The sequence below is a fragment of the Hordeum vulgare genome, chromosome 2H (genome assembly GCF_904849725.1).
Source record: "Hordeum vulgare subsp. vulgare chromosome 2H, MorexV3_pseudomolecules_assembly, whole genome shotgun sequence".
NCBI lineage: Eukaryota > Viridiplantae > Streptophyta > Magnoliopsida > Poales > Poaceae > Hordeum > Hordeum vulgare.
Window position 1 is genome coordinate 23,943,510 of NC_058519.1, and position 72,089 is coordinate 24,015,598.

General features: G+C 48.4%; 2 protein-coding genes across 4 annotated transcripts; both read left to right on the forward strand.

Annotated features, from left to right (window-relative positions):
- Positions 1-11,355: 11,355 nt before the first annotated feature.
- Positions 11,356-12,775, forward strand: LOC123429326 (acyl-[acyl-carrier-protein] desaturase 7, chloroplastic-like). Its single transcript, XM_045113377.1, has 2 exons — positions 11,356-11,480; positions 11,572-12,775. The coding sequence occupies exons 1-2, from the start codon at positions 11,374-11,376 to the stop codon at positions 12,746-12,748; spliced, it is 1,284 nt and encodes a 427-aa protein (XP_044969312.1). The 5' UTR covers positions 11,356-11,373; the 3' UTR covers positions 12,749-12,775.
- Positions 12,776-36,089: 23,314 nt separating this feature from the next.
- On the forward strand, positions 36,090-41,336 carry LOC123424563 (alpha-glucan phosphorylase, H isozyme-like). 3 transcript variants are annotated; one of them, XM_045108195.1, is made up of 12 exons: positions 36,090-36,177; positions 36,672-36,848; positions 36,936-37,021; positions 37,555-37,744; positions 38,209-38,301; positions 38,659-38,843; positions 38,919-39,036; positions 39,117-39,245; positions 39,358-39,576; positions 39,660-39,863; positions 39,974-40,021; positions 40,759-41,336. In XM_045108195.1, the coding sequence occupies exons 2-12, from the start codon at positions 36,735-36,737 to the stop codon at positions 40,795-40,797; spliced, it is 1,425 nt and encodes a 474-aa protein (XP_044964130.1). In that variant the 5' UTR covers positions 36,090-36,177; positions 36,672-36,734; the 3' UTR covers positions 40,798-41,336. The 3 variants fall into 3 exon arrangements, with proteins under 3 accessions (XP_044964130.1, XP_044964129.1, XP_044964127.1); XM_045108194.1 differs by having other exon boundaries at positions 39,974-40,070; positions 40,759-40,893; XM_045108192.1 differs by lacking the exon at positions 40,759-41,336 and having other exon boundaries at positions 39,974-40,242.
- Positions 41,337-72,089: the final 30,753 nt, after the last annotated feature.

Here is a 72,089-nt window from a genome sequence, read left to right on the forward strand (position 1 = left end):
GAACCAACCCCATGAGCAACCAAGAATCTTTTTTTTTATGAAAACCTTCATTAATTAAGTGAGATCAAATGAGTCTTTCGTACAAAAGGTAGATATTTCTACTGGCGTATAACGAAGCCACACCGCCGTCCAGTGTTCAACACGGCCGATCCGAGCAAGGGCATCGGCCACTATATTCCTAGTCCTAACTACATGTGATATCACATGTTCTTGTTGGGGAACGTCGCACGGGAAACAAAAAATTTCCTACGCGCACGAAGACCTATCATGGTGATGTCCATCTACGAGAGGGGATTTCCGATCTACGTATCCTTGTAGATCGCACAGCAGAAGCGTTAAGAAACGCGGTTGATGTAGTGGAACGTCCTCACGTCCCTCGATCCGCCCCGCGAACCGTCCCACGAACCGTCCCGCGATCCGTCCCACGATCCGCTCCGATCTAGTGCCGAACGGACGGCACCTCCGCGTTCAGCACACGTACAACTCGACGATGATCTCGGCCTTCTTGATCCAGCAAGAGAGACGGAGAGGTAGATGAGTTCTCCGGCAGCGTGACGACGCTCCGGAGGTTGGTGGTGATCTAATCTCAGCAGGGCTCCGCCCGAGCTCCGCAGAAACGCGATCTAGAGGTAAAACCGTGGAGGTATGTGGTCGGGCTGCCGTGGCAAAAGTTGTCTCAAATCAGCCCTAATAGCTCCATATATATAGGAGGAGGGGAGGGGAGGCTTGCCTTGAGGCTCAAGGAGCCCCAAGGGCTGCGCCACCAAGGGAGGAGGAGTCCTCCTCCAATCCTATTCAAACTAGGATTGGAAAGTGGAGTCCTTCTCTCCTTTCCCACCTCCTTTTTTTTCTTTTCTCTTTGATTTTCTATCTATGGCGCATAGGGCCTTCTTGGGCTGTCCCACCAGCCCACTAAGGGCTGGTGCGCCACCCCCAAGGCCTATGGGCTTCCCCGGGGTGGGTTGCCCCCCCGGTGAACACCCGGAACCCATTCGTCATTCCCGGTAACTTCGAAAACTTTCCGGTAATCAAATGAGGTCATCCTATATATCAATCTTCGTTTCCGGACCATTCCGGAAACCCCCGTGACGTCCGTGATCTCATCCGGGACTCCGAACAACATTTGGTAACCAACCATATAACTCAAATACGCATAAAACAACGTCGAACCTTAAGTGTGCAGACCCTGCGGGTTCGAGAACTATGTAGACATGACCGAGTGACTCCTCGGTCAATATCCAATAGCGGGACCTGGATGCCCATATTGGATCCCACATATTCTACGAAGATCTTATCGTTTGAACCTCAGTGCCAAGGATTCATATAATCCCGTATGTCATTCCCTTTGTCCTTCGGTATGTTACTTGCCTGAGATTCGATCGTCAGTATCCGCATACCTATTTCAATCTCGTTTACCGGCAAGTCTCTTTACTCATTCCGTAATACAAGATCCCGCAACTTACACTAAGTCACATTGCTTGCAAGGCTTGTGTGTGATGTTGTATTACCGAGTGGGCCCCGACATACCTCTCCGTCACACGGAGTGACAAATCCCAGTCTCGATCCATACTAACTCAACGAACACCTTCGGAGATACCTGTAGAGCATCTTTATAGTCACCCAGTTACGTTGCGACGTTTGATACACACAAAGCATTCCTCCGGTGTCAGTGAGTTATATGATCTCATGGTCATAGGAACAAATACTTGACACGCAGAAAACAGTAGCAACAAAATGACACGATCAACATGCTATGTCTGTTAGTTTGGGTCTAGTCCATCACATGATTCTCCTAATGATGTGATCCCGTTATCAAGTAACAACACTTGCCTATGGCCAGGAAACCTTGACCATCTTTGATCAACGAGCTAGTCAACTAGAGGCTTACTAGGGACAGTGTTTTGTCTATGTATTCACACAAGTATTGTGTTTCCAATCAATACAATTATAGCATGGATAATAAACGATTATCATGAACAAAGAAATATAATAATAACTAATTATTATTGCCTCTAGGGCATATTTCCAACAGTCTCCCACTTGCACTAGAGTCAATAATCTAGTTCACATCACCATGTGATTTGAACGAATCCAACACCCACATAGTTCTGGCGTCTGATCACGTCTTGCTCGTGAGAGAGGTTTTAGTCAACGGTTCTGAAACTTTCAGACCCGTGCGTTCTTTACAAATCTTTATGTCATCTTATAGATGCTGCTACTACGTGCTATTCAGAAATGCTCCAAATATCTACTCTACTATACGAATCCATTTCACTACTCATAGTTATTCGGATTAGTGTCAAAGCTTTCATCGACATAACCCTTGACGACGAACTCTTTAACCACCTCCATAATCGAGAAAAATTCCTTAGTCTATTTAGTTACTAAGGATAACCGTTGATCAGTGATTCAATCCTGGATCACTCTGTGTACCTCTTAACAGACTTGTGCAAGGCACACATCAGGTGCGGTACTCAGCATGGCATACTTTAGAGTCTACGGCTAAGGCATAGAAGACGACCTTCGTCTATTCTCTTTATTCTGCCGTGGTCGGGTTTTGGGTCTTACTCAAATTCACACCTCACAACGCGACCAAGAACTCCTTCTTTGTTGTTCTATTTTGAACTCCTTCAAAAACTTGTCAAGGCATGCATCTTGTTGAAACTTTCATTAAGCGCTTTCGATCTATCTCCATAGATTTTTGATGCTCAACGTTCAAGTAGCGCAATCCAGGTACTCCTTTGAAAACTTCTTTCAAACAACCTTGTATGCTTTACAGAAATTCTACATTACTTCTGATTCACAATATGTCAACCACATATACTTATCAGAAATTCTATAGTGCTCCCACTCACTTCTTTGGAAATACAAGTTTCTCATAAACCTTGTACAAACCCAAAATCTTTGATCATCTCATCAAAGTGTATATTCCAACTCCAAGATGCTTGCACCAGTCCATTGAAGGATCGCTGGAGCTTGCATACTTGCTAGTATCTTTAGGATCGACAAAACCTCCTGGTTGTATCACATACAATGTTTGCTCAAGGAAACCGTCGAGGAAACAATGTTTTGACATCCTATGTGCAATATTTCATAAACAATGCAGCAACTACTAACATAATTCTAACAGACTTTCAGCATCGCTATGAGTGAGAAAGTCTCATCATAGTCAACTGTTTGATCTTTGTCGGAAACATCTTTGCGACAAGTCGAGCTTTTCTTAATAGTGACTTATCACCATCATCGTCTGTCTTCCTTTTAAAGATCCATCTTTACTCAATAGTCCTATGACCATCAAGTAGTTCTTCCAAAGTCTACACTTTGTTTTCATACATGGATCCTCTCTCGGATTTCATGGCCTCCAGCCATTTGTCGGAATCCGGGCCCACCATTGTTTTCTCCATAACTCGTAGGTTCACTGTTGCTCAACAACATGACCTCCAAGACAGGGTTACCGTACCACTCTGCAGTAGTACGCGACCTTGTCAACCTACGAGGTTTGTAGTAACTTGATCCGATGCTCGATGATCACCATCATCAGCTTTCACTTCAATTGGTGTAGCCGCCACAGGAACAACTTCCTGCGTCCTGCTACACACTGGTTGAAGTGATGGTTCAATAACCTCATCAAGTTCTACTACCCTCCCACTCAATTCTTTCGAGAGAAACCTTTCCTCGAGAAAGGATCCGTTTCTAGAAACAAACACTTTGCTTTCGGATCTGAGATAGGAGATGTACCCAACTGTTTTGGATATCCTATGAAGATGCATTTATCCGCTTTGGGTTCGAGCTTATCAGACTGAAACTTTTTCACATAAGTGTCGAAGCCCCAAACTTTCAAGAAACGACAGTTTAGATTTCTCCAAACCTCAGTCTATACTGTGTCATCTCAACGGAAATACGCGGTGCCCTATTTAAAGTGAATGTGGTTGTCTCTAATGCATAACCCATAAACGATAGTGGTAATTCGATAAGAGACATCATAGCATACACCATACCAAATAGTGCGTGGCTATGACATTCAGACACATCATCACAATATGATGTTCCATGTGGCATGAACTGCGAAACAATTTCCACATTGTCTTAACTGCGTACCAAAACTCGTAACTCAGATATTCATTTCTATGATCATATCGTAGACCGTTTATCCTCTTGTTACGATGAACTTCACTCCGAAACAGAATTGAACTTTTCAATATTTCAGACTTGTGATTCATTAAGTAAATACTCTTGTATCTACTCAAATCGTCATTGAAGTAAGAACATAATGATATCCACTGCGTGCCTCAGCACCCATTGGACTGCATACATCAAAATGTATCACTTCCAACAAGTTACTATCTTGTTTCATCTTAATGAAAACAAGGCCTTGCTCATGTGGTATGATTTGCATGTCACTAGTGATTCAAAATCAAGTGAGTATAAAGATCCATCAGCATGGAGCCTCTTCATGCAATTTATACCAACATGACTCAAGCGGCAGTGCCACAAGTAAGTGGTACTATCATCATTACCTCGTATCTTTTGGCACCAATATCATGAACATGTGTGACACTACGATCGAGATTCAATAAACCATTGAAGGTGATTATTCAAGCAAATAGAGTAACCATTATTCCATTTAAATGAATAATCGTATTGCAATAAACGCGATCCAATCATGTTCATGCTTAACGCAAGCACCAAATAACAATTATTTAGGTTTAACACCAATCCAGATGGTAGAGGGAGCGTGCGACGTTTGATCATCTCAACCTTGGAAACACTTCCAACACGTATCGTCACCTCGCCTTTAGCTAGTCTCCGTTTATCCGTAGCTTTCATTTCGTGTTACTAATCACTTAGCAACCGAACCGGTATCCAATACCCTCGTGCTACTAGGAGTACTAGTAAAGTACACATCAACATCATGTATATCAAATATACTTCTTTCGACTTTTGCCAGCCTTCTTATCTACCAAGTATCTAGAGTTGCTCTGCCTCAGTGACTGTTCCCCTCATTACAGAAGCACTTAGTCTCGGGTTTAGGTTTAATCTTGGGTCTCTTCATTAGTGCAGCAACTGTTTTGCCGTTTCACGAAGTATCCCTTCTAGCCCTTTCCTTTCTTGAAACTTAGTGGTTTTACTAACCATCAACTATTGATGCTCCTTCTTGATTTCCACTTTCGCAGTGTCAAACATCGCGAATCACTCAAGGATCATTGTATCTATCCTTGCTATGTTATAGTTCATCACGAAGCTCTCACAGCTTGGTGGCAGTGACTTTGGAGAATCATCACTATCTCATCTGGAAGATTAACTCCCACTTGATTCAAGCGATTGTCGTACTCACACAATCTGAGCACACGCTCAACGATTGAGCTTTTCTCCTTTACTTTGTGGACAAAGAATCTTGTCGGAGGTCTCGTACCTCTTAACAAGGACACAAGCATGAAATCACAATTTCATCTTTTTAGAACATCACTTATGTTCCGTGACGTTTCAAAACGTCTTCGGCGCCTTGCTTCTAAGCCATTAAGTATTTTGCACTGAACTATTGTGTAGTCATCAGAAACGTGTATGTCGGATGTTCACAACATCCACAGACGACGCTCGAGGTGCATCACACCGAGTGGTGCATTAAGGACATAAGCCTTCTGTGTAGCAACGAGGACAATCCTCTGCAAAGTTTGCTACTATCAACTTTCAACTAAATTTTCTCTAGGAACATATAAAAACAGTAGAGCTATAGCGCAAGCTACATCGTAATTCGCAAATACCATTAGACTATGTTCATGACAATTAGTTCAATTAATGCTATTACTTAAGAACTCCCACTCAAAAAGTACATCTCTCTAGTCATTTGAGTGGTACATGATCCAAATCCACTATCTCAAGTCCGATCATCACGTGAGTCGAGAATAGTTTCAGTGGTAAGCATCTTTATGCTAATCATATCAACTATACGATTCATGCTCGACCTTTCGGTCTCATGTGTTCCGAGGCCATGTCTGCACATGCTAGGCTCGTCAAGCTTAACCCGAGTGTTCCGCGTGTGCAACTGTTTTGCACCTGCTGTATGTGAACGTTGAGTCTATCACACCCGATCATCACGTGGTGTCTCGAAACGAAGAACTGTCGCAAAGGTGCACAGTCGGGGAGAACACAATTTCGTCTTGAAATTTTAGTGAGAGATCACCTCATAATGCTACCGTCGTTCTAAGCAAGATAAGGTGCATAAAGGATTAACATCACATGCAATTCATAAGTGACATGATATGGCCATCATCACGTGCTTCTTGATCTCCATCACCAAAGCACCGGCACGATCTTCTTATCACCGGCGTCACACCATGATCTCCATCAACGTGTCGCCATCGGGGTTGTCGTGCTACTCATGCTATTACTACTAAAGCTACGTCCTAGCAATATAGTAAACGCATCTGCAAGCACAAACGTTAGTTTAAAGACAACCATATGGCTCCTGCCGGTTGTCGTACCATCGACGTGCAAGTCGATATTAACTATTACAACATGATCATCTCATACATCCAATATATCACATCACATCGTTGGCCATATCACATCACAAGCAGACCCTGCAAAAACAAGTTAGACGTCCTCTAATTGTTGTTGCATGTTTTACGTGGTGACCATGGGTATCTAGTAGGATCGCATCTTACTTACGCAAACACCACAACGGAGATATATGAATTGCTATTTAACCTCATCCAAGGACCTCCTCGGTCAAATCCGATTCAACTAAAGTTGGAGAAACCGACACTTGCTGGTCATCTTTGAGCAACGGAGTTACTCGTAGCGATGAAACCAGTCTCTCGTAAGCGTACGAGTAATGTCGGTCCGAGCCGCTTCGATCCAACAATACCGCGGAATCAAGAAAAGACTAAGGAGGGCAGCAAAACGCACATCACCGCCCACAAAAACTTTTGTGTTCTACTCGAGAAGACATCTACGCATGTACCTAGCTCATGATGCCACTGTTGGGGAACGTCGCATGGGAAACAAAAATTTTCCTACGCGCACGAAGACCTATCATGGTGATGTCCATCTACAAGAGGGGATTTCCGATCTACGTACCCTTGTAGATCGCACAGCATAAGCGTTAAGAAACGCGGTTGATGTAGTGGAACGTCCTCATGTCCCTCGATCCACCCCGCGAACCGTCCCACGAACCGTCCCGCGATCCGTCCCATGATCCGCTCCGATCTAGTGCCGAACGGACGGCACCTCCGCGTTCAGCACACGTACAGCTCGACGATGATCTCGGCCTTCTTGATCCAGCAAGAGAGACGGAGAGGTAGATGAGTTCTCCGACAACGTGACAACGCTCCGGAGGTTGGTGGTGATCTAATCTCAGCAGGGCTTCGCCCGAGCTCCGCAGAAACGCGATCTAGAGGTAAAACCGTGGAGGTATGTGGTCGGGCTGCCGTGGCAAAAGTTGTCTCAAATCAGCCCTAATAGCTCCATATATATAGGAGGAGGGGAGGGGAAGCTTGCCTTGAGGCTCAACGAGCCCCAAGGGCTGCGCCACCAAGGGAGGAGGAGTCCTCCTCCAATCCTAGTCAAACTAGGATTGGAAAGTGGAGTCCTTCTCTCCTTTCCCACCTCCTTTTTTTTCTTTTCTCTTTGATTTTCTATCTACGACGCATAGGGCCTTCTTGGGCTGTCCCACCATCCCACTAAGGGCTGGTGCACCACCCCCAAGGCCTATGGGCTTCCCCGGGGTGGGTTGCCCCCCCCCCCCCCCCGGTGAACACCCGGAACTCATTCGTCATTCCCGGTACATTCCCGGTAACTCCGAAAACTTTTCGATAATCAAATGAGGTCATCCTATATATCAATCTTCGTTTCCGGACCATTTCGGAAACCCCCGTGACGTCCGTGATCTCATCCGGGACTCCGAACAACATTTGGTAACCAACCATATAACTCAAATACGCATAAAACAACGCCGAACCTTAAGTGTGCAGACTCTGCGGGTTCGAGAACTATGTAGACATGACCCGAGTGACTCCTCGGTCAATATCCAATAGCGGGACCTGGATGCCCATATTGGATCACATATATTCTACGAAGATCTTATCGTTTGAACCTCAGTGCCAAGGATTCATATAATCCCGTATGTCATTCCCTTTGTCCTTCGGTATGTTACTTGCCTGAGATTCGATCGTCTGTATCCGCATACCTATTTCAATCTCGTTTACCGGCAAGTCTCTTTACTCGTTCCGAAATACAAGATCCCGCAACTTACACTAAGTCACATTGCTTGCAAGGCTTGTGTGTGATGTTGTATTACCGAGTGGGCCCCGAGATACCTCTCCGTCACACGGAGTGACAAATCCCAGTCTCGATCCATACTAACTCAACGAACACCTTCGGAGATACCTGTAGAGCATCTTTATAGTCACCCAGTTATGTTGTGACGTTTGATACACAAAAAGCATTCCTCCGGTGTCAGTGAGTTATATGATCTCATGGTCATAGGAACAAATACTTGACACGCAGAAAACAGTAGCAACAAAATGACACGATCAACATGCTATGTCTATTAGTTTGGGTCTAGTCCATCACATGATTCTCCTAATGATGTGATCCCGTTATCAAGTAACAACACTTGCCTATGGCCAGGAAACCTTGACCATCTTTGATCAACGAGCTAGTCAACTAGAGGCTTACTAGAGACAGTGTTTTGTCTATGTATCCACACAAGTATTGTGTTTCCAATCAATACAATTATAGCATGGATAATAAACGATTATCATGAACAAAGAAATATAATAATAACTAATTATTATTGCCTCTAGGGCATATTTCCAACCGTTCTCCCACCTCATCTAGGGCTCTTCTGATTTGCATGACAAGAGCCATGCATGGTGATCTATTAGTCTCCTCCTGTATGATCATCCGCGCAGCCTCCAAGCAATCCATCTCAATAATCATAGTTTCCGGACACGTTGGCTTGCATGCACATGCCACAGTAATGTGGGTGCCAAATCTAGTAGTCCGTATTAATTTCTAGTGGATATTCTGAACCAACCCTATGAGCAACCAAGAATCACTTAGAGCAAGTACAATAGTATAGCCAGCTGCTGGCTATAAGCCATTGACATATTATCTATAGCCCGTTTTATAGCCAACATATACAATAGTTCATTGCAAAAGTGTACTACTTCTTTATTATATGGTCCACCTTTCATACTCACAAAATGCCTATGAACATGTGCTAGAGCTGGCTCTTAGCTAAGAGCCCGCTTACCTTCTCTTTCCTCTTCTCTTTCCTTTAATTAAACAAAAAATATATTAGTTTATTGCTTATAGCCAGCTGACTCAGCTCTATTGTACTTACTCTTATGAGAACTAGGCATACTTGCATATGCAGCCCGGATTGAAAATTACACTGCAACTTTAGAAACTTTGGCGGACAACGATTATTTTCATTTGGTTAGATGCTTTCGTTTATACATAAATTCAAGGTAAGTTCGAGGAAAAATTATACATATACACATAGCCGTATGAACACATGCACATACATCGTACTCAGTGTCCAGTCTAGTACTTAAACTCTAGTGCATAACATAGAAAACAAGGGCGTGTATGCTCTTTAGAATTTGTTTTGTCAAAAAAAAACTCTTTAGGATTTTCATGCGTTTTGCCTTATTCCCTGCACTTACTGAGAGCATCTCCAACAACCATATCAAAAAATGCGTCCGTGTGCTAAAAGCGCGCGAGGGACGGTTTCGCGCGCTCCAGCGGCAGCGGTAAAGTTACGCGCGTGGAAAACGGAAGCGTGCGGGGAAAGAGCGGGCGGGCACGCGCTAGCGCGCGGCGTCCAACACGCCTATAAAATGCAGCGCTCGCCACACGCCCTTTCACCGAATCAGTCGCCCCCTCGTCTTGCCACGCGCCCTCCCTCGCCTCGGCATGTGCCCCTCAGCCTCCTTTCTCGCCTCGTCACCGTCGCGCCGCCAGGGAACTTCTCGCTACCGCAGCGTCCGCGCGCGCCCCTCCGGCATGTTCTACGTCGAGATCCGATATGGCGAGACTCGCCTCATCCTCGGCACGTTCGACAACGCCGAGGATGCCGCCCACGCGTACGACGTGGCTGCATGGCGCCTGAACAGTCCTCGAAGGGAGATGAACTTTCCCAAGGTGATGACGATGGAGTGGGTGCAAAACGTCGCGCCTCGTCCATGGGTAGTCATCGATGAGGACCATCGCTGGAACCGAAGTCAGCAGCGCCGCCTCAGCATTGCTGAGATGGACGAGCATGCCATGGCGGAGTGGCACCGATAGTTCCCGCAAAGGAGGGCAGAGAGGGCGGAGCAAGCCGCCTATCGTGAAGATAAGCGTACGCGGAAGCAAGCCGCACTCTTCCAGATGGAGCTGAAGGATGCGTCGACTTGGTCCTCCGATGATGAACGCTGTGTTGACGCCTTTATCAAGACGGAGGAATCGGACACCGACGCGTCGGAGGCCAACGACGATGAGGAGTAGTTTTTATCTGTTTTTTTTATTTAGACTTCCAGTTCAAAAATTACATAATAGATTTAAATTTGAAGATGAAATGCAAAAGTATGGGAGATGAGGTGGGTGGAGCATGGAATTTTATGACAAAAATCATGCATTCATGGGGGTCCTCCGGAAATAATATGAAATGTAAAAATAATATTTAAAGCCCCACATATAAGCCTTCACTCCATTTGCCCTTTTGAATGTTGGTACATAACTAAACACACACAAAATTCAACCACCTATACAAAAAAATAATATTTCCTTTCTCTAGGAAAACATCGACAAAAAAGGTAAATCCTTGATAAAAACCCACAGTTTGGCCGAGAAGGTCAAGTTTGGGTGGGGGTGGGGGTGGGGGGGGGGGGGGGAGGTGGGGTGAGGATCCATGGCCATAGCAGGCAGTAGACCATGTACTTCTCACTAATTTATGTTTTCACCGTAGACAGCTTGGAAGTGAATCTAAAGTGAGGAATCTAGGTTGTGAAGCCTCAGCCTGCTCACCAATTGATGCACGTACGTAGCCAACTTTTTGTTGTACTTGTTCAAGTCTCACATAAAGTCATACAAACCAATAAAACCATGACAGAATAACTAAAAAGGAATAATATTGCATTATGCAATGAACACAACTATGCAAATTAATTTAGACTTCCAGTTCAAAAATTACATAATAGATTTAAATTTGAAGACGAAATGCAGAAGTATGGGAGATGAGGTGGGTGGAGCATGGAATTTTATGAAAAAAATCACGCATTCATGGGGGTTACTCCGGAAATAATATGAAATGTAAAAGGCTGCTCTATAAATACAGTCCAACCACGCAAAAGAAGATACACCTTTCATTCATTCATCTCGGATATGTCGACGTTGCAAAGCTCATTGCTCATGTGTCCACTAGCGAGGCCATGGACAAGAAGAGGGAATAATAGAGGTCTCCAACAAGTACTCACAAACATCACCTACTGGTACGTATTTTTGCTCTAGGCGAGAATGAATTCAGCGTAAGGTATATACATACATGAAATGTACTCTACTACGTATTGTGCTTGCTTGCAGGAGATGCAGTAGCGCCGGCGATGGAGGAAGATTCATGGCAGAAATAGCAGGACTCGGTAAGGGAAGCACGGGAACTGGCCGGAGAGCCGCCGTTGCGGCTAAGCACGAGGAGGAGGGCACCGACGATGAGTGGCTCATGTACTTGAAGCCGGCGAAGCTGGAGGTGTTCCATCATCTCGAGCCTTGGGCGGAGGCAAACGTGGTGCCGCTCCTTAAGCCCGCGGAGGTGGCGTGGCAGCCGACGGACTTGCTGCCGGACCTGGCGTCGCTGGGCGCCGACGGCTTCCACGCGGCCTGCTCCGACATCACCGCGCGCGCGGCCGGCCTGCCCGACGCGCACCTCGTGTGCCTCGTGGGGAACATGGTGACGGAGGAGGCGCTGCCGACGTACCAGAGCATACCCAACCGCTTCGAGGGAGTGCGCGACCTCACCGGCTCCAGCGGCACCGCCTGGGCGCGGTGGATCCGCGGCTGGTCCGCCGAGGAGAACCGCCACGGCGACGTGCTCAACAGGTACCTCTTCCTCTCCGGCCGCGTCGACATGCGGCAGGTCGAGAGGACCATCCACAACCTCATCAACTCCGGCATGGTCATGAACGCGGCACGGAGCCCCTACCACGGCTTCATCTACGTCGCCTTCCAGGAGCGCGCCACCTCCATCTCCCACGGCAACACGGCGCGCCGCGCCAAGGAGCACGGCGACATGGCGCTCGCCCGCATATGCGGCGCCATCGCCGCCGACGAGAAGCGGCACGAGCTGGCCTACACGCGCATCGTGGGGAAGCTGTTCAAGATCGACCCCGACGGCGCCGTGCGCGCGCTCGCCTACATGATGCGGCTGCGCATCGTCATGCCGGCGTCCCTCGTGACCGACGGCCGCGACGACGACCTGTTCGCGCACTACGCAGCCGTGGCGCAGCAGGCCGGCATTTACACGGCCTCCGACTACCGTAGCGTTCTGGAGCACCTGATAAAGCAGTGGGGAGTGGAGGAGCTGGTGGCCGGCGAGCTCTCCGACGAGGGGAGGCGTGCGCGGGACTATGTGTGCGCGCTGCCACGAAAAATCCGCAGGTTGGAGGAGAAGGCCAATCTACGTAACGGCAGAAAGGCCCAACCCATGACACCCGTCTCATTCAGCTGGATCGTAGATAGGCCCATCAACATTACCATCGGCTAATCTGGCTGATCAGTCTTGTCTAAAAAATATTACATGCACATATATATTCAACATTGAAGATATCAAGAAAGATATCGAAAGCTCATATACCACTGTCATCATGGAGATAGCCGAGAGGAACCAGTTTCAGAAACTGTGATTTCATGTATGAAGGCCAAGCTTCAAACCAAGAGGCTCTTTCTTCCTCAATAAAGGTCGCCACCTCTAAACTTGGCCCACCTGTAAACCAAGAGGCGCACAATCTTGTTAAATTTTCTTCATGCGTGAGGATGAAGCCTTCATGCTTGAATGAAATGATCGTGTAAACTGAAAAGGGGGTTGAGGTGGAGTGCTTCGTGCTTAAGGTTGTAGCCTACAGATGTTGGGCTATGGGCTGAGATCCTAGGCATAGGTAAAAGAAACCGCAAAAACCTGGGTGGGCCATGGCCCAGTTCGGCCTCAAGAAAGCTCCGCCCCTGCTGGTAGCTATCCACTTGCTCTCAAATTAATTCTAGTTGCAGGATAAGCTCAGCAATGTAGTTAAATGAGTAAGATGGTAAATAGGGATAAACCAGATTTTGATTCTGGATGCAGCCGGTCAAAACAAAAGCGCCATCAAGAGCACCGGCGACAACATCCAACGCCTCATCTCCGGCTGCCCACGCCTCGTCGACCTCACCCTCGAGAGGTGCGGCTACACAGACAAATATTACGGAGACCCTAACCCCCACAAAAATTTCACCATCGCCGTCCTCGACAAGCGCCTCCAAAGACTCTCCCTACGGTGCTGCCACAACCTGGTCCGGGTGAGCATCGACGCGTCGGAGATGAGGACGTTCGAGTACAGGGGCGCCGTGTCATCAGGGTCGCTCCTGGCCCTGCAGCAAAGTTTACACAAGATCTCTTCATGCACCATCGGCTTATGCGGCAAGAAAGTTTACAAGGAGGAGCTGCCCCTCTTCAAAGAGTTCCTCCAGGGGTTTATCGGGACAAGACATCTGCATCTCGTGTCCACTCATCTCGGTTCAGGCATCGGGAGCGAGGTTTAATTTCTCGGGATTTCCCTACTTTCCAAACATCGATCAGCTTGACATCACAGGTTACCTTGGAGGACGTAGCATCAAGGCGGTTACCAGGATGCTCCAACTTGCCCCAAACATTGAGATCTTGTCTCTGTTCATGAAGCCGAGTAACGAGGGCAGATATTACTACGAGCTCAACAATGAGCCTGGCGCACGTCTTGGAAGCACGGCTTTGAATGTTTCGATCCCGTGCTTGCGGAATCGGGTGAGGCGGATCAACCTGGTGCACTACCAGGGCGACGAGGCACATAGATATGTAGCCAAGCTGCTGCTTTGTAATGCCATGGTTCTTGAACAAGTGTGTCTTGTCCTTCCAAGAGGGGCACATGAGGTGCAGGCTAGGCTCAAGAAGAAAATTGAAGGATGGGTCGTGAATAAATCAGCAAAGACCGTTTTCTTGTAAAGACATGCATGTGTCAAATACAAGACGGTCTCTAGAAAACAATTTTATGCACGCGCGTACTCCTTGATCCTGCATTGACCTACTCCTCCGACCAATACTTTTGCATAAATCTGTCAACAATCCTAGGATCAAAAAAATCCATGCGTAATTTCAAGGATGCTCTTCATTCATACATAATGTGAAATTCACGAACTCATGGGTAGTAATTGAGCGGTGGTAGTTGGTCGTTAGCAAGATGGCATTATGGAAAAAGCTGGGAAAAATTGCAGTGGCTATTTTATTTTTGAGTTGAAAGTTGCAGTAGAAATTTACTAGCATTATTAAGCAACATGAAATGGTACTAAATACAGTGCAAGAACAGAATGAGTACAGTAAGAAGCAAATGGTTTCATAACATCAAATTGCAGATTCCTCCAGAACTCTGCCTACATCACAATTCAATTTCTTTTCTTTACATTGGAAGATGAAGAAACCCTGTGACCATTTATTATCTTGATTGTTACTTCCTAACTAACTTGCAGAGACATGCTCGCTATATGTTCAGCCAACTATTTGCAGAATTGGACAGGTAGCCCGACATATTAGTGCGCCCATGCATTTGACCAATTGTGCCAACAATCCATATGCAAACCTAAGAGAGACTATGGCAATAATAATTCTATTATTAAATTGTATGTTCATAACTAAGTTTACATTTCTGTCCTATAATTGTATTGGGACATTATTTTGAGATTCGGATGAAAACAAAATTGCATGCGTGGAAACATAAACACCAATATGATTCAATATATTGTCATGACTCTAAGACTATCCCATGTATTGATGACAGTTTTGTTTTCCTGATCATGAGCATTGTTACGATGCTATCCATAATGAGAACATCATTGTTATCAAAACAAAGGATTTCAGTAGACCCAACTCATGAATTATTGCGATATCACATCATTGTTACGTTATCAGTATTTTTATATATTTTGTTGATGGTTACTTTTCCTTAAACCATGATACGCCAACATACGGTGTCTTGACTGGCTGTGAATAAAATAACTTCCGAGTATACGCAAAAGGTATGTCTCTGCATCATAGTTGAAGACTTGGATTTGCTCTTCTTACGATGCAGAGGTACTCTCTTAGCCTACTCGGTATTAAAATATCATTATTATTTGCCAAGACACATGCGATGAAGATCATGGGATACCGAAAATACGTATATGGGTAAATAGAACAAAACTGGTAGTTAAGGAGTATAACTGGTATAGTGACCAAAGTATTGATCACGAGGATACCCATGATCTCACCTCGGTTTTGTAAATGTATTGTGAAGAAAAACGAACTTTATTCGTAAACAAAAGGTTCGCTCCAGAACTTCATGAGTATGCGGGAGTTATCAAGGGTGTCGAGATCCCATTGTCAACTATATACTGGAAATTGTTTTAGATCATGTCCGCATATTTCCGAATCTAAAGATCACACACTGAACGGGTATTAATTAAGACCAGAACAAAATTTTGAGAGATTGAGCATTAAACTGTTCAAACATCTCAATCAGATCATGTCTACAATAAATTGCTTTTTAATTGCAATTTGACGTGGCAGTGATAGTCATGGCCAGGAAGAAGAGCAGAGCACACGTCCCGACGTCGGTGGGGCAGATCAATTTTGTTTTTCAAAGAAAAAAAGGGGCGGCGTTGATCAATATGCAGAAGGATTGATGAACAGTGCATAGGAATTAAGTAAGATGGGAACTTTTATGTAGTATGTGCGTAGTTCTGGGTCTCGCATTGCTCTACTTGTCTAACCCATACCTTCCTATAAATCTATCAACAGTTCTAAGATCAAGAAAATCTGTTGCGGGATAACAACATTTAAGGATTGCTCTTAATTAATAGACAATTAGAAAAATCACAAAACTTATCTTGATCCGTGCATGTTGTATGGATACATTACTCATTCATGCGGACTCCAGGAAGCTTATGGTTATCGGGTGCAACCGATGGGACGGTCGTACGGGCTATCTTGAACCGATTTGGATGATGAATTAATAATCGGCTATGTGTATAGTCATTGTAGCCTTTTTTGGTCTTGCCGGATGTGCCATTTTTTCTTCCCATTGTGCTTTTATGCTCAGATTGTGAGCCGTTCGTGGATCTAGGACTTTGTGTTCTTTTTTTAATAATATGACTACATGCATCACATTGATGCAGACGCCAGGGGCTTCGTTCCTTTTAAAAAAACTAAAATGTTGTATGGATATGATTTTTACAGTGGTAATATGGGTTGTGGGTGCTAGTTGGCCGGTTAGCAAGATTCCATTGCGGCGGACAGTCTGTCAAAATTACAATGACCACAAATTATAAAATTCCATCATAAAGTGGCTTTACTAGGTAACTAAATATAGTGCAACAAGGAAATATATTGAGCAAGAAGCAAGTGATTTATATAACATCAAATTTTGAATTCATCGGGAACCCCTGTCCTACATCACTATCCAATATTCATCTCCTTACTTTGCGACAGAGAACAAGGCTTACAATCACTATTACTACCTCCCGCCATATACATTGGAAGAACAAGGCTTGCAGTCTGGACTTCACATTCAAAGGAGTACACGGGACAACATGCTCCACATGCCCCTACGCGGTTCCCGTATCCGGGACCCGACAACCCAGTGTACGCTGGTATCCTTGCTTCTATACCCACGCCACTGATTTATTAAATGACGGTTTATGTTGCTACTGTCCCTTCCTCTAGAATATCCCGTTAAAAAATGGCTTTGAATTTATCTTAAAGGCAGGAAATATAACTAAATGGAGTGTAACAACGAAACTTGTTAAGCAAGAAGCAAGTGATCTCTTGACATCGAATTTTAGATTCCTTGGGAACCCTACACCGTGCTATTTCGATATTCATTTCCTTACATTGGAAAGAACATTGGAAAGAACAACAAGGCTTGCAATCGCTATCTTGTATTTTCAGCCGACTATTTGGCGAATTGGGACCGGCAGCTTTGCTGGACTTTTGGCAAATGGTTTTCGGTTTGGCTTAAGCGGCACATTGATTCGCCCATGCTATTGACCATCATGGCCACTGATATGATTGATATGGAAGCCTAACAGAGAGGCTTCAACAAATGTTTCCTTCCGGACACGTTGGCTTGCATGCACGTGCCGCAGTAATGTGGGTGCCAAATCTAGTAGTCCGTATTAATTTCTAGTGGATATTCTAAACCAACCCTATGAGCAACCAAGAATCACTTATGTGAACTAGGCATACTTGCATATGCAACCCGGATTCAAAAATTTCACTACAACTTCAGAAACTTTGGCGGACAACAATTATTTTCATTTCGTTAGATACTTCCGTTTATACATAAATTCAAGGTAAGTTCGAAGAAAAATTATATTCTGATCACATTTCTCAAACTTTGGTAAGGAAAAAAATATTTTCCAGCCCACTGGCAGTACTGATATCCCAAACTGGAAGGATCTTTCACTCATTTTGCCTTTTTCTAGTGCTGGTACACAATCACGCACAAAATTCAGGCACACATACTCCATCTGTCTTAGTTTACAAGTCCAGCACATGTACCTAGAATGTTAATTTGACCAACTTAATGAGAGGCTTATATAACAAAAAATATATCATTAGAAACTTTAGATGTTTTATTTTTTAATTATATATTTTTTACATTAAAAAATATATTTTATATAAGTCAAATTAACGATCTAAATACACGTGCACGTCTTTTAAACTGTGACGGAGGAAGTACAAAAACTAGAACGAAGAAAAGTTTCTTTGTCAGTTTAAATGGTTATTCTCGGGAGCTGACTCATGGTGGGGTGAAGCTGCTCTAGTTCAACTACATTTTATATCTAGTTCAACTACATTTTATATCTAGTTCCTAGTCGGCACTCTTTCACTTTCTCTCAAACATGGTTTTATCCAGTAAAATTCAAATTTAAAGGTTTTAGGGTTTAGGGTTTAGGGTGTAAAAATGGATAGTAATCGGTGAAGAGCGTATTTTAACGCACTTTATGTGAATGGCTAATCTGCTAATTAATAGGACTTTCAACCCGCTTTTCAAACTGTGGCATAAGATAAGATGTATATTCATACTTCAGGAAGTTTTGGTGGCTCGTTAACTTGTTCTACAATAGTTTTTTGAGCATGACTACCTTCTACGGATGATCAATTGTGTTGTATTTTTCTCTTTCTTTCTGAATCGGTCAAAGAATATAATAAGGAGTGGAGTGAAGAGGTTGGTCGAGTGACCGTTTTTATTTTCATGTTGCCACTTCTCATTGGCTGCTTATAGACTGCCGTGATGGGGCGCGTCATAGAGGTGGCTTCATTAACCGCATTGTGGTTAAAGCGGGCTTCAGTAACCGCACTGTGGTTGAAGCCTCGATTTGATTGGCCATGGGGAAGGAGAAAGTGAGGTAGACGACGACAACAACACCGGTTATTCTCCTTGCGTAGGTGAACGCACCGAGGAAGAAGGAGTCTTATTTTTTTAGGGTTTTTTTCTGGCATTTCTTCTCGATTATTGTTCACTTGAATGCATAATGTTGATTGATTGTTTTTATTGTCCTAGTTAATTCAGCTGTGTAGCTCCGGGTGACAATTCGGTTACTGTTTTGGTATATGGTTCGAGGGGTTAATATTTTCGGTCTATTCAGGGGTTGGTTCATTTTGCTGGTTTTAATGTTCGGGCTATTCAAGTTTGTTGTTTCAGTTTATTTGGCAATAGTTGCGGTTAGCAATTCTGGGTTTATTCGAATACTGATCTGATTTTTGTTCGGGTAACTATTAGTGCACTATTCATCAATGTCGTGGTGTAAAGATGGACATCAATTGAACAAGAATTTGTTTCCCACGTGTGACTGTTCTTGCAAATATATTGTACCATCTTACTGTTGTGTCTCAACAGCATCATCATCGGAAAGGGTCAGGAGACGATCGTGACGGCTCTGCATCGGTATTCCGACAGAGAGGAATAATGCGTAAAAGTAAATAAATAAATAAATCATAATCCGCTATATAAGGACGCGAGGGCGAAGGAGGGCGAGAGAAATGTTGTGTAAAAAAAATCCCAACTTTTTATAACGGCATTTTTTCATGGATAGCACTGTTCAAACAAAGGGTATTATATTGTTCATGTGTAAAAAAGTTGTTCGCCCGTTAATTGCTGTTCACGTGGCATTGTTCACGTGCAGGTACTGTTCGTCAGCACTGTTCGTATTGTCCATGTAATTGAATAGTAAATTTCCAAAAAAAGTCAGATATCCCTTGTCTATCTACAAGTTACTATGGTCCTGGGATTATATTGCCAAAGTTACTATGGTCCTGGGATTATATTGCCAAAGTTACTATGGTCCTGGGATTATATTGCCAAAGTTACTATGGTCCTGGGATTGTATTGCCAGGATCCGAACTCCATTGCGATCTCCTCCCTGCGTGACCACAGTGGATACGCTAAGGCCACTGAGAATTCCTCCAGCGCCGCACCATTGGACAGCAAAAAAATATGCAAGTATCCTCTCGAAGCCATTCCCGCAGTACTCTTTGATGTTGCTCCTTTTGAGGCTATGGCGGGAGCAAGGGATGCCCCATCGCCACATGCTCCTCAACATCCAGTCATCATCGTATATGTCGTCGTCGTCGCAGATCTCCGTCTCGGGGTCTGAATCTGAGTCGCCGCCGTACTCATCGTCAGAGTACTGGCGGTATGTCTTCTTCGTCGATGGCTTGGAATCCAGAGGAAACAAAGACATGACTTTCAGGGTTAGGGTGCTGGCGATCAGGACGGTCACGGACCGGACGACGTGATCAGCGGACAAGAAGCCCTTGAGGACCAGGTGCCGGAGCTCGCGTAGGTGGTCGCGGGCTATGGCTGTGATCTCGCTGCTGTAGCAGGCCATCGAGGGGCGCAGCGCGAGGTGAAGGTACGTCAGCTTCTTAAACTGGCTGATGAGCTCCAAGGCCGGAGCGACTTCCAATGGTGCTTTGATGGTGAGGTCCGACTTCCAATGGTGCTTTGCTGGTGAGGTCCTCGGCTCCTCGCAGATATCGATGGTCAGCGCCGCCACCTCGCCGTAGTCAGGGACTTCTAGGAACGTGTCCGAAGCGAGGCCGCCCTTGTAGCGCAGGGACCGCAGGCGACGGGTGCGCAGCACGATGCGGCGGGCGTCGTGGCAGCAGACCATGGTGAAGCTCCGGAGGCGGTCGCTGGACACGATGATCTCGGCGGCGGTCGGGCACTCCTCGAGCGTCAGGTCGGCGAGGCGCGGGCAGCCGGAGACCAGGTGCTGCAGCACCGCGCCGGCGCCATGACCCGCGTCAGGCAGAGCGTCTCGAGGGACGCGGCGACGAGGACGCCCCAGGGCAGGTCGAGCGTCCAGTTGGTCAGGCGCAGGCGGCGCAGCGTGGCGCAGCGTGGCGCACCGGAAGATCTGGCGCGGCGTCGTGGTGCTTACGGCTACGCCGAAGCCGGCCGAGGCCGTCGTCCCGAACCGGCCGTCGAAGGGCAGATCCAGACGTAGTGCCGGAACCCCATCGCGAGGTCAATCTCCTCGGCGCCGGAGGAGGCGGCGGTGACGATCCAGCCGTCAAGCAGCGGATCGGCGTGTTGGGGCCCTTGGACAGGATCGCGCCCTTCACCTCTTAGAGAAAAATATTAATGTATGCAAAATTAAATGATCATGGTTTTAAATAATAAGTTCAACCACAGAAAACTCATGTACTCACATAAAATAATAAATTAAAAACTAAATAAAAAAATAAGGAGTTAAAAGTACGTTTTTTAAGAAAGAGTAAGTTTTGTGGCACATAACATGCTTTATTTGGTTACACTGATGGTCAAACATGATCTTCCATATATGTATGCATCTGAAAATCATGCGGAACGACCAGGGAGAGAGATCTGGGGGAGAAGATGGACTTTTCCAGTCATGACTCGGGCGACAGGGGGCGACCTCGAACCTCTCGAATTCCACCATTAATGGTCGCTCCCCACCACCCCCTCCTCATTACTCCACCGCATCGGCATATCTTTCCCTCCCACCTACCCTCATCACTCAGATCCCCTTGTGCGATGGCTGAGGAGAGGCGTGGAAGGCAAACGAGGCGTGTTCGTCCTGCGATGATGGTGGCGGCTCCGTTGGCTTCCCCCATGTCGGTTTCGGTGCACATCGGCAGTTCGTGGAGCTGCACTCCCCGGAAGCGCGAGCGGAGATGATGCTGGTGGTCCGAGGGCTCTTCCCCGATCGTTCCGAGTGGCCGGAGATCATGGTGGACATCATTCGCAGTTCCACCTTCTAGGAACGGGCGCGGTTCTGCGGAGACGACATGGGAATGGATTACGAGCTAATCTTCTGAGCAATACAGGAGGCGGAGGCTGCGGATCCACTCCAGGCGGGGCGGTGGAGCAGGTTCAAGACGGTGAGTCCCTCCCGGCTCAACATCCGACCACCATCGGTGCTGGAGTTATCCTAGCTTCCTCCCGATGCGCTGCCGCCGGGGGTCAGACCGCCCCGCGCCCCTTGAAGAATCGCGCTCCTGGCATACGCCTCCAACATCAAGTGCTTGCCTCGGGGGTGCGGAGGCGTCGGGGCGGGGATGAGCTGCTTCGCAGCTTGGAGCCACCGTCATAGCCGAGGGATCGCGGTGATGTACACAATCACCCTAATCAGGTACCTCATTTTCGATCGAATTCATACTGTAGTTGTGATTATTCTAAGAGATTTTGTAATGACCATCTGGTCATCGAATCCGAAATTAGTTATCGGAGTTTGGATCCTGTACTTGTTGCCCCTAGGGATGGAGTTTCTACTCTTGTCAAAATACCTTCTCCGGCGACGGAACGGGTGGTGGTGGTAACCAATTCCCCAAAGGCTCCTGAGATCAGTCTGAAAGTGACGGATCTTGGTCCCTCTCCGGTTCCTGCGCCCCCTATCCGTGGATGTGTGGTCGAGAGAAAAACACGTTTTCGAAAACCGTCTTCCCTTGTGGGAAACGTATCTGAGGAGGTGACAGATGAGTTTTTCAGATAGCTCTTGGTTATTCCTTCCCCAGTGCGCCGTCGGCCCCATATAAACCCATCTCCCCCTCCTTCGAACCCTAGCTTTGCTTTACCTAACACCTTCTTGGTTAGGAAGGATCTCTTTCGATCCAGAACATTCACCAGAGAAGATTGCTTCCCTGTGAATCACCTTTGCCGATTTGACCCTACACCAACCTCCTTCAAACTTTTAGTAGAAGGGATTGGCCCTCGATCTCTATCCTTCGCCGAGGTAGTCAAGGGGGGAATGGAGGCTGGACATCAACAACAGTAGCGGCCGTCGCGCCACCAACCTAACAAGAAGGATGTGCCTGTCCAGGGGAGACAGGCCCAGCCCCCTCAACCTCCCCGTCCTACTGCTACGAAGCCCCAAACCATGAACAGAGGAGGAGGGGGAGTGGTAGGGAAGAATCAGGCTGCTAGAGGCAGTCAGGCTGTGGTGGCACCAACTGCCGTCCAAGCTGTGGATCCAAGGTACAAAGAGATGACCTGCTTCAACTATAGTGGTCCTGGGCACTACATTAGTAATTGCATCGAGCCCAAGAAGTGCTTCATCTGTGCCGGACGACACAATGTTAACAATTGTGCAGCATGGGCTCGTCAACACCCCACTGCCACCTACTTTGGGAGTGCTACTGGTGGTCTAGGTTTTTACCATATTGATGTGCCTGTATCTACAGAATCGAGCTGGATGAACTATAAAAAATGTGCATTACTTCATGTTGTAAGAGGACAAGTGTCTGCTTCTGAACTACTGATGCAACTGAATGGGATCTTATGTAAGAACAAGGAGTGGCCCTGGCAGATAAGAAGTTGTTTTTAAGGTTTCCTCCCTAGAAAAACGTTGATGATCTGATTGAGTTTCCTCTGTTTGATTTACCTATTGATGGTGTCTCATTCAAGGTGGTGGAATGGCAAGGTATGTTGAATCCACATGGAGAATTAACTGGAGCATGGATACAGATTGAAGGGATACCTCCAAAGTGGTGCGCTTGGAAAGTCTTTGCACATATTACTTCCTATTTTGGTGTACTTGTGGATGTAGATTGGAATGGCATTTTCAAAAGCTTTTATGAAACCATTCGTGTGAAGGTTGCATGTAGAGACCCTGCCAAAATTCCTTTTGAGAGACTTTTGGAAATGAATAAGAATTTATACCTGCTGTTTTTCACCGTGGAAGGGTTTGATCAGATTGGAGATGAGGATGAGGATGATGGTGTTGATCCTGATGAGGAGGATCCTCACAAAAGCAAAGGTGAGGAGGAATATTATGAGGGTAATTTGGACACTACTAATAAGGACAGTCTGGAAGATGAAGCCAATCCAATAGATGGCCTTGATCGCACCGCCTATACGAGTAGAACGAAGCGGTGCATATCTCGAGCTATGGCCCATGGGCCATTGGCGTGGCCCTTGGCAACACTATTATTATTGCTTTCTTCTGTTCTTCATGATTTATGAGTATGCAAGGTAAAAATGAATTCAGCAATGATTTATGAAGTAACATGTTTAAAAAATAATGATACAGCTTGATTCCTCTTATTCTTAAATTTATCGATACAGCTTGTACGATGTTTTGATGTGTATCAAATTGAACATTCATGTCATGTAGAATCACAAAATACAGGGTGCAAATTACTTCTGTGTTGCATATAAACAATTCAAACATTAAAACAATCTCCGAAGGGATGTTCATGTATCTTAGAGAAAAATATTAATGTATGCAAAATTAAATGATCATGGTTTTAAATAATAAGTTCGACCACAGAAAATTCGTGTACTCCCATAAAATAATAAATTAAAAACTAAATGAAAAAATAAGGTGTTAAAAGTACATTTTTCAAGAATGAGTCATTTTTTGGCACATAACATGCTTTATTTGGTTACATTAGTGGTCAAACTTGATCTTTCATGTATGTGTGCGTTTTATAAACTTGAACAAATGAAGTAGACACACTCAAGCGGTTGAATCCTTTATAACACTATGCTTCCTAGTTTTAAAGAGTCCATATTTAGTTGAGGTCTCTAATTAAATTTGGGTGGCCTGATTTTAATATTGGGTCAACAATTTCGCAAATCTCTTTTATTCAGTCTTTTAATACTCCATACCATGCTTTCAAATTTTGAAGGCATCACAACTCGTTGTGGTATTTTATTTGGAACTGGTTCACCCAATTTTGATCATGTGAACAATTTTTCAAACTTTCTTCTTCAATTCTTTTAATTTACTATGCCTTTAATTTTGGAGATCTTTCATTCGATTGAGGTATTTCAGTTTTGATTTGGTTTCTCTATAACAATATGCTTTCTAATTTTAAAGATCTGGCATTTAATCGAGATCTCCAATTAAAACTGGATCACCCGATTTTGATAAGGTAAACAATTTATCAAATCACCCTTATTCAATTCTTTTATACTATACATTATGTTCTTAAATTTTTAGGGTGTCACGATTAATTGAGGTATTTATTTTAGAATTGGGTCATCCAAGTTTGATCAGGTCAACACTCTTTCAAGCTCTCTCATTCAATTCTTTTAATTCGCCATGCTCCTTAAAATTGGTGCTCTGTAAGTACTCAATTTTGGATTTGATTTTTCTATAAAATTATGCTTCTTAGTTTTAAAGATCCCACATTTAGTTGAGGTCTTCAATTAGAATTGGATCATCCAATTTTAATCAGGTAAACTATCTCTCAAAGCACTCTCATTCAATTCTTTTATGCTATATATGATGCTTTTAAATTTTCAACGCCTAACAATTAACTGAGGTATCCTTGTAGAGTTGAGTCACCTAATTTCGATCGGGTCAATAATTTCTTAAGCTCCCTCATTCAATTATTTTAATTCATCATGCTCCTTAATTTTGGTGCCCTTCAATTCAATTGGGGTATTAAATTGTAATTTGGTTCATGATTTTGATCAGGTCAGCAATTTTTCAAATCAATTAGCAGCGACCTCCTTATAAAAATATACCAATCTTGTGCATGCTTTCATTACATACAAAAATGCGTCTCCATGTGATAGTATAACACTAATATAGTACATGTATTGTCAAACACAAAAAACTATCCCTATACATATGGGTTGATTAACAGATAACAGAAATTCTTATTGTAAAAGACCCATGAAAGCACCACATTTTATAAAATAAAATAAAAATACACCCATCACGTCGTCACGTATAGTGGTAGTTGACGGTGAACACAAATATGTGACTGTGATTTCCCCGTCGAAAATAAGGGGATTTCTAGTAGTGGAAAAAAAGGAAGAAGAAGCGAGCGAGAGATGAGCTGCCGGCGAGCGCGGCGGGAGGGACAGACTTGGAACGCCTTGGCGAGGAGCCTACGATGGAGTTGCAGATCAACCTGACCTAACGATACATGCTTTCTCTTGTTTTCCCTGGTACGTGAATGGGGCCATACGATACAACCAGCTTGCTGGAACGCAACATAAACAAGCCCGAAATAAAAAAGAGAGAGAAAGGAAGAGAAACAAACTCCGACGCCGACAGATCAATGAAGCGGAGATGGCCGACAACCGCTGCACCCTCTGGAGAAATACCACCACATTCCTAGCACTCTGAAGCCTCGTGTATCACGCAACACCTTTAAGAAGAAATGCGACGGTGACACAGCTGATGTCCGGACAAGTACTAGGATTTTCCCTGGTACGCGAATGGTAGTGGAGAAGGGGTATCACCGATGCCCATCAGGAAGGTTCGGCGACGTCCACGGTCGTAGCCACGCTGGTGACGGACAAACCGTCGGGGATTTCTCCCATCTGGAAACAACCACCACCACCCCAAACTATCGGAATTTCCCGCCCAACATGTCACCCACTAGCCCGTGCCACCACAATCATCAATCCAACTTCGTCGTCTCATTGGGTCCATCAACATGAGAGCTGGAGGAAGGACGAGGAGACAACGGACTCGGGGGCAACCGCAACGCAACCGATAGGAGGGGACAACCTTCACCGTCATGTGGAGCCGGTCGGACGCAACGAGATGGACCTACCAGGCCTCCATAGGCCCGGGCGAACCCCAAAGTGTCAGTAGAATCCCTGCTGCTGCACTGCAGCATGCAGGCCTCGGAGCCTTCACCACCCGCAGCAACTGACGCCGCGCCTCCACCACCAGGGAGCCATGCAGCCGCACCCCGAACCGTCGGCCACACCAAAAACCAGGTGGAGCCCGAAAGCAGTTTTGCTAAAGCGTGTCTAACTCTTATATCATTGATTTTACATGAAGATTTCATGTGGGTATTTTCTTTCTATTTCTTCTTTACCTTTCTGTACTTGCTTGTATTATTTAGATATGCAATAAGTAAGGGGAAACGATTCTGATCAGCCGGATGCTTACTGCACGCATGCATCCGTCGTTTTAGGGCATGTACAATACATAGCTTCAAGGTGATGTCCAATTTATCATGTAAGATCAGATATTAAAAGAGTAGGTTCAGATAAGGAAGCGGGATCCTTTATAGAAAGCGGATGCTTGAAGAAAAAAGGTGTGGTCCGATGTAAAACGCCGAAAAAGTTAGAGTAGAAAGTAGAAATGCATGTGCATTAGAGTTTGTATTTTTTATTTTATGATGAGGCATCCTGATGACAGCTTGCATTGTAAAGAAAAACTCAATATGAATGTCTAAAACTACATTTTATTGTGGAGCATCTGTATCCATTTGTCATTGTACATGCTCTTAGTCGCCATGTGGCCATCGTCCCAGCTCCGACGGTACTCGTCACCATGTGCAATGCTGCAAGGCCGACTGTCACTGTTTACCGGACGTTGGAAGATGCAAGGATGGACGTGGCTGTTTTACTCTTTGTTGCCCGGAAACCAGACCACCAGGTTACAAAATTAGCAGCTGCAAATAATGGTTTCAGAAAACAAATCAAAAATCACTTTTCTATTACAGCTAGCAGTCTAGCTCGTTTTTCACAAAAGATTAAATTGTTTCTGTGGAGTACTTGTATAGTCTCTTTTTTCAATAGATTATGTATTTTTACTGCAAAGCCAATGCAGTTTTTTTTCCTATTCACATCTTTCTAAAGGATCCATATAAGCATGTCTGTGACTTCCACTGCAAAAGTTAGGTAGGACCCAACCATCATAGTTAGTACTAATACTACTACTGTAATAACAATGCGTCGAGTCAAAGCAGTCATCCATGTGTTGTGTTCAACACCCAGGCGATGGAAGATCAAACTGCTCAGGATGTTTTGATCGATTCAATCGCACGGCTCATAAGGCGGTTGATTTTGTGTACTCCCTCCGTCACAGTTTATAAAACATGCACATGTACGTAGGTCGTCATTTTGACTTATATAAAGTATATCATTTAACATAAAAATTATATCATTAAAAAATAAAACATCTAAAGTTTTTAATGATATAATTTTTGTAATATATGTGTCTCATTAAGTTGATCAAATTAACGACGTAGATACACGTGCAGGACTTATAAACTGAAACGGAGGAAGTAGTATACATCCGGATGGCGCCTAGTGCCCGCCATAAGTAAGACACATATATCGATGCAAAAAAAAAAGTAAGACACATATATATGTGCTCTAGACAAACCTAGAATAAAAAGTGGAGTGAGGAAAGAAAAGGAAGACGCGTACGTGACGTATAGACGTGCATGCATGGAAGTTGCCGTCGTTCATATCCTAGATCTCTACTATTAAAGCAGGATCGAACGTCGTGATGGTTCAGCCAGCTGGATGCTTCAACCTCCCAGCGATCCCACCTCCCACGTAAACAAAAAATCGGCAAGAGACCCCACCTCCCGATCTACCGGTACCTTTTCCAACCACAAGCCCACAAACCCACGATCCAATCACCCCCGACCCCGTCGCCCCCGTTCTCTCCCGAGAAGACGGCGCCCACGAACCCACGATCCAATCACCCCCGACCCCGTCGCCCCCGTTCTCTCCCGAGAAGACGGCGCCCACGAACCCACGATCCAATCACCCCCGACCCCGTCGCCCCCGTTCTCTCCCGAGAAGACGGCGCCCACGAACCCACGATCCAATCACCCCCGACCCCGTCGCCCCCGTTCTCTCCCGAGAAGACGGCGCCCACGAACCCACGATCCAATCACCCCCGACCCCGTCGCCCCCGTTCTCTCCCGAGAAGACGGCGCCCACGAACCCACGATCCAATCACCCCCGACCCCGTCGCCCCCGTTCTCTCCCGAGAAGACGGCGCCCACGAACCCACGATCCAATCACCCCCGACCCCGTCGCCCCCGTTCTCTCCCGAGAAGACGGCGCCCACGAACCCACGATCCAATCACCCCCGACCCCGTCGCCCCCGTTCTCTCCCGAGAAGACGGCGCCCACGAACCCACGATCCAATCACCCCCGACCCCGTCGCCCCCGTTCTCTCCCGAGAAGACGGCGCCCACGAACCCACGATCCAATCACCCCCGACCCCGTCGCCCCCGTTCTCTCCCGAGAAGACGGCGCCCACGAACCCACGATCCAATCACCCCCGACCCCGTCGCCCCCGTTCTCTCCCGAGAAGACGGCGCCCACGAACCCACGATCCAATCACCCCCGACCCCGTCGCCCCCGTTCTCTCCCGAGAAGACGGCGCCCACGAACCCACGATCCAATCACCCCCGACCCCGTCGCCCCCGTTCTCTCCCGAGAAGACGGCGCCCACGAACCCACGATCCAATCACCCCCGACCCCGTCGCCCCCGTTCTCTCCCGAGAAGACGGCGCCCACGAACCCACGATCCAATCACCCCCGACCCCGTCGCCCCCGTTCTCTCCCGAGAAGACGGCGCCCACGAACCCACGGTCCAATCACCCCCGACCCCGTCGCCCCCGTTCTCTCCCGAGAAGACGGCGCCCACGAACCCACGTTCCAATCACCCCCGACCCCGTCGCCCCCGTTCTCTCCCGAGAAGACGGCGCCCACGAACCCACGATCCAATCACCCCCGACCCCGTCGCCCCCGTTCTCTCCCGAGAAGACGGCGCCCACGAACCACCGATCCAATCACCCCCGACCCCGTCGCCCCCGTTCTCTCCCGAGAAGACGGCGCCCACGAACCCACGGTCCAATCACCCCCGACCCCGTCGCCCCCGTTCTCTCCCGAGAAGACGGCGCCCACGAACCCACGGTCCAATCACCCCCGACCCCGTCGCCCCCGTTCTCTCCCGAGAAGACGGCGCCCACGAACCCACGGTCCAATCACCCCCGACCCCGTCGCCCCCGTTCTCTCCCGAGAAGACGGCGCCCACGAACCCACGGTCCAATCACCCCCGACCCCGTCGCCCCCGTTCTCTCCCGAGAAGACGGCGCCCACGAACCCACGGTCCAATCACCCCCGACCCCGTCGCCCCCGTTCTCTCCCGAGAAGACGGCGCCCACGAACCCACGGTCCAATCACCCCCGACCCCGTCGCCCCCGTTCTCTCCCGAGAAGACGGCGCCCACGAACCCACGGTCCAATCACCCCCGACCCCGTCGCCCCCGTTCTCTCCCGAGAAGACGGCGCCCACGAACCCACGGTCCAATCACCCCCGACCCCGTCGCCCCCGTTCTCTCCCGAGAAGACGGCGCCCACGAACCCACGGTCCAATCACCCCCGACCCCGTCGCCCCCGTTCTCTCCCGAGAAGACGGCGCCCACGAACCCACGGTCCAATCACCCCCGACCCCGTCGCCCCCGTTCTCTCCCGAGAAGACGGCGCCCACGAACCCACGGTCCAATCACCCCCGACCCCGTCGCCCCCGTTCTCTCCCGAGAAGACGGCGCCCACGAACCCACGGTCCAATCACCCCCGACCCCGTCGCCCCCGTTCTCTCCCGAGAAGACGGCGCCCACGAACCCACGGTCCAATCACCCCCGACCCCGTCGCCCCCGTTCTCTCCCGAGAAGACGGCGCCCACGAACCCACGGTCCAATCACCCCCGACCCCGTCGCCCCCGTTCTCTCCCGAGAAGACGGCGCCCACGAACCCACGGTCCAATCACCCCCGACCCCGTCGCCCCCGTTCTCTCCCGAGAAGACGGCGCCCACGAACCCACGGTCCAATCACCCCCGACCCCGTCGCCCCCGTTCTCTCCCGAGAAGACGGCGCCCACGAACCCACGGTCCAATCACCCCCGACCCCGTCGCCCCCGTTCTCTCCCGAGAAGACGGCGCCCACGAACCCACGGTCCAATCACCCCCGACCCCGTCGCCCCCGTTCTCTCCCGAGAAGACGGCGCCCACGAACCCACGGTCCAATCACCCCCGACCCCGTCGCCCCCGTTCTCTCCCGAGAAGACGGCGCCCACGAACCCACGGTCCAATCACCCCCGACCCCGTCGCCCCCGTTCTCTCCCGAGAAGACGGCGCCCACGAACCCACGGTCCAATCACCCCCGACCCCGTCGCCCCCGTTCTCTCCCGAGAAGACGGCGCCCACGAACCCACGGTCCAATCACCCCCGACCCCGTCGCCCCCGTTCTCTCCCGAGAAGACGGCGCCCACGAACCCACGATCCAATCACCCCCCGACCCCGTCGCCCCCGTTCTCTCCCGAGAAGACGGCGCCCACGAACCCACGATCCAATCACCCCCGACCCCGTCGCCCCCGTTCTCTCCCGAGAAGACGGCGCCCACGAACCCACGATCCAATCACCCCCCGACCCCGTCGCCCCCGTTCTCTCCCGAGAAGACGGCGGCCACGAACCCACGGTCCAATCACCCCCGACCCCGTCGCCCCCGTTCTCTCCCGAGAAGACGGCGCCCACGAACCCACGGTCCAATCACCCCCGACCCCGTCGCCCCCGTTCTCTCCCGAGAAGACGGCGCCCACGAACCCACGGTCCAATCACCCCCGACCCCGTCGCCCCCGTTCTCTCCCGAGAAGACGGCGCCCACGAACCCACGGTCCAATCACCCCCGACCCCGTCGCCCCCGTTCTCTCCCGAGAAGACGGCGCCCACGAACCCACGGTCCAATCACCCCCGACCCCGTCGCCCCCGTTCTCTCCCGAGAAGACGGCGCCCACGAACCCACGGTCCAATCACCCCCGACCCCGTCGCCCCCGTTCTCTCCCGAGAAGACGGCGCCCACGAACCCACGGTCCAATCACCCCCGACCCCGTCGCCCCCGTTCTCTCCCGAGAAGACGGCGCCCACGAACCCACGGTCCAATCACCCCCGACCCCGTCGCCCCCGTTCTCTCCCGAGAAGACGGCGCCCACGAACCCACGGTCCAATCACCCCCGACCCCGTCGCCCCCGTTCTCTCCCGAGAAGACGGCGCCCACGAACCCACGGTCCAATCACCCCCGACCCCGTCGCCCCCGTTCTCTCCCGAGAAGACGGCGCCCACGAACCCACGGTCCAATCACCCCCGACCCCGTCGCCCCCGTTCTCTCCCGAGAAGACGGCGCCCACGAACCCACGGTCCAATCACCCCCGACCCCGTCGCCCCCGTTCTCTCCCGAGAAGACGGCGCCCACGAACCCACGGTCCAATCACCCCCGACCCCGTCGCCCCCGTTCTCTCCCGAGAAGACGGCGCCCACGAACCCACGGTCCAATCACCCCCGACCCCGTCGCCCCCGTTCTCTCCCGAGAAGACGGCGCCCACGAACCCACGGTCCAATCACCCCCGACCCCGTCGCCCCCGTTCTCTCCCGAGAAGACGGCGCCCACGAACCCACGGTCCAATCACCCCCGACCCCGTCGCCCCCGTTCTCTCCCGAGAAGACGGCGCCCACGAACCCACGGTCCAATCACCCCCGACCCCGTCGCCCCCGTTCTCTCCCGAGAAGACGGCGCCCACGAACCCACGGTCCAATCACCCCCGACCCCGTCGCCCCCGTTCTCTCCCGAGAAGACGGCGCCCACGAACCCACGGTCCAATCACCCCCGACCCCGTCGCCCCCGTTCTCTCCCGAGAAGACGGCGCCCACGAACCCACGGTCCAATCACCCCCGACCCCGTCGCCCCCGTTCTCTCCCGAGAAGACGGCGCCCACGAACCCACGGTCCAATCACCCCCGACCCCGTCGCCCCCGTTCTCTCCCGAGAAGACGGCGCCCACGAACCCACGGTCCAATCACCCCCGACCCCGTCGCCCCCGTTCTCTCCCGAGAAGACGGCGCCCACGAACCCACGGTCCAATCACCCCCGACCCCGTCGCCCCCGTTCTCTCCCGAGAAGACGGCGCCCACGAACCCACGGTCCAATCACCCCCGACCCCGTCGCCCCCGTTCTCTCCCGAGAAGACGGCGCCCACGAACCCACGGTCCAATCACCCCCGACCCCGTCGCCCCCGTTCTCTCCCGAGAAGACGGCGCCCACGAACCCACGGTCCAATCACCCCCGACCCCGTCGCCCCCGTTCTCTCCCGAGAAGACGGCGCCCACGAACCCACGGTCCAATCACCCCCGACCCCGTCGCCCCCGTTCTCTCCCGAGAAGACGGCGCCCACGAACCCACGGTCCAATCACCCCCGACCCCGTCGCCCCCGTTCTCTCCCGAGAAGACGGCGCCCACGAACCCACGGTCCAATCACCCCCGACCCCGTCGCCCCCGTTCTCTCCCGAGAAGACGGCGCCCACGAACCCACGGTCCAATCACCCCCGACCCCGTCGCCCCCGTTCTCTCCCGAGAAGACGGCGCCCACGAACCCACGGTCCAATCACCCCCGACCCCGTCGCCCCCGTTCTCTCCCGAGAAGACGGCGCCCACGAACCCACGGTCCAATCACCCCCCGACCCCGTCGCCCCCGTTCTCTCCCGAGAAGACGGCGCCCACGAACCCACGGTCCAATCACCCCCGACCCCGTCGCCCCCGTTCTCTCCCGAGAAGACGGCGCCCACGAACCCACGGTCCAATCACCCCCCGACCCCGTCGCCCCCGTTCTCTCCCGAGAAGACGGCGTCCACGAACCCACGGTCCAATCACCCCCGACCCCGTCGCCCCCGTTCTCTCCCGAGAAGACGGCGCCCACGAACCCACGGTCCAATCACCCCCGACCCCGTCGCCCCCGTTCTCTCCCGAGAAGACGGCGCCCACGAACCCACGGTCCAATCACCCCCGACCCCGTCGCCCCCGTTCTCTCCCGAGAAGACGGCGCCCACGAACCCACGGTCCAATCACCCCCGACCCCGTCGCCCCCGTTCTCTCCCGAGAAGACGGCGCCCACGAACCCACGGTCCAATCACCCCCGACCCCGTCGCCCCCGTTCTCTCCCGAGAAGACGGCGCCCACGAACCCACGGTCCAATCACCCCCGACCCCGTCGCCCCCGTTCTCTCCCGAGAAGACGGCGCCCACGAACCCACGGTCCAATCACCCCCGACCCCGTCGCCCCCGTTCTCTCCCGAGAAGACGGCGTCCACGAACCCACGGTCCAATCACCCCCGACCCCGTCGCCCCCGTTCTCTCCCGAGAAGACGGCGCCCACGAACCCACGGTCCAATCACCCCCGACCCCGTCGCCCCCGTTCTCTCCCGAGAAGACGGCGCCCACGAACCCACGGTCCAATCACCCCCGACCCCGTCGCCCCCGTTCTCTCCCGAGAAGACGGCGCCCACGAACCCACGGTCCAATCACCCCCGACCCCGTCGCCCCCGTTCTCTCCCGAGAAGACGGCGCCCACGAACCCACGGTCCAATCACCCCCGACCCCGTCGCCCCCGTTCTCTCCCGAGAAGACGGCGCCCACGAACCCACGGTCCAATCACCCCCGACCCCGTCGCCCCCGTTCTCTCCCGAGAAGACGGCGCCCACGAACCCACGGTCCAATCACCCCCGACCCCGTCGCCCCCGTTCTCTCCCGAGAAGACGGCGCCCACGAACCCACGGTCCAATCACCCCCGACCCCGTCGCCCCCGTTCTCTCCCGAGAAGACGGCGCCCACGAACCCACGGTCCAATCACCCCCGACCCCGTCGCCCCCGTTCTCTCCCGAGAAGACGGCGCCCACGAACCCACGGTCCAATCACCCCCGACCCCGTCGCCCCCGTTCTCTCCCGAGAAGACGGCGCCCACGAACCCACGTTCCAATCACCCCCGACCCCGTCGCCCCCGTTCTCTCCCGAGAAGACGGCGCCCACGAACCCACGTTCCAATCACCCCCGACCCCGTCGCCCCCGTTCTCTCCCGAGAAGACGGCGCCCACGAACCCACGATCCAATCACCCCCCGACCCCGTCGCCCCCGTTCTCTCCCGAGAAGACGGCGCCCACGAACCCACGATCCAATCACCCCCGACCCCGTCGCCCCCGTTCTCTCCCGAGAAGACGGCGCCCACGAACCCACGATCCAATCACCCCCCGACCCCGTCGCCCCCGTTCTCTCCCGAGAAGACGGCACCCACGAACCCACGATCCAATCACCCCCGACCCCGTCGCCCCCGTTCTCTCCCGAGAAGACGGCGCCCACGAACCCACGATCCAATCACCCCCCGACCCCGTCGCCCCCGTTCTCTCCCGAGAAGACGGCGCCCACGAACCCACGATCCAATCACCCCCCGACCCCGTCGCCCCCGTTCTCTCCCGAGAAGACGGCGCCCACGAACCCACGATCCAATCACCCCCCGACCCCGTCGCCCCCGTTCTCTCCCGAGAAGACGGCGCCCACGAACCCACGATCCAATCACCCCCGACCCCGTCGCCCCCGTTCTCTCCCGAGAAGACGGCGCCCACGAACCCACGATCCAATCACCCCCGACCCCGTCGCCCCCGTTCTCTCCCGAGAAGACGGCGCCCACGAACCCACGATCCAATCACCCCCCGACCCCGTCGCCCCCGTTCTCTCCCGAGAAGACGGCGCCCACGAACCCACGATCCAATCACCCCCCGACCCCGTCGCCCCCGTTCTCTCCCGAGAAGACGGCGCCCACGAACCCACGATCCAATCACCCCCCGACCCCGTCGCCCCCGTTCTCTCCCGAGAAGACGGCGCCCACGAACCCACGATCCAATCACCCCCCGACCCCGTCGCCCCCGTTCTCTCCCGAGAAGACGGCGCCCACGAACCCACGATCCAATCACCCCCGACCCCGTCGCCCCCGTTCTCTCCCGAGAAGACGGCGCCCACGAACCCACGATCCAATCACCCCCGACCCCGTCGCCCCCGTTCTCTCCCGAGAAGACGGCGCCCACGAACCCACGATCCAATCACCCCCCGACCCCGTCGCCCCCGTTCTCTCCCGAGAAGACGGCGCCCACGAACCCACGATCCAATCACCCCCCGACCCTGTCGCCCCCGTTCTCTCCCGAGAAGACGGCGCCCACGAACCCACGATCCAATCACCCCCCGACCCCGTCGCCCCCGTTCTCTCCCGAGAAGACGGCGCCCCGCCCACCCGACCCCCTCGCCGCCTGCTCGCCTCCACCACCGCAAGAGGCGTCTCTTCCAAGGCGCCGCAGCAGCAGCAGCACCATCAGCTGTTCGGCGAGATCGCCGACAAGGCCGTCTCCAAGGCGCCGCAGCAGCAGCACCAGCAGCTGTTCCGCGAGATCCCCGACCGCACCGGCCACGCCCGCTACTGCCGCGGCCCCGTCCAGTCACCGCCGCCGCCGCCTCCTCCAGCTCTGGTCGCTCCTCCTCCTTCCCCACCGCGCCCTCTCGCCATCGAGCCGTCCAGGCCGGCCCCTTTGACCGTCGTGGCGCCGGTTTCGATGGCCACCCCGGTCCTGCAGCCATAGAGCCTGACGCTGGACTTCACCAAGCCGAACCTGACCATGTTGGGCGCGACGTCCATGACGTCCACGTCCTTCTTCTCGTCGGTGACCGCCGCCGAGGGGAGCCAAGCCAACTCGCGCCCCACCCAGGGGTTGGATCCCGCGACCGGCAGCGGCGGCGGCGGCGGCGCTGACCCGACCGCGCCGTCGGCGACTGGCGCGCAGCTCCAGCAAGACGCGTGCGGCAAGATCATCAATAAAATGTACGTATGCGGACCCTAATCGGTTCGGCTGGATCGGATTCGCTTTCCCCTCCCCTCCCCTCGCTCTAATCTAATCGTATTAGTTCTATCCATTTTTTCACGGGTTCGAGGAATTTCCTGGTTAATTTTGTCGTTGATCCGTCCGATGTAGCTTTGATCTGGCCATATCCGTACACTCCGGCAGTCCATCTTCCACCTTGCGCCGCTCCTCCGCGACCTGCACGCACGCTACGGCCCCATCATCTCCATCCGCCTCTTCCGCGCCCTCGTCCAAGTAGTAGTAGTAGTACTACGTCTTGTGTGGCTTTTGTAGAAGCGGTTCAGGTATCTGGTTGGGTGGCTTAGATTTTTTTTGATCCATTTTTTAAACAAACAAAAATATATGCACTATACGAGAGAAGCACTGCAGTATTTTAGATCTGAAACTGGAATCCTAGAACATCTGGAGCCTCTTTTCACCAGTAACTGATGGTGTGAATTTCTCTTGAATTCAGGAGAGGGATGCGGCTCTCGGAAATGGTGGCTTGGGCAGGCTTGCATCTTGCTTTTTGGATTCAATGGCAACACTGAACTTGCCTTCTTGGGGCTATGGCCTTCGTTACCGATATGGCCTGTTCAAGCAGCGCATCGCCAAGGAAGGACAAGAAGAAATCGCTGAAGACTGGCTTGACGTACCATTTCTATATGCTCATAACATTCTTCAGAAATCTTTTTTTATCTAGATCTCGTTAATAGCTATGCTGTTTTATATTTTTCAGAAGTTTAGCCCATGGGAGATTGTCAGGCATGACGTTGTGTACCCAATCAGGTTTTTCGGCCATGTTGAGATTTCGCCAGATGGAAGGTAAGCATAGATGGACACGTGGGCAAGTGCTATTGTGAGAAAATATTGATTAATAGCTTGAGATTGAGTTTTTTAAGACGTGATGCCTTCTAAATTCAGAACGATAAGTATGATCCTTCCTTAACTGCATTTCATTTCTGTGTTTTAACTTTTAACTTACAAATCTAGGATCTTCTCTGTAATCCATGCTTGTTTGATCAGATGTTTTGAATATGAATTTTTGTTGGTCCAAAAAACTTGAGGTGTATGAATGAATGTTCATGCATGAAACTACATTTGGTGATGCTTTAACCAGAGTTGTTGTACATCAGACTGGATTCAAAAAACTAGATTTGGTGATGCTTTAATCAGATTTATTATACATCAGACTGTATCCGGAAAACTAGATTTGTTGATGCTTTAATCAGAGTTCTTGTACATCAGACTGGATCCATTATCACAGACTTGCTATATATTTCATTTTATTGGTGTTTATGCCAAGGCCTTTTTGTGCACCTCTAATTGATACATTTGTTTGCTTTCTTACGTGATAGGCGGAAATGGGCCGCAGGAGAAGTTTTGAACGCTTTAGCCTATGATGTGCCAATTCCTGGGTACAAGACAAAAAATGCAATCAGTCTTCGCCTTTGGGATGCAAAAGCTACTGCTGCGGATTTCAACTTATTCCAGTTCAATGATGGCCAGTATGAGTCAGCTGCTCAACTTCACTCGAGGGCACAACAGGTGATATGCAAGTTCTAAACTGAGTCACTCAATTGCTCGTATGGGATACATTAGCCGAGATTAAATCAAGGGTGCCTTTAACTTTGTGAATACTGCTCCTGATCGATGGCATCACATACTAAAACCAGTAATTTTATCTTTTATTTAAAGGAAGCACATCCAATATAACCTGCGCTATGTCATAACCATGTTTTTTATAGATTTCCACGCTCTAACCATCTCATCAAACAACTTGATGAAAAATAACGCTAAAAGGTTATCTATTGTGGTTTTAACATGATTTTTAGCTCTGACTGATAAGTGAGGTGTTAATCCATATTAGGTAATAAGTTGGAAATTATTTGTGCTTCCTAACTGTTATCTGTTATCAGTGCATATATCTAAACCAGAAGAACTATTTTATCTTTTCGCTCTGATTTCGGCAATTAGCTAACATGATTTAAAATATATTTTATATCCTGTAGATATGTGCTGTTCTCTATCCTGGTGATGCTACAGAAGAAGGAAAGCTTCTGAGATTAAAGCAACAGTATTTCCTTTGCAGTGCATCCCTTCAGGTAATTATAATTGTTACTATAATAAGAAGCTACACGTATGTTGAGCTTGTGCTTTTGTGTTTGTTTGAGAAATGATGTTAAGAGATAATACTTGCAACAGTATTCATACAGTCTACCTGTATTGTTGCGCTGCATCAAATTTCCACCATCTTGCATGAGAAAAGTGCAAGATCAAGTTTTTTTAAGAAAACTTGTATCACTATTATTATTATCACGACCAGACTTTCCAGTCCCATTACATTTGAATTATCCTTTTAGTTACAACGTAGTCTTATTTCGTCCTTTCTAAATATCTTTATTTTTTATCCTCCATGATAAATTTTGACAAGCATAACTGACTATGATTATTTTTTTCAGGATATTATTTTCAGATTTAAGGAAAGGAAACCTGACAGAGTTTCAGGGAAGTGGAGTGAGTTCCCTTCCAAAGTTGCTGTTCAAATGAATGACACTCACCCGACTCTTGCCATCCCTGAGCTAATGAGGTTGCTTATGGATGAGGAGGGACTTGGTTGGGATGAAGCCTGGGATGTCACAAATAAGTGAGATTTTCACCAATATTAACTTTTCATTATTAAGTTCTACATGTCTACTTACAAATCTGTCTCGTGGTTCAGGACGGTTGCTTACACCAATCATACAGTTCTTCCTGAAGCTCTTGAGAAATGGTCACAGGCTGTAATGAGGAAATTGCTTCCACGTCACATGGAAATCATTGAGGAAATTGACAAGCGGGTAAGTGTCCAGCCGCATTTACTATTTCGGTGGACCACAGTTACGGCACAAAATGACCAAGTTGTGCCATTTGCTTGCAGTTCAGAGAAATGGTAATCTCTACCCGGAAGGATATGGAGGGAAAGATCGAATCGATGAGGGTTTTAGATAACAATCCCCAGAAGCCAGTAGTGCGGATGGCGAATTTGTGTGTTGTGGCTGCGCATACGGTATTCTTATTTCACTGCCATATTCTACATCCTGTTTTTTTTTTTTTTAAAAAATCATGTTCTACAGCCCGTTACACAGTAGTTTTGCCTCTATACTAAATTCTTCTGACAGGTGAATGGAGTGGCCGAATTGCACAGCAACATCTTGAAAGAAGAGCTGTTTGCAGATTATCTCTCTATTTGGCCTAAAAAGTTCCAGAACAAAACTAATGGAATTACACCACGTAGATGGCTCCGCTTTTGCAACCCTGAGCTGAGTGAAATAGTCACGAAATGGCTAAAAACAGATAAGTGGACAAGCAACCTTGATCTTCTCACTGGGCTTCGGAAAGTATGTGTGCATGCTTCTAATCTTCCATCTCTTTTTGTTATTACCCATCACACTATCACAGTGTAACTGAATTTTTTTAACAGTTCGCAGATGATGAAAAACTACATGCTGAGTGGGCAGCAGCCAAGCTGGCCAGCAAAAAGCGCCTAGCCAAGCATGTATTGGATGTGACAGGAGTCACAATTGACCCGAACAGCCTTTTCGATATACAAATTAAACGCATCCATGAATACAAGAGACAGCTATTGAACATTTTGGGAGCTGTGTACAGATACAAGAAGTTGAAGGTTTGGCTTCTTTCTTGGAATTGCCCCTATTCTTATAGCTTTAATATGTCTCCATTAGATGCAAAATATTCAGTATTATGGTCCTGAAATTGGCTCATGTATCTTGTTAGGAAATGAGCGCAGAAGAGAGGCAGAAGGTTACACCGCGCACTGTCATGGTAGGAGGCAGATGGATTTTTTTTCCTGTTAGTGGGATTGTATGTTCAGGTGGTTATTGTAGGTCTATTTTCTCTGTAGCTTCTTGATGTTTCCTTTCTCGGGCGTAATTTAGTTGCCGTTTGTAACAGTCAAAGTTTCATGTGAAACATGATTTGAAGATTTTCTATGCCAATTGACATGTCATTTATTTTCTATATAACCTATTGTTGATGGTGTCTAATCTCCTTTCTGACATATTCCAATAATAAGTTCTCATGCTCAGTAAATGCAATTCGGTTGATTAAATTGAATTATTGCATCAGGTTAACATGATTTAATTGTACTTAATTTTGTTTTGCACAAGGATACAAACAACAGTGTAACGACTCTAGAAATCTACGTCTTAATACTGCCCTGTTTTCGGGGATTCAAATCTTCATGGCTATGATATAATGGTACAAAACACCATTTGACTTTGGAGGGATATGTTCTTCATATGTTTTTGCAGCCTTTGGATGAACTATTTCAAGACATGTTGTTTACATTAAGGTCACCAATGTGTGTCTTTCAGTCGAATCACAGTACAAGGCTCCTTCTTCTTTCTTAGATACTGATAATATACTTGGCAGCCATTTCAGAAATGACATTTTATAGTTCTGATACGACCTACTTGACATAAATTAAATTTTGTTTGTACTTTATCTTTAGTTGTCCACTTTTAGAAATTTTAATGCTAGTTTTTTTGTAAATTTTTCAGAATGTTAATCCGGCAATGGCATTAGTAGACTGGTGCTAGATAGCCTTATTTACATGTGGGACATCACTGAATACATGGAGAAGTAAACCGAAGTCACAATTATGAAAAGGTACAAATGAGACCAACACATTCCAACAGAGCTACAAACCTGGTGTGGAATCAATGCATTATGAGGAACAGAGGTAGTATTTGCTTACAAATTATGCTTGTGATGCAACACTATCTGATCGAAGCATGATCACCATTTGCTTATGTCATCCAAACACAGTATGAAGAAGATCGTCTAGACTAAACCCAGTGTCTTGTGAGATTGCGGAAACCTCTTGTGAGGCCTTGCATACAAACATTGTTGTGAGTTCCATGAGTTTGTATTCCGATTTCTTCTTTGGAATCGCGTCATGCATCTTTGTCGCAACTTCAGTGATTTTGTTTTGCATAGACTTATAGAAAGGTTTGCTTACATTCAACATCTTCTGTAGAGGTAACTCTTCACTTTGAAGGAAGTTTCTTTCTTTTCAGAAAACCAAGGTACTTTATTTTGATCCAAATCCAATAATAACCTATGACCAGTTCCTGTATAATTGTTGGAAGTGGCATATATTTGTTAGGATTAATCAACTTGATTGATAAGTTGTTTTTTAATTTTTGCAATCTGTAAACAATAATTAGTAAACTAATTATTATTAATTTCGTAAAACTGTTGCAATGCACGGGTTATAATTCATGGTTTGGACAACAACCCGTAGCAACGCACGGGCATTTTTACTAGTGTGCTCGTAATAGGAGGACTCTACCGAGTAGGGTTTTTTTGGAGCTCGGCCTTTGCCGAGCCTTTAATTAAAAAAAAAGAAAAGAATTCAATCTTCTTGTTTCAAAAAAGATCTGAAAAAAATATGCAAGTATACAAGGATGTAATGTATATGTGTGTAAAAGTTTAGGATAAAATATCTTAAGATACAATCTGGACAAGCAAAACAAATTCATGTACTTTTAGGATGAATTGTATCACGTGTTAAAAGACCACCTTTTTTATGCACAACCCTAGTTTCGATGTATTTTATCATAAAAATTTACATACATATGTGTTATTCCTTCATGTATATCTGTATTTTGTTCTGTTTTTTTAAATAGAAAATATGAATTTGAATGAATTTTAGATTATTTAAAAATCGGCCTTCATGAAGGCCGAGCTTCAAAAGACACTTTCTGACTCTTCCTTTTATAGAAAGAAAAAAAATGTCTATAGGAAGACTCCTTCATTGAAACGCTCGCACGCGCAAGGATGAGTGAAGTCTGAAATAAACCTTAGGATTGTAAATGTCGATATAAATGAACCCTCACCTCCAAATACCTGAAATCTGTACCCTAACCTTTCTAATCCCGGTCTATCCGAACCCTAGATATGTTTGGCAGACCAGGAGAAGCACAATCCTCATCGGGTGCTCGCTTTTCTCACTAGGTGTGGGGTCAACACATCATAGCCATTTTTCCTCGTTCCCTTGTGGTCACGACGAGCTTGAGCAGAGGGGAGCACCAGAGCAGCACAAGATGGCAACCACCAATGTAGAGTCCGGCAGCCAATATATATCACACCGAGCTCCGAGCACAGCACGGTTGCAAAGAGAGGGCCAGGCTGATTATTTTGCTCAGTACTGTGTTGTTGTATGCATACCACATGGCACAGCAAGGACAACGTGAGCTTAGATTGTAGCATAGGAATTTGCTCTTTTTATGTGGGCATTGGCTGCGAGAGCACAAGCAGTAGCAAGTAGCGGTACGTGGCGGCGAGCAGCAGCAGTACATGGTGGTGACCAGCGGCTGCTGTTGGCGCAAAAATGGAAATGGTGCCCGCCGGCGATCACCGGAGACAACAAACTACGGCGAAAGGAGGGACACAGGAGGTTTTGTGGCGCTCGAATACCTTGCCGCCTGAACGGTTTTTCTGTTTGGTGAGATGGACGTGTTGAAAATATGAGCAATTTATCAAAAGATTTTATTAAAAGAAAAGCTAGGATAAACCCAGTGGCGGAGACACCTCCCGGCTACCCGGGGCAGCTGCCCGGGCTCAGCCTTGCATTCTTGTTTGAACAGTAGCAGAAATGGTGGAGCTAACAAATATTTTATTGGGGCAAAATACTGAGAGCCAGGAATGCCGTGTTCTTTGCCCCGGCTAGCTGACAGAGCTGGCTCCGCCACTAGATAAACCTAACCATCATAACTAAGACGGAAGAAGGCATGCAATATAGAGATGAAAAGACAGAAGACATGTGCACATATGATCTAGAAAAAAACATATGCGTAACCGTTCTATATAGACAAGGTACTATAGGAAGTGGTGAGCAGACATGGTACATATCTAGAAGAGATATTATAACAAAAAGTTGCGGTAGAAACTGAAAGAAGAAGAACATGAGTACGTACTGAGTTGCAGCAACAGGATTGGTGTTGGCGTTGTCGTTGACCATGTTACCAGAGAGGTGGTCGACGTCGGGGAAGTAGTCGTCGTCCGGGAAGAAATCGTCGGTGTCCGTGATGAAAGCCAGTAGTCGCGCTGAGCGCTCCCCAAAAGCCTGACTCGAAGAGACGGAGTTTCGGAGGCCTACTGTCCCGACCAACGGTGCACGCCGCAAGACGGGATGAGGAAGAACGTAGCAGCAGCACAGAGAAAGGAACCGGTGGCGAGAGATGCGTTCTTATGGAGAGGAGCGACCTGTCTTTTATAGGCGCAGGAGAAGGAGGCGAGAGGCCAGCGACGGGATACGAAACGAACAGACAGCAGCGTTCGGTTTCAATATCCACTAGCAAAACATTCAGCTTCTCCGAGTGGACTTTTAAATACCAGTCGTGTGTGGCAAAATTTTAGTTCGGCTCGGCTCATTACCGCAACCCGCGGCGCGTTGTGACGAGGCGGGCGGCGGAGGAGGAGCGCGCGTGTATGTCTCTCTTGTTCTCAAGCTCATACATGTGTGGAAACATCCTCCCTTATAAGGAGGTCCAACTCCCACTAAACTAGCAATGTGGGACTAAACATTTTCACCTCTTGACTTGCACAAATGGGCTGCGTGGGCCTCTAGGATTTATTAGGAATTATATATTGGGCCGGCCCAAATAATTGAATAAAATTCCAGCAATCCCCCACCAGATCCCAGAGGCACATAAAATTTGTCTTTGGTTCCAAAACACTGTTTTATATACCGATACTGCAGTGGAGACTGTTAAGTTGAACTTCCACCTAGAACTCTACGCTACAATAGTAAGCAACTTGAACAGTGGACTAGGCCTTGAACTGCAAGTTTTCTACGAAACTAGATTCACACAGAGGTTTGATCGATACTAGGCTACCGTAGGACTTCCCTGCGGGTGGAGCTTATGCGTCATACTCCGAGACCTTTCATGAGTTTACTAGAGAACACCCTACTCTCATAGATTGCGACGTTAACAATCATACTCATATAGGTATGTTCTTCAAAAGATGTTCTGCGGGATAACATATCTGCTTCAATAAGCCACTTAGAACATATTAAGATATATATCAACCTGCCATGCAGTTTAGGAAAGTATTGCATCTTCATGGAGTGGTATTATTAATGATAAGGATACTTTCCTATCAGTTGACCAACAGCTTGTCTTCCACATCTAATTCACGGGATCTCCGATCACAAAGAATAGGTTACCATTTTGAACAACTTAAATTGTGGGTCTCATACCCATCTCCCTCGATGCATTTTCTATCACATTATGTGATAGACCCTTAGTAAAAGGATCTGCCAAATTTTTAGACGTTTGGATATAATCTAATGCAATAATTCCGGAGTTCTCATTTTCCTCGCTGATTTTAACCTTCTCTGAATGTGTCTTGATGACTTCATATTATCCTTTGAGCTGCTCACTTTTGTGATCACAGTTTGATTGTTGCAGTTCATAAGGATACCCGGTACAGGTTTCTCGATAATCGGCAAGTCACTCAAGAGCCGGCGAAGCCAATCTGCTTCGACCGTAGCTGTATCTAGTGTTGTGAGTTCTGCTTCCATTGTTGACCTTGTTAAGATCGTTTGCTTGCAAGACTTCCAAGAAACAGCGCCACCTCCATGAGTGAATACATATCCGCTCGTGGCCTTTATCTCATCAGCATCAGAGATCTAGTTTGAATCACTATACCCTTCAAGCACCTTTGGATATCCAGTATAGTGAATTCCATAATTTGCAGTGCCTTTCAAATAACGCAAAACTCTTTCTAGAGCTTTCCAATGCACATCTCCTGGTTTTGAGACAAACCGACTCAATTTGCTAACAGCAAAAGAGATGTCAGGTCTTGTAGCACTGGCTAAGTACATAAGCGAGTCAATAATTTGAGAGTATTTCAATTGGTCTCTAGCAGTTCTTCGATTCTTTCGAAGTAGCACGCTCGCATCATATGGTGTGGGAGAGGACTTGCAGTCACTATACCCAAAGCGACTCAAGATCTTTTCCACATAGTGAGATTGAAGCAACGTAATCCCACCATCTTCGTCTCTTAACAACTTGATGTTCAGAATGACATCAGTCACTCCTAAATCTTTCATCTCAAAACAGTGAGATAGGAAATCCTTGACCTCTTTAATAACATTCAGATTTGTTCCGAAAATCAGTATGTCATCAACATACAAGCAAAGGATAACTCCCTCGCCCCCACCATGCCGATAGTACACACATTTATCAGCTTCGTTTACAACAAAGCCTACAGTTGTGAGAGTCCTTTCAAACTTATCATGCCACTGCTTGGGTGCTTGCTTAAGTCCATATAAAGACTTCAGCAACTTGCATACTTTCCCTTCTTGACCATCTATTACAAACCCATCTGGTTGTTCCATGTAAATTTCCTCATCCAACTCTCCATTCAGGAAAGCAGTCTTAACATTCATTTGATGAACGAGAAGACCATGTGAGGCGGCTAGTGAAAGTAGTACTCGAATAGTGGTCAGTCGAGCCACGGATGAGTAAGTATCAAAGAAGTCTTTCACCTTCCTTTTGGGTATAACCCTTAGCCACGAGCCGTGCCTTGTACTTTTCGATAGTACCATCAGACCTAAGCTTCTTCTTGAATACCCATTTGCATCCTATAGGTTTGCACCCGTAAGGACGATCAGTGATGTCCCAAGTTTCATTTGCCAAGATGGAATCCATCTCACTATGGACTGCTTCCTTCCAGCAGTGAGCATCTTCAGATGCATAGGCCTCTGAAATAGAACAGGGAGTGACATCTATGAGATACACAAGAAAATCATCACCAAAGGACTTTGGAGTCCTCTGTCTCTTGCTCCTGGTAGGAGCTTCATTGTTCTCCTCCACGATATTTTCAAAGTGTTCCATCGAAATGATAGGTTCAGTAATTGTGACTAATTCATGGTTTGATGAATTAGGCATCTCCTGATTAGATGAGGCAGCTATATCCTTCATGGGAAAGATATCTTCGAAGAAAGTCGCATCATTCGACTCCATGATTGTACCGACATGCATGTCAGATACCTCAGATTTTACAACCAAGAATCTATATCCAATGCTATGAAAATCATATCCCAGAAAAACACAATCCACAGTTATTGGTCCTAGCTTGCGCTTCTTTGGGATTGGCATATTGACTTTCGCCAAACAACCCCAGGTTCGTAAATAAGAGAGTTTTAACCTTTTCTTTTCCCATTCCTCAAATGGAGTTATCTCTTTGTTCTTTGTGGGAACTCGATTCAGGACATGACATGCAGTCAGTATCGCCTCCCCCCACCATGCCTTGGAGAGACCCGATGATGGGGTCATAGTCCTAGGGTAGGGTCATAGGCCTGCCCTGTAGGTCCAACCCAAGGACTACCCCTCATAAGGGACAAGGCCCTTAGTCAGTTCCGACTGAACTAAGGAGTTCCCTTCATCCAGTCGGTAACAGATCCTCGACCATCCAGTCGAACATTAGCATTCGGAGTTTATCAAACTAACCGACTGGATTCCACTCTGTGCATCGTAACCCCCCTGGAGGGAAACGGTCATACATTTCCATGTGCCTTTATTAGCATTTAAGATGTACGTTACCTGTAACGTAGGCATTTATTCGCCACTACTCCACCCCTGTGCACCGAACCGTTGTGGAGGGCAGCACACTCTATATAAGCCACCCTCCCCCACTGGTGCAGTGGTTAGCAACTCATTGTATTCCATATTCCACTCGACAACAAGCTCCCAGAGCACTGAGACGTAGGGCTATTACCTCCACCGCAGAGGGGCCTGAACTCATACAACCTCGCCGTAGCTAAGGCTCTGCCCATCCTTTCGTACCCTACACATCTACTGTCAGACTTATACCCACGACAGTTGGCGCCCACCGTGGGGCAGGCGTCTAAGCGACTTCCGGCGAGTTTGCGATTACATCATTTCATCATGTCGTCCGGTGGAGATTCGAGCATGAGTCATGAGACCTTCTTCGGCGCTCTCTCCTTCATCGTCGATGATTCGGCATGGCTTCGGGACGCCCCTCTCGACGTCGAGGTGCTTCCCAGCCGCGGGGCTACGCACTTCCGTGCCGGCGCTCGCGGCATTCTTCTTCTCCAACAGTCGGCTCCGGTATCGACCTACACCGCCGTCACGCGCCGCAACAAGCGGTCCCGCCGTCCGCGGCTCCAACGTTGGGTGCAACATGCCCAGGCGCGCCAGAACGCGTCTTCACAAGTGGCGGTTCTAGAGTCAGTTGTGGTTGCCCCGCCGTCCCAGCGCTCGGACTCGGTTCCGACTGAGTTTTCTTCCGAGTACGCAGGCCGCGGGCCTGCAGCAGAAGTACACATGGCCAACTCCCATGAAGATCCCCGTCAAGCTGGCCGGAACAAGCACGAGATCGGCGAAACGTCCGGCGCGCGTCGTCCGCCTCGCCGTTCTGCCAGTCGGCACACTCGGTGGAGCGACGTGGAGTTGTTCCGCACACCCCTCCTCAACTTGGCTGCGGCAGCCAAGATAGCCGTTTCCCTTCAGCCGACTGATTCAGAGGCTGGCACAGGGATCGAGCAAATCCGCGCCCTGTTGCACACGGCGCAGCAGCAAAATTCGGCTTTTTCCCAGTCGCACAACAGGATCCACAATAGTTCTGTTCATGCGAATACGCATCGGTCAGTCCACAGCCCTGGTTCTCATCAACGGCACAGGGGAGGCAGTCGTTCCATAAATCCCGAAGATCGTCGCCGTTCACGCACCCCTGCACGAGGTGGGCCCTACTGTTGGAAATATGCCCTAGAGGCAATAATAAATTAGTTATTATTATATTTCTTTGTTCATGATAATCGTTTATTATCCATGCTATAATTGTATTGATTGGAAACACAGTGCATGTGTGGATACATAGACAAAACACTGTCCCGAGTAAGCCTCTAGTAGACTAGCTCGTTGATCAAAGATGGTCAAGGTTTCCTGACCATAGGCAAGTGTTGTCACTTGATAACGGGATCACATCATTATGTCATTAGGCAAATTTATCCTTAGTAACTGATGGACTAAGGAATTTTTCTCGACTATGGAGGTGGTTAAAGAGTTCGTCGTAAAGGGTTACGTCGATGCAAGCTTTGACACTAATCCGAATAACTATGAGTAGTGAAACGGATTCGTATAGTAGAGTAGATATTTGGAGTATTTCCGAATAGCCCATAGTAGCAACATCTATAAGATGACATAAAGATTTGTAAAGAACACACGGATCTGAAAGTTTCAGAACCGTTGACTAAAACCTCTCTCACGAGCAAGACGTGATGAGACCCCATAACTATATGGGTGTTGGATTCGTTGGAATCACATGGTGATGTGAACTAGATTATTGACTCTAGTGCAAGTGGGAGACTGTTGGAAATATGCCCTAGAGGCAATAATAAATTAGTTATTATTATATTTCTTTGTTCATGATAATCGTTTATTATCCATGCTATAATTGTATTGATTGGAAACACAGTGCATGTGTGGATACATAGACAAAACACTGTCCCTAGTAAGCCTCTAGCAGACTAGCTCATTGATCAAAGATGGTCAAGGTTTCCCGACCATAGGCAAGTGTTGTCACTTGATAACGGGATCACATCATTAGGAGAATCATGCGATGGACTAGACCCAAATTAATAGACATAGCATGTTGATCGTGTCATTTTGTTGCTACTGTTTTCTGCGTGTCAAGTATTTGTTCCTATGACCATGAGATCATATAACTCACTGACACCGGAGGAATGCTTTGTGTGTATCAAACGTTGCAACGTTACTGGGTGACTATAAAGATGCTCTACAGGTATCTCCGAAGGTGTTTGTTGAGTTAGTATGGATCAAGACTGGGATTTGTCACTCCGTATGACGGAGAGGTATCTCGGGGCCCACTCGGTAATACAACATCACACACAAGCCTTGCAAGCAATGTGACTTAGTGTAAGTTGCGGGATCTTGTATTACGGAACGAGTAAAGAGACTTGCCGGTAAACGAGATTGAAATAGGTATGCGGATACTGACGATCGAATCTCGGGCAAGTAACATACCGAAGGACAAAGGGAATGACATACGGGATTATATGAATCCTTGGCACTGAGGTTCAACCGATAAAGATCTTCGGAATATGTAGGATCCAATATGGGCATCCAGGTCCCGCTATTGGATATTGACCGAGGAGTCCCTCGGGTCATGTCTACATAGTTCTCGAACCCGCCGGGTCTGCACACTTAAGGTTCGACGATGTTTTATGCGTATTTGAGTTATATGGTTGGTTACCGAATGTTGTTCGGAGTCCCAGAAGGGATCAAGGACGTCACGAGGGTTTCCGGAATGGTCCGGAGACGAATATTGATATATAGGACGACCTCATTTGGTTACCGGAAAGTTTTCGGGCATTACCGGAAAAGTTTCGGGCTCATCGGTAGTGTACCGGGAGTGCCGGGAGGGGTGACGGGGACCATCGAGAGGGGTGTCACGCCCCAAGGGGTCTCGTGGGCTATGGGAAGAGATAAACCAGCCCCTAGTGGGCTGGAATAAGTTCTCACTAAGGCCCATAAGGTTTGAGAAGGGAAAAACACAAGGTGGAAAGAGTTTCCAAGTGGGAAGGTGGAATCCTACTCCAAGTAGGATTGGAGTAGGACTCCTCCACCTCAAATTTCGGCCAAACCTTGAGGGGTTGAGGCTGCCTCCTCCCCTCCCTCCCTCCTATATATACTGAGGTATTAGGGCTGATTTGAGACAACTTTTGCCACGGCAGCCCGACCACATACCTCCACGGTTTTTCCTCTAGATCGCGTTTCTGCGGAGCTCGGGCGGAGCCCTGCTGAGATTAGATCACCACCAACCTCCGGAGCGCCGCCACGCTGCCGGAGAACTCATCTACCTCTCTGTATCTCTTGCTGGGTCAAGAAGGCCGAGATCATCGTTGAGCTGTACGTGTGCTGAACGCAGAGGTGCCGTCCGTTCGGCACTAGATCGGAGCGGATCGTGGGGCAGATCGCGGGACGGTTCGTGGGACGGTTTGCGGGGCGGATCGAGGGACGCGAGGACGTTCCACTACATCAACCGCGTTCACTAACGCTTCTGCTGTGCGATCTACAAGGGTACGTAGATCAGAAATCCCCTCTCGTAGATGGACATCACCATGATAGGTCTTCGTGCGCGTAGGAAATTTTTTGTTTCCCATGCGACGTTCCCCAACACCTACGGGCCCCGACATCATGATGATCGGAGTTCAGTCGGTGACACTTACGACCCAAGGCCCGACGCGAGAGGGCGTATCGCCCAGCGGAGGGTCGACAGGGGCCGATCCCACCGCGATGGTTACGATATTGACCGTCCGAGTGGAAGCAGGACCATCGTTTCTGGTCCCGAGTGTTTCAGTCGAGCCATCCGTTCGACTGACATCCCTCCCAACTTCCGATTGGCGACGGGAATCAACAAGTTTACAGGAGAGTCCAAGCCAGAAACGTGGCTGGATGATTACCGAGTGGCAGTCCAGATCGGAGGAGGGGACGACCATGTCGCCATGAAGCACCTCCCTCTGATGCTCGACGGCTCGGCGCGAGCGTGGCTGAACCAGTTGGCCCCCTCCAACATCTACAGTTGGGCAGACCATCAGGACCTTTGAAGGGACATGCAAGCGCCATGCGGGCCTCGTGGAGCTGCAGCATTGCATCCAGAAGCAGAATGAGCCCCTTCGTGATTTCATTCAGCGTTGGACAACCCTCTACCACATGGTGGAGAACGTCACAGAGCATCAAGCAGTCTACGCCTTCAAGGCAGGCGTGCGGTACAGGGATCTGTACCTAAAGTTCGGCCGAACAGGTGACATGTCCATGAGCAAGATGATGGAGATAGCAACACGCTATGCAAATGGCGAAGAAGAGGACCGCATCCGAAGCGGCAAGCACAAGACAGTCGCCGATGGAGATGGGAGTAACACTCGGAAACAGAAGCAGAAAGCTCCGTCCACTCCGCAGGCAGAAGCTGCAGCCGTAACCAATGCCAAGTTCAAGGGCAAAGGGAAAGCTCAGTTCACCCCCAAGAAGAAGCAGTTCAATAATCCCATCCTGGATCAGCCATGTCCGGTTCATACGAAGATGGATGAAGAGGGCAACCCCATATATCCGAAGCATACCACTCGACAGTGTCGCCTCCTGATCCAGGGGTTCGGCAAAGGGCAACCGAGTGAAAAGGACCATGAACAGGATGAGGAGGATAAGGAGGATCCGTTCCCCCAAGTCCATGCAACACTGATGATTTTTGCTGACGTTGAGAGCAAGAGTCGACTGAAACTGGTGAACAGGGAGGTGAACATGGCCACCCCTACCAACCCCAAGTTCCTCAAATGGTCTCAGACTGCGATCACCTTTGACCAGTCGGATCATCCAGCGCATGTACCCACCCCCGGGAGACAGGCTCTGGTCGTCGACTCGGTGGTGGAAGGAGTCCGACTGCGCAAAGTCCTCATGGACGGCGGCAGCGGCTTGAACATCATGTACGCCGACACTCTCAAGGGGATGGGCATTCCGATGTCCAAACTCAGCGACAGCAGCATGCAGTTCCATGGAGTCGTCCCTGGACGGAAGGCCAAGTCACTCGGTCAGATCGCGTTGGACGTCGTTTTTGGCTCCGACAAGAACTTCCGCAAGGAAAAGCTGACGTTCGAAGTGGTGGACTTCCAGAGCGCTTACCACGCAATTCTGGGCCGCCCAGCGTATGCGCGTTTCATGGCCCGTCCGTGTTACGTATACCTGAAGCTGAAGATGCCAGGCCCGAAAGGTGTGATCACCATCACGGGCAATCGACAGCGGGCCGAAGAGTGTCTGCAGCAGGGATCAAGAATCGCCGACCAGTAGATGGCCGTCCTCGAGCTCGACGAGTACAAGAAAACAGTCGACCCGGCTGACTTGATGCGCTCGAAGAAGCCAACTTCGGAGTCTGCATTCCAGTCGGCGGGAGAGACGAAGAAGGTCAGCATCCACCCGACGGACGACACCGCTGCCCCGACGAACATCTCCACCACCCTCGATCCTAAATAGGAAGCCGAGCTCACCCAATTCCTGTGTGAGAACTGGGACATCTTTGCATGGAAACCCTCTGACATGCCAGGTGTTCCCAGGGATTTGGCTGAGCACCGACTGCATGTGGATCCCACCGCTCGGCCCGTCCGAGAACGCCTGCGACGGTCCGCCGCACACAAGAGGAAGGCAATCGGAGAAGAGGTAGCCAAGCTTTTGGCAGCCAACTTCATTCACGAGGTTCACCACTCCGAGTGGCTCGCCAATGTTGTCATGGTTCCCAAGAAGGACAAGTCGCTCCGAATGTGCATCGACTTCAAGCACCTCAATAAGGTCTGCCCGAAAGACCATTTTCCGCTCCCCCGCATCGATCAAATTGTCGATTCGACTGCGGGCTGCGAACGTTTGTCATTTCTTGATGCCTACTCGGGCTATCATCAGATCTGTCTGTATGGCCCCGATGAATTAAAAACAACCTTCATCACCCCATTCGGGTGCTTCTGCTACATCACTATGCCATTCGGTTTGAAGAATGCAGGAGCTACCTTTATGCGCATGATCAAAAAATGCCTCCTCGACCAGATCGGTTGGAATGTGGAGGCGTATATGGATGATATCGTAGTCAAGTCACGCAAAGGTTCTGACCTGCTGACTGACTTGGCAGAAACATTCGCCAACCTTCGTAGGTACGATATCAAGCTCAACCCCGCCAAATGTTCATTCGGCGTTCCCAGCGGAAAGTTACTCGGTTTCTTCGTTTCTGAACGAGGGATCGATGTCAACCCCGAAAAGATCGGGACCATCGTCTGAATGGAGAGGCCGGTCAGAATACACGATATTCAACGGCTCACAGGTTGCCTAGCGTCTTTGAGCAGGTTCATCAGTCGACTCGGCGAGAAAGCTCTTCCTCTGTACCGACTCATGAAGAAATCAGATACTTTCGAGTGGACAGACGAAGCCCAAGTCGCATTCGACGACCTCAAAGTCCTACTTTCCACCCAGCCGGTTCTTACTGCTCCGCTCAGTAAAGAGCCTCTACTTCTGTATATCGCAGCTACAAATCAAGTCGTCAGCACTGTTCTTACAGTCGAACGAGAAGAAGAAGGCAAAGCATACAAAGTTCAGCGGCCAGTGTATTACATCTCCGAAGTCCTGACCCCTTCCAAGCAGAGGTATCCCCACTATCAAAAACTTATCTATGGGATTTACATGACTGCGAAGAAGGTAGCCCATTATTTCCAAGACCCCTCGATGCCTGTTGTTTCTGATGCCCCGTTGTCGGATATCCTCCACAATCGGGACGCATCAGGCCGAGTGGCGAAGTGGGCAATGGAGATTTTGTACTGTGATATCAAGTTCGAGGCCAAGAAAGCTATAAAGTCTCAAGCCCTAGCTGACTTCATAGCAGAATGGGTAGAGCAACAGCAACCGACCCACATCTACTCGGCTCATTGGACAATGTTCTTTGATGGGTCCAAGATGTTGAATGGCTCCGGCGCTGGCGTTGTGATCATATCGCCAAAGGGCGACAAACTCAAATATGTGATGCAGATATACTTTGATTCCTCCAACAATGAGGCAGAGTATGAAGCTCTCCTTTATGGACGGCGTATGGCCATCGCACTCGGCGTCCGTCGCCTGATGGTCTATGGCGATTCGGATTTGGTGGTTAATCAAGTGATGAAAGAGTGGGACGTGAGGAACCCCACCATGACCACGTACTGCAATGCAGTGAGGAAGCTTGAGAAGAAGTTTGAATGTCTAGAACTCCACCATGTTCCGCGACTGAAGAACCAAGCAGCTGATGAGTTGGCAAAACTCGGATCCACTCGGAGACCAGTCCCGAGTGACGTCTGCCTCGAGCACCTCCACCTTCCCTCAATCAAAGAAAATCCTTTCACAGAGGAACCAGTACAACCAAAGAGTTCGACAGATCCGACGGAAGTCGACGTACCTGCTGTGGTTGATCTGATCATGGAGATTCTTGCTGTCATCCCCGATTGGACTGTGCCGATCATTGCATATATCCTGAGGCAGGAATTACCAGAAGACGAAGTCCAGGCCAGGCAGATAGTCCGCAGGTCGAAATCGTTCACTGTCGTTGATGGCCAGTTGTACAAGGAAAGCGTTTCAGGCGTTCTTCAACGATGCATCTCCCCAGAGGAGGGGCAGCTAATCCTGGAAGAAATTCACTCGGGAACCTGCGGTCATCACGCCTCTTCGAGAGCAATCGTCGCCAAAGCATTCAGAGCTGGTTTCTTCTGGCTGCAGGCAAACGAAATGGCTAAAGATATGGTCGACCGATGCGAGGGCTGTCAGTTCTACTCCAACAAGTCCCACAAGCCAACATCTGCATTGAAGACTATCCCTCTTGTGTGGCCATTTGCAGTATGGGGATTGGATACAGTCGACCCATTCAGGACAGGCCAAGGAGGACACACACATCTGTTGGTGGCAGTCGACAAGTTCACAAAATGGATTGAAGCCAAGCCCATCAAGAAGCTCGACGCCCTAATAGCCATCAAGTTTGTCAGGGACATCATCTCCAGATTCGGTGTACCTCACAGCATAATCACGGACAACGGGACAAACTTTGACTCGGACAGATTCAAAGGTTTCTGTGCAAGCCAAGGTATCCGAGTGGATTTTGCTTCCGTGGCGCATCCTCAATCCAATGGACAAGCAGAGCGGGCGAATGGACTTATTCTGCAAGGTTTGAAGCCCCGACTCCTGCGAGAGGTGGGACATGCCGCTGGCGCATGGGTCGCCGAGCTACCTTCAGTGCTTTGGGGTTTCCGCACAACCCCGAACAGATCTACAAGGCGATCACCGTTCTTCCTCGTTTACCGAGCGGAAGCAGTCCTTCCTATTGGAAATATGCCCTAGAGGCAATAATAAATTAGTTATTATTATATTTCTTAGTTCATGATGATCGTTTATTATCCATGCTATAATTGTATTGATTGGAAACACAGTGCATGTGTGGATACATAGACAAAACACTGTCCCTAGTAAGCCTATAGTTGACTAGCTCGTTGATCAAAGATGGTCAAGGTTTCCTGACCATAGGCAAGTGTTGTCACTTGATAACGGGATCACGTCATTAGGAGAATCATGTGATGGACTAGACCCAAACTAATAGACGTAGCATGTTGATCGTGTCATTTTGTTGCTACTGTTTTCTGCGTGCCAAGTATTTGTTCCTATGACCATGAGATCATATAACTCACTAACACCGGAGGAATGCTTTGTGTGTATCAAACGTCGCAACGTAACTGGGTGACTATAAAGATGCTCTATAGGTATCTCCGACGGTGTTCGTTGAGTTAGTATGGATCGAGACTGGGATTTGTCACTCCGTGTGACGGAGAGGTATCTCGGGGCCCACTCGGTAATACAACATCACACACAAGCCTTGCAAGCAATGTGACTTAGTGTAAGTTGCGGGATCTTGTATTACGGAACGAGTAAAGAGACTTGCCGGTAAACGAGATTGAAATAGGTATACGGATACTGACGATCGAATCTCGGGCAAGTAACATACCGAAGGACAAAGGGAATGACATACGGGATTATATGAATCCTTGGCACTGAGGTTCAAACGATAAGATCTTCGTAGAATATGTAGGATCCAATATCGGCATCCAGGTCCCGCTATTGGATATTGACCGAGGAGTCTCTCGGGTCATGTCTACATAGTTCTCGAACCCGCAGGGTCTGCACACTTAAGGTTCGACGTTGTTTTATGCGTATTTGAGTTATATGGTTGGTTACTGAATGTAGTTTGGAGTCCCGGATGAGATCACGGACGTCATGAGGGTTTCCGGAATGGTCCGGAAACGAAGATTAATATATAGGATGACCTCATTTGATTACCGGAAGGTTTTCGGAGTTACCGGGAATGTACCGGGAATGACGAATGGGTTCCGGGAGTTCACCGGGGGGGGGGGCAACCCACCCCGGGGAAGCCCATAGGCATTGGGGGTGGCGCACGGACAGCCCAAGAGAGCCCTATGCGCCATAGGAAGAAAAATCAAAGAGAAAAAAAGAGAGGAGGTGGGAAAAGGGGGAAGGACTCCTCCTTCCAAACCTAGTTGGACCCAGTTTGGAAGGGGAGGGTTCCCCCCTTATGTTCGGCCGACCCCCTTGGGAGTCCTTGGACCCCCAAGGCAAGGCTCCCCCTCCCCCCTATATATACGGAGGTTTTAGGGCTGATTTGACACAACTTTGCCACGGCAGCCCGACCACATATCTCCACGGTTTTACCTCTAGATCGCGTTTCTGCGGAGCTCGGGCGGAGCCCTGCTGAGACGAGATCATCAGCAACCTCCGGAGCGCCGTCACGCTTCCGGAGAACTCTTCTACCTCTCCGTCTCTCTTGCTGGATCAAGAAGGCCGAGATCATCGTCGAGCTGTACGTGTGCTGAACACGGAGGTGCCGTCCGTTCGGCACTAGATCGTGGGACTGATCGCGGGACGGTTCGCGGGGCGGATCGAGGGACGTGAGGACGTTCCACTACATCAACCGCGTTCGCTAACGCTTCTGCTGTACGGTCTACAAGGGTACGTAGATCACACATCCCCTCTCGTAGATGGACATCACCATGATAGGTCTTCGTGCGCGTAGGAAAATTTTTATTTCCCATGCGACGTTCCCCAACAGTGGCATCATGAGCTAGGTTCATGCGTAGATGTCTTCTCGAGTAGAACACAAAATTTTTTGTGGGCGGTGATGTGTGTTTTGCTGCCCTCCTTAGTCTTTTCTTGATTCACGGTATTGTTGGATCGAAGCGGCTCGTACCGACATTACTCGTACGCTTACGAGAGACTAGTTTCATCGCTACGAGTAACTCCGTTGCTCAAAGATGACTGGCGGGTGTCAGTTTCTCCAACTTTAGTTGAATCGGATTTGACCGAGGAGGCCCTTGGATGAGGTTAAATAGCAACTCATATATCTCCGTTGTGGTGTTTGCGTAAGTAAGATGCGATCCTACTAGATACCCATGGTCACCACGTAAAACATGCAACAACAAAATTAGAGGATGTCTAACTTGTTTTTGCAGGGTATGCTTGTGATGTGATATGGCCAACGATGTGATGTGATATGTTGGATGTATGAGATGATCATGTTGTAATAGATAATATCGACTTGCACGTCGATGGTACGGCAACCGGCAGGAGCCATAGGGTTGTCTTTAAACTAACGTTTGTGCTTGCAGATGCGTTTACTATATTGCTAGGACGTAGCTTTAGTAGTAATAGCATGAGTAGCACGACAACCCCGATGGCGACACGTTGATGGAGATCATGATGATGGAGATAATGGTGTGACGCCGGTGACAAGAAGATCGTGCCGGTACTTTGGTGATGGAGATCAAGGAGCACGTGATGATGGCCATATCATGTCACTTATGAATTACATGTGATGTTAATCCTTTTATGCACCTTATTTTGCTTAGAACGACGGTAGAATTATGAGGTGATCTCTCACTAAAATTTCAAGATGAAATTGTGTTCTCCCCGACTGTGCACCGTTGCGACAGTTGTTCGTTTCGAGACACCACGTGATGATCGGGTGTGATAGACTCAACGTTCACATACAACGGGTGCAAAACAGTTGCACATGCGGAACACTCGGGTTAAGCTTGACGAGCCTAGCATGTGCAGACATGGCCTTGGAACACATGAGACCGAAAGGTCGAGCATGAATCGTATAGTTGATATGATTAGCATAGAGATGCTTACCACTGAAACTATTCTCGACTCACGTGATGATCGGACTTGAGTTAGTGGATTTGGATCATGTACCACTCAAATGACTAGAGAGATGTATTTTTTGAGTGGGAGTTCTTAAGTAATATGATTAATTGAACTAATTGTCATGAACATAGTCTAATGGTCTTTGCGAATTACGATGTAGCTTGCGCTATAGATCTACTGTTTTTATATGTTCCTAGAGAAAATTTAGTTGAAAGTTGCTAGTAGCAAACTTTGCATACTAAGTCTGTAAAACCGAGGATTGTCCTCCTTGCTGTACAGAAGGCTTATGTCCTTAATGCACCACTCGGTGTGCTGCACCTCGAGCGTCGTCTGTGGATGCTGTGAACATCCGACATACACGTTTCTGATGACTACACGATAGTTCAGTGCAAAATACTTAGTGGTTTAGAAGCAAGGCGCCGAAAACGTTTTGAAACATCACGGAACATAAGTGATGTTCTAAAGAGATGAAATTGTGATTTCATGCTTGTGCCCTTGTTAAAAGGTACGAGACCTCCAACAAGATTCTTTGTCCACAAAGTAAAGGAGAAAAGCTCAATCGTTGAGCGTGTGCTCAGATTGTCTGAGTACGACAATCGCTTGAATCAAGTGGGAGTTAATCTTCCAGATGAGATAGTGATGGTTCTCCAAAGTCACTGCCACCAAGCTGTGAGAGCTTCGTGATGAACTATAACATATCAAGGATAGATACAATGATCTTTGAGTGATTCGCGATGTTTGACACTGCGAAAGTAGAAATCAAGAAGGAGCATCAATAGTTGATGGTTAGTAAAACCACTAAATTTCAAGAAAAGGCAAGGGCTAGAAGGGATACTTCGCGAAACGGCAAAACCGTTGCTGCACTAATGAAGAGACCCAAGATTAAACCCAAACCCGAGACTAAGTGCTTCTGTAATGAGGGGAACAGTCACTGAGGCAGAGCAACTCTAGATACTTGGTAGATAAGAAGGCTTGCAAAAGTCGAAAGAAGTATATTTGATATACATGATGTTGATGTGTACTTTACTAGTACTCCTAGTAGCATAAGGGTTCGGTTGCTAAGTGATTAGTAACACGAAATGAAAGCTACGACATAAACGGAGACTGGCTAAAGGCGATGTGACGATACGTGTTGGAAGTGTTTCCAAGGTTGATATGATCAAACGTCGCACGCTCCCTCTACCATCAGGATTGGTGTTAAACCTAAATAATTGTTATTTGGTGCTTGCGTTAAGCATGAACATGATTAGATCGTGTTTATTGCAATATGATTGTTCATTTAAAGAGAATAATGGTTACTCTATTTGCTTGAATAATCACCTTCAATGGTTTATTGAGTCTCGATCGTAGTGTTACACATGTTCATGATATTGGTGCCAAAAGATACGAGGTAATGATGATAGTACCACTTACTTGTGGCACTGTCGCTTGAGTCATGTTGGTATAAATTGCATGAAGAGGCTCCATGCTGATGGATCTTTATACTCACTTGATTTTGAATCACTAGTGACATGCAAATCATACCACATGAGCAAGGCCTTGTTTTCATTGAGATGAAATAAGATAGTAACTTGTTGGAAGTGATACATTTTGATGTATGCAGTCCAATGGGTGCTGAGGCACGCAGTGGATATCATTATGTTCTTACTTCAATGACGATTTGAGTAGATACTAGAGTATTTACTTAATGAATCACAAGTCTGAAATATTGAAAAGTTCAATTCTGTTTCGGAGTGAAGTTCGTCGTAACAAGAGGATAAACTGTCTACGATATGATCATAGAAATGAATATCTCAGTTACGAGTTTTGGTACGCAGTTAAGACAATGTGGAAATTGTTTCGCAGTTCATGCCACCTGGAACATCATAGTGTGGTGATGTGTCTGAATGTCATAGCCACGCTCTATTTGGTATGGTGCATGCTATGATGTCTCTTATCGAATTACCACTATCGTTTATGGGTTATGCATTAGAGACAACCGCATTCACTTTAAATAGGGCACCGCGTATTTCCATTGAGATGACACAGTATAGACTCAGATTTAGAGAAATCTAAACTGTCGTTTCTTGAAAGTTTGGGGCTTCGACACTTATGTGAAAAAGTTTCAGTCTGATAAGCTCGAACCCAAAGAGGATAAATGCATCTTCATAGGATATCCAAAACAGTTGGGTACATCTCCTATCTCAGATCCGAAAGCAAAGTGTTTGTTTCTAGAAACGGATCCTTTCTCGAGGAAAGTTTCTCTCGAAAGAATTGAGTGGGAGGGTAGTAGAACTTGATGAGGTTATTGAACCATCACTTTAACCAGTGTGTAACAGGGCGCATGAAGTTGTTCCTGTGGCGCCTACACCAATTGAAGTGAAAGCTGATGATGGTGATCATCGAGCATCGAATCAAGTTACTACAAGCCTCGTAGGTTGACAAGGTCGCGTAGTACTGCAGAGTGGTACGGTAACCCTGTCTTGGAGGTCATGTTGTTGAGCAACAATGAACTTACGAGTTATGAAGAAAGCAATGGTGGGCCCGGATTCCGACAAATGGCTAGAAGCCATGAAATCCGAGAGAGGATCCAGGTATGAAAACAAAGTGTAGACTTTGGAAGAACTACTTGATGGTCAGAGGACTATTGAGTGAAGATGGATCTTTAAAAAGAAGACAGGCGATGATGGTGATAAGTCACTATTAAGAAAGGCTCGACTTGTCGCAAAGATGTTTCCGACAAGTTCAAACAGGTGACTATGATGAGAATTTCTCACTCGTAGCAATGCTAAAAAGTCTGTTAGAATTATGTTAGTAGTTGCTGCATTATTTATGAAATATTACACGTAGGATGTCAAAACATTGTTTCCTCGACGGTTTCCTTGAGCAAACATTGTATGTGATACAACCAGGAGGTTTTGTCGATCCTAAAGATACTAGCAAGTATGCAAGCTCCAGTGATCCTTCAAAGGAGTGGTTTAAGCATCTCGGAGTTGGAATATACACTTTGATGAGGTGATCAAAGATTTTGGGTTTGTACAAGGTTTTATGAGAAACTTGTATTTCCAAAGAAGTGAGTGGGAGCACTATAGAATTTCTGATAAGTATATGTGGTTGACATATTGTGGATCAGAAGTAATGTAGAATTTTTGTAAAGCAAACAAGGTTGTTTGAAAGGAGTTTTCAAAGGAATACCTGGATTGAGCTACTTGAACGTTGAGCATCAAAGATCTATGGAGATAGATCGAGAGCGCTTAGTGGAAGTTTCAACAAGATGCATGCCTTGACAAGTTTTTGAAGGAGTTCAAAATAGATCAGCAAAGAAGGAGTTCTTGGTTGCGTTGTAAGTTGTGAATTTGAGTAAGACTCAAAACCCGACCACGACAGAATAAAGAGAATAGACGAAGGTCGTCTTCTATGCCTTAGTCGTAGACTCTAAAGTATGCCATGCTGAGTACCTCACTTGATGTGTGCCTTGCAGCAAGTCTGTACACAGAGTGATCCAGGATTGAATCACTGATCAGCAGTCAAAGTTATCCTTAGTAACTAAATAGACTAAGGAATTTTTCTCGATTATGGAGGTGGTTAAAGAGTTCGTCGTAAAGGGTTACGTCGATGCAAGCTTTGACACTAATCCGAATAACTATGAGTAGTGAAACGGATTCGTATAGTAGAGTAGATATTTGGAGCATTTCCGAATAACACGTAGTAGCAGCATCTATAAGATGACATAAAGATTTGTAAAGAACGCACGGATCTGAAAGTTTCAGAATCGTTGACTAAAACCTCTCTCACGAGCAAGACGTGACCAGACCCCAGAACTATATGGGTGTTGGATTCGTTGAAATCACATGGTGATGTGACCTAGATTATTGACTCTAGTGCAAGTGGGAGACTGTTGAAAATATGCCCTAGAGGCAATAATAAATTAGTTATTATTATATTTCTTAGTTCATGATGATCGTTTATTATCCATGCTATAATTGTATTGATTGGAAACACAGTGCATGTGTGGATACATAGACAAAACACTGTCCCTAGTAAGCCTCTAGTTGACTAGCTCGTTGATCAAAGATGGTCAAGGTTTCCTGACCATAGGCAAGTGTATTCACTTGATAACGGGATCACATCATTAGGAGAATCATGTGATGGACTAGACCCAAACTAATAGACGTAGCATGTTTTTGTTGCTACTGTTTTCTGCGTGTCAAGTATTTGTTCCTATGACCATGAGATCATATAACTCACTAACACCGGAGGAATGCTTTGTGTGTATCAAATGTCGCAACGTAACTGGGTGACTATAAAGATGTTCTACAGGTATCTCCGAAGGTGTTCGTTGAGTTAGTATGGATCGAGACTGGGATTTGTCACTCCGTGTGACGGAGAGGTATCTCGGGGCCCACTCGGTAATACAACATCACACACAAGCCTTGCAAGCAATGTGACTTAATGTAAGTTGCGGGATCTTGTATTACGGAACAAGTAAAGAGACTTGCCAGTAAACGAGATTGAAATAGGTATACGGATACTGACGATCGAATCTCGGGCAAGTAACATACCGAAGGACAAAGGGAATGACATACGGGATTATATGAATCCTTGGCACTGAGGTTCAAACGATAAGATCTTCGTAGAATATGTAGGATCCAATATGGGCATCCAGGTCCCGCTATTGGATATTGACCGAGGAGTCTCTCGGGTCATGTCTACATAGTTCTCGAACCCGCAGGGTCTGCACACTTAAGGTTCGACGTTGTTTTATGCGTATTTGAGTTATATGGTTGGTTACCGAATGTTGTTCGGAGTCCCGGATGAGATCACGGATGTCACGAGCGTTTCCGGAATGGTCTGGAAACGAAGATTGATATATAGGATGACCTCATTTGATTACCGGAAGGTTTTTGGAGTTACCGGGAATGTCCCGGGAATGACGAATGGGTTCCGAGAGTTCACCGGGGGGGGGGGGCAACCCACCCCGGGGAAGCCCATAGGCATTGGGGGTGGCGCACCAGCCCTTAGTGGGCTGGTGGGACAGCCCAAGAGAGCCCTATGCGCCATAGGAAGAAAAATCAAAGAGAAAAGAAAAAAAAAAAGAGAGGAGGTGGGAAAAGGGGGAAGGACTCCTCCTTCCAAACCTAGTTGGACTCGGTTTGGAAGGGGAGGGTTCCCCCCTTAGGTTCGGCCGACCCCCTTGGGAGTCCTTGGACCCCAAGGCAAGGCTCCCCCCTCCTCCCTATATATATACGGAGGTTTTAGGGCTGATTTGACACAACTTTGCCACGGCAGCCCGACCACATATCTTCACGGTTTTACCTCTAGATCGCGTTTCTGCGGAGCTTGGGCGGAGACCTGCTGAGACGAGATCATCACCAACCTCCGGAGCGCCATCACGCTGCCGGAGAACTCTTCTACCTCTCCGTCTCTCTTGCTGGATCAAGAAGGCCGAGATCATCGTCGAGCTGTACGTGTGCTGAACGCGGAGGTGCCGTTCGTTCGGCACTAGATCGTGGGACTGATCGCGGGACGGTTCACGGGGCGGATCGAGGGACGTGAGGACGTTCCACTACATCAACCGCGTTCACTACCGCTTCTGCTATACGGTCTACAAGGGTACGTAGATCACACATCCCCTCTCGTAGATGGACATCACCATGATAGGTCTTCGTGCGCGTAGGAAATTTTTTGTTTCCCATGCGACGTTCCCCAACACTTCCGAGTGACTTGCTTCACAATGCTCCACGAGTCGAACTCTTCTCCGAAGCTGAAGCAGAACAAGCAAGGCAAGATGGAGTGGACCTTCTAGAGGATGAGCGCGAGATGGCACTGACTCGTTCAACCATTTATCAACAAGATCTACGGCGTTTTCACGCACGACACGTCACGAGTCGCATGTTCCAAGCAGGCGACCTGGTGCTCCGAGTGGATCAGCAAAGACCTCACAAGTTGGCTCCTGCCTGGGAAGGACCCTTCATCATCTCCAAGGTGCTGAACAACGGAGCATACAGACTCTACAACATCGACAGGGAGACAGACGAGCCGTGAGCATGGAACGGAGATCTCCTGAAGCGCTTCTACACGTGACCGTCGACTGAAGCCATGTAAAGAACAAGTATTGATGAAATAATATAAAGCAGATCGAGCTTTTGCAGATTCAAAATTCTTCCGCGGTCGCAGACTCCGGTCTCAAAAAAAAACTTAGCTGCGATCCAGAATCGCCTAAGTTCTAACTTTCTCCGAGTGTGCACTAAACGTCGCACTCGGAGACTTAGCTGCGATCACGAATCACCTAAGTACTAACTTTCTCCGAGTGTGCACTAAACGTCGCACTCGGGGACTTAGCTACGATCACGAATCGCCTAAGTACTAACTTTCTCCGAGTGTGCACTAAACGTCGCACTCGAAGACTTAGCTGCGATCAAGAATCGGCTAAGTACTGACTTTCTCCGAGTGTGCACTAAACGTCACACTCGGAGACTTAGCTGCGATCAAGAATCGCCTAAGTACTAACTTTCTCCGAGTGTGCACTAAACATCGCACTCGAAGACTTAGATGCGATCAAGAATCGTCTAAGTACTAACTTTCTCCGAGTGTGCACTAAACGTCGCACTCGGGGACTTAGCTGCGATCACGAATCGCCTAAGTACTAACTTTCTCCGAGTGTGCACTAAACGTCGCACTCGGGGACTTAGCTGCGATCACGAACCGCCTAAGTACTAACTTTCTCCGAGTGTGCACTAAACGTCGCACTCGGGGACTTAGCTGCGATCAAGAATCACCTAAGTACAAAGCTTCCTGCGACTATATCCCACAGGTACACTTGGGGACTCAGCAGACACTCATTGAGGCTCATGCGGATGTCAAGACCACTGACAATTACATGAGTAGCAGACCCTCATTGAGGCTCATGTGGATGTCAAGACCACTGACAATTACATGAGTAGCAGACCCTCATTGAGGCTCATGTGGATGTCAAGACCACTGACAATTACATGAGTAGCAGACCCTCATTGAGGATCATGTGGATGTCAAGACCACTGACAATCACATGAGTACCAACTCGCTTCGAGTGAGGCCTGTCCGACACACTCGACGACTTAGCCGCGATCATGAATCGCCTAAGTACTCTATTGCCTTCGAGTGTACCCTACAGATCCACTCGGAGACTCAGCACACCCTCATTGAGGCTCATGTGGATGTCAAGACCACTGACAATTACATGAATTCTAACCCGCTCCGAGTGCGGCTTGTCTGTCGCACTCGACAACTTAGCCGCGGTCATGAGTCGCCTAAGTATTCTATTACCTTCGACTATATCCTACAGATTCACTCGGAGACTACGCAAGATCCTCTGAGAGGCTCATGCAGATTACAAGGCAACTGACACTTACATGCTCCGCATGTTTGCCATTGGCTTCACCAAGAAACGCCAAACAAAAACTCGAGCCAAAATTGCAACAGAAGAGCAAACGATTTGATTCAAATTCGAAGTTCACCTAAAGATAGTTCACTCGGTGCAGATCAAGCTTACCCGCACCGAACCAAGAATGTGATGGCCAACGGAAGTGGACAAGGTTTCTTACAACCAACACTCGGCATACCGAGGTAAAAGTTTTCTTACGCGTCGTCCGGATTGGCGCCAGGACTGGAGGGCTCCATGAATGTGTCCAGGTAGATCCCGTCGGCGACGCGGGTGGCACTCTCAAGGAAGGTTTCCATGAAGTCTTCAAATCGAAGTTTCTTCGTGTTGGCGACCTTCAACGCTTTCAGCTTCTCTTCGTGCACCTCCTTGCAATGCACTCGAACCAGGGACAGAGCAACGTCTGCTCCACAGCGAGCCGCAGATTTCTTCCATGATTGCACTCGGTTTGGGACCTCCTCCAGTCGAGTAATCAAGTTTTCCATCTCATGTCGCGACTCATCTTCCGGCCAAAGCTCCTTGTCGATCCGGCCGACGATTTCTCTCAGTCGGCCGATGAAAGGACCAACTTTGCCCACGCGAATGTGCGCTCCGAGCAGATCTCGATTGGCGTCCTTGCCGAGTGGAATGTTCTCGCGAATCGACCGCTCCACGTCAGCTGCTTCAGCTTCAGCGTCCATGCGAAAATTTGCAAACACAGGACAAGCAAACAATAAGCGTCGAGTGTAACGCACATACCACAAGCACTCGGAAAAACAGGACTTACCACCCAGACGCGTTATCATCTGCCGGGCCCAGTCGCTGATGTACTTTTCCTGCGCTATACACCGCTTGTTCACCACATTCATTTGCCCCATCAGCTCAGACCTATGCGCCTTCATCTTCTCAACTTCACCAGTCCAACGACTTCTCTCGTTCCGCCAGAACGTCCTTCATACCAGCCATTGCAATCAGTGCCGCATCCAGCTCACCGGCAAACTGAACCTTTTCCGCCCTAAGAGTCTCGTATGCTGTCCCCATCTCACAAGTTTTCTGCCAGCCAGCACCAAGAGACGATCAGACAAATCCAACACTAAAAAGTCTAAGTTCTTCAGACCCCTACCGACGCAAGCAGTCGACAGCGGTCTCGGGGACTACACCCAGTGGGTTCACTGAGAGTGACCCCACTGGCATGAAACTCAAACAGGTCCGCCCTATTGAGATACAAGACAACACCTACGCCTACGAGGCTAATACTACATGACCTGAGTAAAATTACTCTCGGGGACTCTTACAGTAGGTGCACTCCGAGTGCCCCAACTGTTAGCAGTCGACCATATTATTTACGGATCTGACCAAGTCAAAGACAATATGCATAAAGACAACTGCCGGTGCAAGCACTCGACAGAAGTCTCGGGGACTACACCCATTGAGTTCACTCAGAGTGAACCCATTACAAACATAATACGGTATCCGAGCACACCTAGTGGGTTACAAGAGAAAAGTAAATACTTACTAGCCCACTTACTCGGATATCGTCCCGCAGCTCCAAGCTTCGATGGCATAGGGATGCGATGGAGTCGTACGCTTTCTTGGCTTCTCCCGCCATCAGCTCCGCCTGCACCATGGCCCCCTTGGCCGCTCCCACCTGATCCTCCAGGAGGCGCTGGACGTTGAACTCGACATTTGACGGGCCTAGCATCATTGGAAGCTCCTTGGGCATCCCAAGGCCCGCTCCAGTCGGTTCAGCAGCAACCAGCGCTGTTTCAGTCGGCGGCACGTCCGCGACGAGAGCAGTAACTGGCGGAACAGCCTCAAGGACAGGCTCCACAGCTTGCTCAGGTCTCCCCTGGTCACCCTCATCCACATAAATCGCCCCTGCCAGACCGAACAACGCGAGATCTGCAGTAGAACCACGTCGACTGCCAGTTCCTAACCGACTCACTCAGTTGAAGGGTAGGATAACTACTCCTACTCTTCTTCTGGAAACCTAAGCCTCCACAGAGCTGGAGAAGGTGTGTCTTATCATCCGACTGGTGAAGTCGTTTGATAGTTTGGGATCTAGCAGAGAAAATATGTTTGAACAACCCCCAATGGGGGGGACAGCCGATGAAGCACTCGCACAGGACTATGAAAGCAGAGAGATGAGCTATAGCATTCGGGGGAAAGTGGTGAAGCTGCGCCCCGAAGTGGTTCATTATGCCTTTGAAGAAAGGATGCGGGGGCAGAGAGAAACCTCGATATACGTGGCTGAGCAGCAGGACGTGCTCCCCCTCCCGGGGCGCCGGCTCGATCTCATTCTCCGCCGGCAGCCTCCACGACTTGTGCACGATCATCCCGTGCTCCACCAGCTGCAGCAGATCCCCCTCCGTCACCGTGGAGGGGAGGAAGTCCCCCTGGATCCACCCCGCCGGCAATGCTCGCTGCCACCGCTGAGCAGGAGCCGCCGCCTTCCCCTTCTTCTTCTTCGCCTCCAGCTTGCTAGTCTGTCCCTTGGTCATGGCGGAAGCTGCGGGTCCGCGAAGGAGAAGGAAAAGGAGGAAGCTTGGGTGCGCAGGAGGAGGCGAGAGGAGCGGAGCAAGCAAAGGCAAGAGATCTGGCGAGCGTAACGAGAAAACCCTCACCGCTGAGGTTTAAGTAAGGTTCCGACTGCGTCACTGGCAGGTCGCCCCGAAACCTTATCCCCCGACCAACCGCGACGATATCAGTGGAGAAGATGGAGGCGCAATAATCGAGGCGTCAGGCGCTACTCGAGCGTGATGTCGTCATCCCCGCTGAGCGCGCGGTAAGCGAAATTTGAGGATCCCGGAAAATCCGCCGCTGTCAGTTGACTGGTCACGTCAGGAGATACCCTGGAAGCACTCGGTTTCCGACAGTTTGTTCCACAAATACTTCCACTCGGATTGTTGGTCAGAAAAGGTAAAATGGATCGAGGCAAGCAACGCCTAAGTCACATCCGTTCCAATCGGATCCAAACTTCAAGCATCGCTTCGTCGTTCCAACCCCAATCCATTCGGGGACTAATGATGGGGTCATAGTCCTAGGGTAGGGTCATAGGCCTGCCCTGTAGGTCCAACCCAAGGACTACCCCTCATAAGGGACAAGGCCCTTAGTCAGTTCCGACTGAACTAAGGAGTTCCCTTCATCCAGTCGGTAACAGATCCTCGACCATCCAGTCGGACATTAGCATTCGGAGTTTATCAAACTAACCGACTGGATTCCACTCTGTGCATCGTAACCCCCTGGAGGGAAACGGTCATGCGTTTCCATGTGACTTTATTAGCATTTAAGACGTACGTTACCTGTAACATAGGCATTTATTCGCCACTACTCCACCCCTGTGCACCGAACCGTTGTGGAGGGCAGCGCACTCTATATAAGCCACCCTCCCCCACTGGTGCTGGGGTTAGCAACTCATTGTATTCCATATTCCACTCGACAACAAGCTCCCAGAGCACTGAGACGTAGGGCTATTACCTCCACCGTAGAGGGGCCTGAACTCATACAACATCGCCGTAGCTAAGGCTCTGCCCATCCTTTCGTACCCGACACATCTACTGTCAGACTTATACCCACGACACCCGATGTATCTAACATGGCATTAACCAAATCAGTTAGAGTACGGTTCTTTCTTTCGGCTATTCCATTTGATTGAGGTGAATAGGGAGGCATCCTCTCATGGATTATACCATGTTCCGCACAAAAATAATCAAATTCATTTGACAAATACTCTCCACCATGATCGGACCTAAGCCTCTTGATCTTTCGAGCAAGTTGGTTTTCTGCTTTAGCTTTATAGATCTTAAAAAAGTTCAAAGCCTCATCCTTAGACTTCAGAAGATACACTCGGCAGTATCTAGTGGGGTCATCAATTAGTGTCATGAAATATTTCTTTCCACCTTTTGTCAAAATGCCATTCATTTCACATAGATCTGAACGTATGAGCTCTAGTGGTGCAAGATTTCTCGTTTCGGCAGTCGTATGAGACTTACGAGGTTGTTTGGCTTGCACACAAACTTGACACTTAGATCCCTTGACGGTGTTAAAGCTAGGGATTAAGTTCAATTTGACTAGTCGCGACATGCAATCAAAATTAACATGGCAAAGACGTGAATGCAACACATTTGGTTCACTATTGTTGTAAACATGATTTACCACTTTATTGCAAACGTTTGCCAAGGATAAACGGAACATGCCTCCTGACTCATAGCCTTTACCAACAAAAGTTCCATACTTGGATATTACAAATTTATTAGACTCAAAGACAAGCTTGTAGCCATCTCTACACAAAAGAGATCCGCTAACAAGATTTTTATTCACGGAGGGGACATAATGCACGTTCTTCAGCCGCACGATCTTTCCCGAAGTAAACTTTAGATCGACTGTTCCAACACCACGAACAGAAGCACGTGAACCGTTGCCCATCAGGACGGTGGAAGTCCCTGCGGACTGATAAGATGAAAACATGGAAATATCACTGCATATATGCACATTAGCACCCGTGTCAATCAACCAATCAGGAAAATGATAAACTGAAAGAATAGTGGGTAATATACCATACCCAACATTCTCAATGTCAGTGTCAGCAATTACGACATTAGCAGACTTGCCGCCTTTCCCATGTTGACGCTTGTCATAACGATTAGGGCAGTTAGGTGCCCAATGATCAGGATCTCCACACACATGACAAACACCTTTCTTCTTGTCATTCTTCTTCTTGAAGTTGGTGTGATGTACAACCTTGTTCTTCCCATTGAACTTTGCTTTACCATCAAACTTGCCCTTGTTCTTGAAGTTGTGGGGCTGGAAGTTTTTCTTCTGTACCAGATTGGCACTAGAACCTCCCTCAATAGCTCGAGCACGTGTGTCTTTTGCTCTCGCCTTTTCTTCCACATCAAGAGTACCAATGAGATCCGGAACGGAAAACTCGTGTCTCTTATGCTTCAGTAAGGTAGCAAAGTTCATCCACGAAGGAGGAAGTTTAGTGATGATGCCTCCGGCAACAAACTTGTCCGGTAGCAAGCAATTGAAGTGCTCAAGTTCTCTTGCAAATGACTGTATTTCATGAGCTTGCTCAACCACGGAGCGCTCTTCAGTCATCCTGTAGTCATAGAATTGTTCCATGATGTACAACTCAGTGCCAGCATCCGAGACACCAAACTTGGTCTCGAGTGCATCCCACATATCTTTTCCATTATCAATTGATGCATAAGCATCAACTATGTTCTCACCAAAAGCGCTCAAAAGAGCAGCCTTAAACAAGGTATCCGTTTTCTGAAAGGCTAGCTCTTGTTGAGCATCATGATCTCCTTCAGGTTTGCCAAGAGTGGCGTCATAGCAGCTCATGGTTTGAAACCATAAAACAGCTCTCACGCGCCATCTCTTGTAGTGAACACCCTCAAACATAGGAGGTCTCATGGAGGCAGCAAAACCACTCGGGGTAAATTGCCTATAATAAGGTTTTTGGATTATTGGAAATATGAGCAATTTACCAAAAGATTTTATTAAAAGAAAAACTAGGATAAACCTAACCATCATAACTAAGATGGAAGAAGGCATGCAATATAGAGATGAAAAGACAGAACACATTTGCACATATGATATAGAAAAGAACATATGCGTAACCGTTCTATATAGACAAGGTACCATAAGAAGTGATGAGCAGACATGGTACATATCTAGAAGAGATACGATAACAAAAAGTTGCGGTAGAAACTGAAAGAAGAAGAACATGAGTATTTACTAAGTTGCAGCAGCAGGATTGGTGTTGGCGTTGTGCACGGCTCATTACCGCAACCCGCGGCGCGTTGTGACGAGGCGGGCGGCGGAGGAGGAGCGCGCGTGTATGTCTCTCTTGTTCTCAAGCTCATACATGTGTGGAAACATCCTCCCTTATAAGGAGGTCCAACTCCCACTAAACTAGCAATGTGGGACTAAACATTTTCACCTCTTGACTTGCACAAATGGGCTGCGTGGGCCTCTAGGATTTATTAGGAATTATATATTGGGCTGGCCTAAATAATTGAATAAAATTCCAGCACGACACACTTCACCGACCACGCCTCGCGCCTCATGAATAAAGTCCAGGGACAACCAAGCCGCTCAGCATGCCGCCGGCGGTACTCCCACCACCGCCCGTTGTCGATGCCGTCCATGAACTGTCCTGGCCGGATGAGGAACTTCTAAGGCGCGTGGAGGATGTCGCCAAGCAAGGGCACCTCAAGTCGGAGGAGGCGTCAAAGGCCACTAGTGGGGACAGGGCCTATAGCCCCGGCCCGAAGGGGCTTTAGTCCCGGTTCACCAACCGGGACTAAAGGGGCGGGACTAAAGGCCTAACCTTTAGTCCCGGCCCTGTTCCAAGCCGGGACCAAAGGTGCTCCACGTGGGCGCCTCGGAGCGCCCTAAGGGGCAGGCCCTTTAGTCCCGGTTCTTAACATGGACCGGGAATAAAGAGTTTCAGATTTTGTTTATTTTTGGGTTTTAGGGTTTTAGGGTTTAGGTGTTCGGGAGATTAACGTGATGCCTTGTTTGGTGTTCGGGAATTAGTTTTGATATAATTCTAAATAGAAATAATTATGCATATATATATAAGATTAACTTATCTTACAAGCGAGCATATATATACAATTATATGGAGATCTGAATTATTGGGACTAGAGCTCGTCTATTCGATTACATGGACCAACATCAGTAATGG

Bases quoted from the DNA above. Each gene is read 5' to 3' on its own strand.
- LOC123429326 (XM_045113377.1), top strand. From the start codon at position 11,374: ATGTCGACGTTGCAAAGCTCATTGCTCATGTGTCCACTAGCGAGGCCA. The intron at 11,481-11,571 runs GTACGTATTTTT...GCTTGCTTGCAG, and splicing joins CTCACAAACATCACCTACTG to GAGATGCAGTAGCGCCGGCG.
- LOC123424563 (XM_045108192.1), top strand. From the start codon at position 36,735: ATGGCAACACTGAACTTGCCTTCTTGGGGCTATGGCCTTCGTTACCGA. The intron at 38,302-38,658 runs GTAATTATAATT...TATTTTTTTCAG, and splicing joins TTTGCAGTGCATCCCTTCAG to GATATTATTTTCAGATTTAA. The intron at 39,577-39,659 runs GTATGTGTGCAT...TTTTTTTAACAG, and splicing joins TTCTCACTGGGCTTCGGAAA to TTCGCAGATGATGAAAAACT.